At 46.9% G+C, this 71,218-nt stretch overlaps 2 protein-coding genes across 4 annotated transcripts; one reads left to right on the top strand and one right to left on the bottom strand.

The window, feature by feature from the left end:
• Positions 1-23,176: 23,176 nt before the first annotated feature.
• PNOC (prepronociceptin) lies at positions 23,177-32,384 on the top strand. Its single transcript, XM_046655879.1, has 2 exons — positions 23,177-23,302; positions 31,983-32,384. The coding sequence occupies exons 1-2, from the start codon at positions 23,177-23,179 to the stop codon at positions 32,382-32,384; spliced, it is 528 nt and encodes a 175-aa protein (XP_046511835.1).
• A 4,857-nt stretch (positions 32,385-37,241) lies between these two features.
• Positions 37,242-66,204, bottom strand: ZNF395 (zinc finger protein 395). 3 transcript variants are annotated; one of them, XM_046656294.1, is made up of 10 exons: positions 66,065-66,204; positions 52,435-52,681; positions 50,788-51,020; positions 48,833-48,942; positions 45,085-45,320; positions 44,474-44,574; positions 43,463-43,754; positions 42,028-42,120; positions 41,042-41,145; positions 37,242-40,790 (listed from the first exon to the last, which is right to left on the bottom strand). In XM_046656294.1, the coding sequence occupies exons 1-10, from the start codon at positions 66,091-66,093 to the stop codon at positions 40,679-40,681; spliced, it is 1,557 nt and encodes a 518-aa protein (XP_046512250.1). In that variant the 5' UTR covers positions 66,094-66,204; the 3' UTR covers positions 37,242-40,678. The 3 variants fall into 3 exon arrangements, with proteins under 3 accessions (XP_046512250.1, XP_046512251.1, XP_046512252.1); XM_046656295.1 differs by lacking the exon at positions 66,065-66,204 and adding an exon at positions 55,621-56,360; XM_046656296.1 differs by lacking the exon at positions 66,065-66,204 and adding an exon at positions 54,006-54,130.
• Between the last annotated feature and the right edge of the window lie 5,014 nt (positions 66,205-71,218).

Here is a 71,218-nt window from a genome sequence, read left to right as displayed (position 1 = left end):
AGTACACAGCATCACCTAGGTGACTGTTTTACAAAAAAATAGATTTAATCTGAAACCAATCATGAAGAAACACCAGACGAATTCAAAATGAAGGACATTCTATAAGACAACTGGCCAGAATGTTTTGAAACAGTTGATACCGAGAAACATGAGGAGGGGCTGGCCCCCCGGCCGAGTGGTTAAGTTCGCGCGCTCCGCTGCAGGCGGCCCAGTGTTTTGTTGGTTCGAATCCTGGGCACGGACATGGCACTGCTCATCAAATCACGCTGAGGCGGTGTCCCACATGCCACAACTAGAAGGACCCACAACAAAGAATATACAACTATGTACCGGGGGACTTTGGGGAGAAAAAGGAAAAAAATTAAATCTTTAAAGAAAAAAAGAAACATGAGGAGCGGGCCCCATGGCCGAGTGGTTGAGTTTGTGAGCTCTGCTTTGGTGGCCCAGGGTTTTACTGGTTCGGATCCTGAGCGTGGACATGGCACCACTCATCGGGCCATGCTGAGGTGGCGTCCCACATAGTACAACCAGAGGGACCCACAACTAGAATATACAACTATATACTGGGGAGCTTTGGGGAGAAGGGAAAAAAAAGAAGATTGGCAATAGCTGTTAGCTCAGGTGCCAATCTTTAAAAAAAAAAAAAGAAAGAAACATGAAAGAAGACAAGATGACTATTCTAGATTTTTAAATGACCAAAAAGATGCAACATAAAAACCTTGATTGGATCCTTGATAAAAAAATATTATAAAGGAAAATTTGGGACACTTGAGAAATTTTGAATCTGTACTGGATATTAGATGATATGATTGAATTTTGGTTAATTTTCTAAGGTGTGATGAGGGTATGTGTTTCAGAAAAAGACAGTCTTTACCATTCAGGGTAGAAGTGTTATGATATCCATAACTTACTTTCAAATGGTTCATTCAAAAAACTGTATGTTGGGGCCGGCTCTGTGGCCGAATGGTTAAGTTCACACGCTCTGCTGCGGCAGCCCAGGGTTCAGATCCTGGGCGCGGACATGGCACCACTCGTCAGGCCATGTTGAGGCGGCGTCCCACATCCCACAACTAGAAGGACCTGCAACTAAGGTATACAACTGTGTACAGGGGGGTTTGCGGAGATAAAGCAGAAAAAAAAAAAAAAAAGATTGGCAACAGTTGTTAGCCTAGGTGCCAATCTAAAAAAAAAAACAAAAAAACTGTATATGTGTGTGTAGAGAAAGAGAGAAAACTAGTTAAGTGTGGCAAAATGTTAACAACTGATGAATCTGGTGAAAGGTTTAGTGTTCTATTCTTCCAACTTTTTTATGAGCCTGAAATTTTTCAAGGTAAACTTGGGAGCAAAGAATGTCTTTGCTGGGAATTTGCAGTTGGGGTTTAGAAAAGTTAAGCCATTCTACGTTGGTCATTTAAGTCTGAAAATTGAGGGTTTTTTTAAAGGGAAAAATCTTTAAAAGGAAAAGTAAACCCAGAAGCTGAGGGCAGCTACCTTCCACCGCACGCTTGGAACAGCAGAGAAAACCAGCCCAGACTGAGAGTTGGAAGAAACAGACGCCCTGAATGGTGTAGAAGACAGAGACTTCGCAACCCCAAAGATAGAGAAGACAGAGAGACTGAGAGAGTGGCTCTTGTTTCTGAAGCTTCTGGTTCTTGGTCTCAGTGCCCGAAATAGCTAGCTGCGTGCCTGCCGTTGGGTTTAGGAGGTATTTCTGTACCTAAAGTCCTCTTTAGTGCTTGAACTAATTTGAATTGAGTTTTTTTGTTACTTGCAACCAAGGTACATATGTGTGTGTGCGGTGGGAAGGAGGCGGCAGAGTTATATTTTAACTGAACTTTTTTTATTGTGGCAAAATATACATAACATAAATTTGACCATTTTAACCATTTGTTTTTTTCTTTTGAGGCTGATTAACCCTGAGCTAACATCTGCTGCCAATCCTCCTCTTTTTGCTGAGGAAGACTGGCCCTGAGCTAATATCCATGCCCATCTTCCTCTACTTTATATGTGGGACACTTGTCACAGCATGGCTTGCCAAGCGGTGCATAGGTCCGCACCTGGGCTTTGCACCTGGGATCCGAACCAGCGAACCTGGGATGCTGAAGCAGAATGTGTGAACGTAACTGCTGTGCCACTGGGCTGGCCCCCATTTTAACCATTTTTAAGTGTACAATTCAGTGGCATTAACTATCACTTTCAAAAGTTGAAAAAATTGAACAATAAGCCTTCCCTTAGATTGACCTTGTTGGGCAACTTCACCACCATCCATCTCGAGAACATTGTCGTCTTCCCCAGCTGAAACTCCAGGCCAATCAAACCACTCTCCATTCTCCCCTCCCCCAGCCCCTGGCAACCAACACTCTACCTTCTATTGCTATGAATTTCAGTCCTCCAGGTACTTCATATAAGTGGAATCCTACAGTATTTGTCCTTTTGCAACTGGATTATTTCACCTGGCGTAATGTCTTCAAGGTTCATCCATGTTGTACCAAGTGTCAGAATTTCCCTCCTGTTAAGGTGAACAATATTCCAGCGTATGGATATATCACATTCTGTTTATCCATTTATTGTTGATGGATTCGTGTTGTTTCCACCTTTGGTGATTGTGGATAATGCTGCTATGAACATGGTGGTAGAGTTTTAAAGATACATGCATGAAGAAAAGTTTGGTGGTCTATATAACCAAATATTAAGAGGAATTATCTCTGAGAAATAGAATTAGAAATGAAATTTTTTAAAGACTATTTTTAGAGCAGTTTTAGATTCACAGCAAACTGAGAGGAAGGTACAGAGATTTCCCATTGACTCCCTGACCCCCTACACATGCATCGATAGCCTCCCCCATTATCAACATCCCCCCACCAGAAGGGACATTTGTTACAATTGATAAACCCATATTGACCCATCATAATCACCCAAAGTCCATAGTTTACATCAGGGTTTACTCTTGGTGTACATTCTGTGGGTTTGGACGAATGTATAATGACATGTATTCATCTTTATGGTATTACACAGAGTATCTTCACTGCCCTAAAACCCTCTGTGCTCCGCCTATTCATGGCTCCTCCTCTCGAAGCCCTGGCTACCACTGATCTTTTCGCTGTCTCCATACTTTTGCCTTTTCCAGAGTGTCATGTAGTTGGAATCATACCACGTGTAGCCTTTCAGATTGACTTCTTTCACTTAGTAATAGACATTTAAGCTTCCTCCGTGTCTTTTCATGGCTTGATAGCTTATTTTTTTTTTTTTAGTGCTAAATAATATTTCATTGTCTGGATGTGCTACAGTTTATGTATCTGGACATCTTGGTTGCTTCACATTTTGGCAATTACGAGTAAAGCTGCTATGAACATGTGTGTGCAGGTTTTCGTGTGGACATAAGTTTTCAGTTCCTCTGGGTGAATACCCAGGAGCATGATTGCTGGATCGTATGGTAAGAGCATGTTTCATTTGGTAAGAAACCACCAAAATGTTTTCCAAAGTGGGTGTACCATTTTGCATCCCCACCAGCAATGAGTGAGAGTTCCTGTTGCTCCACGTCCTCACCAGCATTTGGTGTTGTCAGTGTTCTGGATTTTGGCCATTCTAATAGGTGTGTAGTAGTATCTCATTGTTGTTTTAATTTGTATTTCCTTGATGACATACAATGTGGAGCATCTTCTAATATGCTTATTTGCCATCTGAATATGTTCTTTGGTAAGGTGTCTGTAAGGTCTTTGGCTCATTTTTTAATTAGGTTGTTTGTTTTCTTCTTGTTGAGTTTTAAGAGCTCTTTGTATATCTTGGATAATAGTCCTTTATCAGATGTGTCTTTTTCAAATATTTTCTCCCAGCCTGTGGCTTGTCTTCTCATTCTCCTGACATTGTCTTTTGTAGAAAAGAAAATTTTAATTTTAATGAAGTCCAGCTTATTGATTCTTTCTTTCATGGATTGCTCCTTTGGTACCATATCTAAAAAGTCATCCCCATACTCAATGTCATCAAAGTTTTCTCCTATGATATCTCCTAGGAGTTTTATAGTTTTGCATTTAGGTCTATGATGCATTTTTTCTTTTTTAAAGATTGGCACCTGAGCTAACAACTGTTGACAATCTTTTTTTTTCTCCCCAAATCCCCCCAGTACATAGCTGTATATTTTTTAGTTGTAGGTCCTTCTAGTTGTGTATGATGCATTTTTTTTAAATTGAGGTATAATTGACATAACATTATATTAGTTTCTGGTGTACAATGTAATGATTCGATATTTGTATATATTGCAAAATGATCACCACAATAAGTCCAGTTAACATCTGTCACCACACACAGTTACAGATCTTTTTCTTGCGATGAGAACTTTCAAGATCCACTCTCCTAGCTACTTTCAAATATGCAACACGGTATTATTAACTATAATCACCATCCTCTACACTACATTCCCATCACTTACTCATTTTATAACTGGAAATTTGTACCTTTGACCCACTTCACCCATTTCACACTCCCCCCATCACCTCAGGCAACCACCAATCTGTTGTCTAGATCCACCAGCTCAGTTTTTTTGTTTATTTTTTGTTTTTTAGATTCAACATATAAATGAGATCATATAGTATTTATCTTTTTCTGTCTGACTTATTTCACTTAGCATAATGCCCTCAGAGTCCATCCATGTTGTTGCAAATGGCAAGGTTTCATGCTTTTTTATGTCTGAATAATATTTCATTGTATATATATACACCACATTTTCTTTATCCATTCATCCACCAAAGGACAGTTAGGTTGTTTCCATGTCTTAGCTATTGTAAAGAATACTGCAAAGAACATGTGGGGTCTATGATGCTTTTGAGTTAATTTTTGTGAAGGGTGTACGGTCTGTGTCTAGATTCACTTCTGCACATGGATGTCAAGTTGTTCCAGCACCGTTTTTTAAAAAGACTGTCTTTGCTCCACTGTGTAGCACTTGTCTATATGTGTATTTGTGTATATAGCTACGTCTATCTCCAGATGAATTTTTACTTTCATTTTTATGCTTTTTTGGGGTATCATCTAAATAGTTTTTATTATAATGAGCATACATTGCTTGTATCATTAGAAAAGAAAACTATTTTTATTTGGGGGGAAAATACCATTTTCTGTTCCATAGGTGGTTCCATCTCTGGAAATTATTGGGATAATTGTTTGCATGATGAAACATTTATTCATTGAGCAAATATTTCACTATGAGAGAATGTTGTATTGCTTGCAAAGACTCTGGCTACAACTTGAATGTCCTCTCACCTAACCTCTCCCTATTTTACGATATGAATATTACTGTAACCACATGAAATAACATTTTGAAAAGAAGGAAAAAGTACCATGTCAATGATTTCTTTCTTTCTTGTTTCCTACCAGTCTGTGACCATATCATTTTACCCAATTGTGATCATCTGGCCTTCCTTTTACTTCTCTCTTCTGAATCTATTGTTCATTAATTTAAAACCCTCTGGCATCTATTCATATTTGGGGCATGTACTGCTTTGTGTTAATCCTAAATGCATTTTTCAAGCTTCAGGGGCTACGGTGTGCTGCAGACGGGATCCTGTCTCATTCTTGTCTGTGTGCCCAGCCCCCAGCACAGTGCCTGCCTCCAAGGAGGCCCTCAGTCCGTGTCTGTCAAATGAATGAATGAAAAAGAATTTGTACAGTTATGCTGGTGGGGAGGGGGTGGTCTGTGTGCGTTTAGACTGTGCACGCGCACGAAGCTATGGAATGCAAATAAGAATGTTTCCACCCCAACCCTGAGCCCTGACTCAGAGCCCTCTGGTGCCTTTTGTCTCCAAGCAGCAGGGAATCCAAGCAGAAAATTTACTATTAATGGTTCAATAAAACATTCGGGTCCTGGATGCAGCCCCATGGCGGCCGCGTGGCAGCCTGGAATACAGATGCGCTGCCTCAGGAGGGAGTCCCATTCTCATTTAGTCTTATCTGTCGTTAGGATAGGAGCCTGAACTCCTGGGGCCAGGGCTGGGCACCTCTTCCACATTGGTGGGCAAAGCAGCAGAAAAAGGCAGAGCAAAGTTGTGGCCAACCCCAGTTAGTCTCTGCAAAAGTTCCTTTCTTGGAAGACAGCACTCAGTTCTGTTATATATGACACAAGAGGTTAACCACCTATCTTTCCGGGGGAGAAACAATTCCATTATCTTAACCGACCGTGTGGCTTCAGATTTTGTTAGGCACTAGTGTGATTCAATGAGATACATTTTGCAAGTAATTCTAAAGGCGCCAGCTCATGCGGGTGCTGGGTGAAAGCTCTTTGATTGTAACGATGGGAGACAGAGCTGGAAGTACCAGCTGTGTGTGCGTGTGGCCGGCAGAGGCCCAGGGTGGGGAGAGGGCGAGCGGGAGGGGGGAGGTCACGACACGGTTCTTAGGAAATGTCTTTTAATTGATGCAGAAAAATCAGGCTTGGAGATCCATTGTTTTATTTTGCAAAGGACTAAAACAGTTTTCTTTCTCAAAAAAAAATAATTAATCTGTTTCATATTTTCCTCTTCCAGAAACACGAAATAGCTTTGGGAAGATAGTCATTTTGCGTGAACAACACAATTTCGTGAAATGGCATTCTGTGAGCTTTAAGCCAACAGCCCTTCGGGGAGAGGGAGGAAGAAGGGGCCCTTCTCTGTCAGGCACAGGCTCAGACTGGCCCTGGTCGTGAGGCCTCTGATGGTGGCGGTGAGGGAGAGAAGTGAGTTTATCCAGAAACAGGAAATGTCAAGGGATCAGGAGATTTTCACGTGACACTGCTGAAAAAATAGAAAGCTTTCAGTGTGGTTGCTTGACTATTTGTATATCTATTTCTAGCGGGATTTTGAGGCTGCAGTCGTCCATACAGAACCAGCCCCAGAGAGACAGATGAACACGTGCAGAGACACTTTCCTGCTTTCTCCAATCAGTAAGTATTAGGGTCAACCCTAGCTTAACACGCCCAAGAGACGGCCTTGAGCATATCACCCCCTGCGCAGCAATTCTCAACGTCTTCTGATTGCCAGGGTAGAGGTCAAGTTGGTGAGGCCACCACTCAAGGCCTTCTACTGTCTCGCCCGGCCTGCACGTCCAGCCCCTTCTCCTTCCTTTCCCTTCTGCAAAGGCTCCTCCACTCCAGCTCCCCGGCCTGTTCCCTGTCTCCTACCCTCCGCCATCTCCACCCATCCAGATCTTACCCGTCCTTCAAGACCCAGCTTAAATCTTCCCCAGTGGCCAAGGCTCTCCCACTGTGCCAGGCGTAGGGGATCCACTGCTTTCAGTGCCCACGTCTCTTTCGCTAACACTGTAACAGCCTTATACATCCTTTTCCGTTCTTGCAGCTCGTCTTCCAAACCAGCCTGTGAGCTCTTTGAGAGCAGGGACTTTTATTATATTTCATTGAATCCCCTGCCTATTAATATGCACTCAGTGCATATCAACAAATATTTGGTGCTCAATCAATGCACGTGGGATTGGTTGACCTCGGTGTGCTTGGCACCGTACTCAGCTGGAGAGGAACAGGAGAAAATACAAGTTGGTTCCCTCGGGTGGTTTCCAGTCCTCTGCAGGCAGGACGTGCACCTGGCAGGGATCAGCAGGGGACACACTGTGCCATGCAAACCGCAAATCTGAATACCAGCAACTGTCCAGAAAAGTGCTATGGAGGCTCGAGAAGGGAAAAGGACAATTTTTAATTAGTTATAAGAAGTGGTTGCACTGGAGATGGTCTTGAGCGACTATCATTATATTTTTGCATTTGTGTGGTACCTTACAGTTTTCAAAGCCTTTTTATTTGCATTAACTGAATTTATTTACAGTAACTGAATAAATACCATTGTTAGGGATTACTATGCCCATTTTAAAGAAGGAGTTCAAGGTCCTGGAAGTAGGAGTGTTTGACCAAAGTCACGTGGCAGGTGAGAGGCTAGGGCGGGACTCAAATCCAGGTCTTCAGGGTTCAAGTCTAATGGCGACGCAGTGCACCCCACTACTTTGCAACTCTATCATTCTTTGCCTTTAAATTATAATTTTGGAGCAAGGTATCGAATGAAGCAAAATGAAAATGTCATTTAAAAATTATCAGGCAAGCAGCTGTATATGGATTAGATCGAAGAGAGAGAAAGAGAGGGAGAGCTGGGAGCTCTGACAAATGGCAATAAAGATGAACTGATTACGCTTGATAACACCCCGAATACAAAGGACAGGGAATGAGAGAGAAGGAAGACAACCGTTTAGAACACGTAGGCTGTGAAAATGTTATTGCCGACACCGGAAGTTTTGATGGGGGTAGCTAAGAGGAATATGGCAACATCCTGTGGGCATCCAGGTGACAGCTGAACAAGAACCTCCTGAAGGCACTGGGAATCCGGCACCGGAAGAGAAGGGGAGATTTGAGCTAGAGAGAGACCTCAGAGTCCCTGCCAAGATGCAGAGATGTGAAAACAAATGAGCTCACATTCGAACTCGTGCTTAACCCAGCAGAAGGACAAGCTGAAGAGGGGTTTGTATCCAGAAGGAGGAACATACATTTATGTAAAGGAAGTCACGGAAAATAAGGATATTGGAGCCACCTCCCAGCATTCAGATATTGACCCCACAGAGGAAAAACTGCACCATCCCACAAAACTTCTCAGGGACCACGATCTGAAGCATCAGGAGTGGCTGGATGCCTTCTTATTCTGAGCATGGTATTCCTTAAGTTTCTGTGATTCAGGACACACCTCCTGGGGTGAGGGGACTCTGCAGACAGAGCCGTGAGAACTGCATGAGTGTTCAGGAACTCTGTGAGGCGATGGCAAAGCAGGACGCACATTGTCAGCTTAGTGTCTGGGGAGACCAACGCCTGGGTCTGGGCCCAGAGGGTAGAAGGAACTCACCATGCACATTAGCCACCCAGTGGCTCATAGTGACCTTTAGTTCCCTTTCTGGGGTTTTATCCTCGTGATTTGATGGGCACAGTATCATTTTCCCCATTCTAGGCTGAATTGCGCCCTCCTCCCACCAAAAAAAAATTGTATGTTGAAGCCTTAACCCCAGCACTTCAGGATGTGACTGTATTTGGAGATAGGCCCTCTACAGAGGTGATTAAGGTTAAATAAGGTTATTAGGGTGGGCCCCAATCCAATAGGACTGGTGTCCCTATAAGAAGAGGAGGTCAGGACACAGACACACAGAGGGAAGACCATGTGAGGACACAGGGAGAAGACGGCCTCTACAAGCCAAGGAGAGAGGCCTCCAGAGAGCCTAACCCTTGATCTCAGACTTCCAGCCTCCAGAACTGTGAGAAAACAAATGTCTGCTGTTGAAGCCGCCCAGCCTGTGGGGCTTTGTTAGGGCAGCCCGTGCAGACTAACATAGCCCCCAATCCTTGTATTTGCCCACAGTGAAGCCCAGCTGCCACTCTGCTGCCCGCTCAGAACCTGTAATGATCCTCAGCATCCTAACATTCTTTTCAAAAAACAGGAGAAACATCATGTCATCTCTGCCTTCTGACTCGAACTTCTCTCTTTCACTTCCAGTCTGATTTACAATTAGCACCTGGTTATGTGCTTTCTAATTCCCTGATTGTCAGAGCCACTACAGTGCACACCGTCCTGGCCACAATTCGCTAGCATCCGTCTTGTGCCCAGGCTAGCTTCTCGAGGGCAAGCACACCTGTGTCCAGCTCCCTTTCATCTCACGTCACCTAGCACAGCAGGTGGCTGGATACTCTGGGAGGGAAAACCTACACTTGCAAAGGCAATAATTGGCTGTTCACCTTGAAATTGTATTTGCCTAACTCTCCATTTAAAACCCAGCTCTTACAGAACACTAAAATTCAACTTTCCTCAATCGCCCATAAAGCCCATCCATTTTTGGAAGCAAAGTTGTACAGAAGCACGTGTATCTCTCTCTTTCAAAAATCCGTTTGTGTTCCGATTTAAGGTGTTTTAAAACGTGGAGAGAGTTTGCCCTCTTTGAAAATAAGCAGCAGCTTTTCCAGCTGGGACCCTGCTGGCGTGGTTACTAAGGAGACCAACTGGCTGGAGGCGCCACAGTCAATCAGCGAATTCCAAGCCGCCAAACACTTGATGGTGAGATGCTCTCTACCTGAACGGGGAAAATTGCTGGGTGGCTGGAGGTTCAAGGGGCTCCGCGAGGGAGCCCACCCAGGGCTGCCTTCTTCCCCTTGCACTCCCTCTTGCTGAAATGTCCTGGTGGCTGTTTTAAGAGCTTCTAAATCTGCCTCTAAACTTACCTGTCAGAAGTGAATGGAGTCTAATTCTTGCAGCCCCTGCGCTGGAGCCTCTCCATTGCAAGAGGATGGCAAGCCAGTCTGGGCAGCAGTGAACTTCCACTGCCTCGTAATTGTTGGAAATGAGGCTGTGTGACCGTTCCTCCCCAACGACTTTAATAAATGTATACCGTCAGTCAGGAGAGCAGAGGGCAGCTCTCGGCTCTACGACCTGCCACCTCCCCTGGGGGAAGCCCGAGGACCTCAGCGCCACGGGTCAGGGGCCAAGTGCTGAGGAAAAAGCCTGTAAGTCAGCGTGAGCACCACACCAAGTGCATGCTTTCTAGTTTCCTCTTGCTTTTCCGAGAGGCAAGGTTCTTCTCCCCGACCCAGCAGTGGTTGTAAACTACCCTCCTGGGTCCATTCCGGCCTCCCCCTCCATGTGTTTCAGGACACAGCCGACCACAGCATGTGGCCTCATTCAACCCAAAGAGAACTTCCAGGTCATTCGGTTTGACTCTTCCCTTTGGTAAATGAGGAAAAAAGTTCAGAGAAGTTAAGTGACTTTTCACTCTTGCTTTTTCTTTCCCTCAAGGAAAGAAAAAGTATTCAGCTACCAAACACCCTAGGAATTACTAGGTGCTCAAAGGCAGGTGTATCATTTCAGACGATTTTCTACTGCGTTAATGGAGAATCCAAATAAGTGGCTTAAGCGAAACACGGTAGATTGAAGTTATCAATGGCTCCTCTCTGTAGCCACCCCCTTTGTCCTGTGAAAAGTCACCACCCACCCTGGCTCTGGACTGGCCTTGCGACAGCCATTAGCCAACAAATGCAGCAAAAGCAATGGCTTAGGCCTCAAGGAATGCTACCCGCTTCGGCTTGTTTCCCTGCTTGACTGTATTTGCTTGTGCGCGCACCTCAGCCTTGCTCTGAGACCACGCCAGACCAGCCCGCTGAAAGGACATGAGGGACACGGGAAGGATAAAACACGTGGAGGAGAACGCAGGTGCCCCAGCGGACAGCCAGGCAACCTACCTCTGACTCCACCTGCAGCTGACTGCAGAATGATGAGGGAGCCCAACTGAGACCAGAGCTGTGCTGCTGACCCCTGCCTAAAATGCCAATTTGTGGTATTACAAGCCAGATAGATGGTTTGTTGGTTAAGCTTCTTACTATGGTGTGGCTTGTTATGCAGCAAAAGCTAACTGAACCCTGACTGATATTTGAAATAAATATTTGAGTTTTTTCTCTTCAAAAAAAAATTGGAGTTTGGAAATCCAGGATTGGTATGGCAGCTCCATAGTCATCTTGGGACCAGATGACTACCAGAATCCTTTTCTCTTTATGCTCCATCATCTTTAGCTCATGGCTTCCATCCTCAAAGTTCTTTCACGATCCAAGATAGCTGCTATAGCTCCAGCCATCACATTTATGCTCCAGGCAGGGGGAAGGAGGGCAAAGAAGAGGACTTGTCTAGCTGAATTGGCCCGCTTTAAAAGAGCTTTGCTGGAAGCCCCACTCAATGACTAGCAGATTGACTTTCATGGGCTACCCTTAGCTGCAAGGAAGGGTGGCAAATGTAGCTTTGATTTTCTTCTAGGTGGAGCACATTGCCACCTAGAAGGAAATCAAGGGTACTGTTTAGTAAGGAAGAACAGGGGACTGGGTATTAGGTAGGGAACCTGCAACATCTGCCACCACACGGGGCAATCAAGCTCCAGCCTGAGACCCCAGCATACATCAGGAGGCAAGACTGCCACAAGTCGTGATGACTTCTCAGGTTCAAAGTGGGAGCTTTGACCTGGGGTAACAAAGAGTTAAGGTTCGAGCAATAGAGACCTACGTGGAAAATCATGGGTGTGCGGATCTCCTGGGCCCTTTGGCTGTGAATACAAATGGGAGGGAAGTTTTAATCTTAAAACTTGTTGCTCTTAATCTGGGGCAGGTGCTTGCTTGCTTGCTTTCCATCTATTTTTTCATTAAGATATAATTCGTATAACATAAAATTCGCTATCTTAAAGTGTAAAATTCAATGACTTGTAGTATATTCACTATGCTGTGCAACCATCAGCATTTTCTAATTCCAGAACATTTCCGTCACCCCAAAAAGAATCCCCATACCCATTAGCAGTCAGAGCAGATGCTTTCTCTAATCCTTCTCCACCCATCTCAGATCGATGAGAGAGCTAGACTTACTTCAGCCCCTTGGACAACCCAGACTCAGACCCTGAGATTCTGGAATATTTTTGGATCTTCTTGGGAGAGCCAAGGAGGAGGTCATGGCACAATTCTCCCAGGGCAAGGAAAGGAGGACCCACGAGGACGCTGCAGAAGCTAACGTTCCTGCCTGGGCTGACCGTGAGCTACCCCCCACAGAGAAGGGAAGGAGGCTCCACAGTGAGCCGAGGGGCGTCTTCAGCAGCTTCTGAGACTCTAAGGCAGTTAGCTGTGACACCCTAAGTTACAGCAGCAGCTTTAAAAGCACTCTGATGTGACATGAGATGCTGACGGGGGATTTTGAGATTCAACTGGTATTGTTTAATGTAAAAAGGATAGAAAGCATGCAGAACTCACATTTATGAAAAGTCTCATATGTTTCAAATACAAACAGAATCTCGCTTTTCTGCTCAGAACCATCCTGGGAGGTATTACACCCATTTTAGAGAAGGAAGACCTGAGGTTCGCAAAGAGGAGCAACTTGGTCTGATGGCAGAGCCAGAATTTCAGACACTTCGTTCTGAGTGTGAAGTCTCAGCATTTTACATTGTGCCATGCTGCAGGCACCAATAGACACCTCCTGACCTGGCCTGTGGCAGGTGGAGCCACTCCCGAGTGGCCTAGTTGTTGCTGCCTGTGGGGCAACGACAATAGGAAGGGGCTTGACTCAGCTCAGCTCTGGACTTCTCCGTGCCTGTGGCAGCCGGGTGTGAGCTCCCTCTCCTTCTGCCTGATTCCTATTCTTTACTCTTCAGGCAAAAAGGTTGCTCAAGGAGACTCCAGGGCTGGGGTCTGCCTCACCACTGTCACCAGGAGTCTTTTTTCTGACTGACTTGCCAGAGCTCCCCGTCAGTCCTCGGGTGCCTCTGGAAGCAAAGGGAAGCAGCTGTGGGATCCTGGCTGAACGGAGCCCAGGTAAAGCAGGCTTGAGAGTGGACTGATGGGGAGGGTGGGATGTCACAGGTCTGAGCACAGAGCTGGGGGGCAGCAGCGGCCAGGAAGGATTGTAGGCTCTGCCGTTGGCTTGATTAAGGGGGTCAGTGTGTGGATGTGTCATCGAGGTGGGCAGGGAAGGGGAGGGCTGTGTGTGTGCCTGGGAGGATATATATGCTGGTGTGGCTGATACGAGAACCCAGCCTCACATCCGAAGGAGCCGGCTACTGACAGCTCTCAGGTAGGCAACTGCATGCAAACCCCAGCCCCAAGACAGACTGCCGGGAGCCCCGGGAAGGAGCAGGGCAGCCGGGGCGCTGGCCGCAGCCTCTGTCCTTTGTCCAGTGTGGATCCAGGCTGCTCCAGGCCTCCTGTGAGATTATTTCTTCATTCATTTTATTTTCAGGGCTCGGATGGGGAGTGGCGGGGGGAGGGTTGAGGTTTTTCCTCCTAAAGGGAGATGCAGAAGAAGAAAGAGCTGAACTTGGAGATGAGGAAAAGTTTTGATTCCCCAGATGTGGCACCTACTTTGTCATTGCTATCTGTTGAGGAAAGGTGGCTGTAGGAGTGAGCTCAGAGGAGGGGTAGGCACTTGAAGGGGGGAGCTTGCCTTTCAGGGCAGCTCTCGGGATGCCCCCCACCCCTGGCACCCTTGTGAGTGATTTCTCTGTGGCTGACTTCCTCTTTCCTTCCCGCATAGTGTGTTCAGGCTGGTTTTCAATGTATGACTGAACTTAATTTGGATTTAGGTTTTTAATCCTGAGGGAATCGAATAGAAATTGCTAATAATGAGGTGGGGACAAGTCGCACCCGGGGCGTTGTGCTCCACCAGCACACTGCTGAGTGCGGTCGCTGTGTGTGAATTCCACATTGATTTCTGCAGGGATGACCTTGGTTCCCAGACCCTGAGTTATTTGGAGGTCTATTATCTTTCTCTGAATCTTTCTCCTCCTCCCCATCTCTCCCACCTGACGGTCTCTGCCCGGGTGGAATACGTTCAGAAGTCATCCAAACTCTCTCTTGCTCTTCCTCAGCCTCCTTCTCTTTCTCCCTCTCTTTGTGCATCTCTCTCCCTTCATGTCTTGCTTCCCCTCCCTCCATTACCCATCCCCTTCTCCCCCCATTTCACTCTGAACATGGGCAAGTTCTAGGGGAATTTCAAGTAAGGCAGGATGATGAGGGAAATGGACTATTTAAAGCAAGCTGCTTTGGACTTGAATACCCTGATCCTGGGCTTAAACATCTGTGTTTCGCTTCCTCGAGCAGCCCATAATTGCCCCAATTATAACCAATAACATTGTTCGGCAGATGAACAAAAGATGAGCTTCGCACGGCATTCGCCAGCAAGCCTAAACCAGAGTTTTCAACATAGAGGGGAAAAGTAACTGCCTGGCTTCTTATCAAAACCTCCCAAAGAAATTGCTGCTCTTTCTCACTGCCTGTGGGTGGCTGCTGCACGCACCCTCCTTTTTCACATTTATAAAGTGTGGCAGGGAAATATTCGATACACTTCCACTGATGGTGTGATACCTTTAACAAAAAGGATTAGCGTCCATTTGGTCTTGCTGGGTCTTCTGTAGGGGAGGGTCTCAAGCGCTGCCTTGTAAAGGAGCAGCCTTCACCGTTCCACGTACTGACCCTCGAGGGCGCTGTGGTGCAGCCTGGGGGCGGCTTCTGGGTGCAATTTTGTTCTCCGCAAGGCGGTAGCCCCTGCTTTATCAGCTGAAGGCTGAGGGTACTCGGGGATTTAGAAAATGCAGGAGATTTTGCCTTGTGAATGAAGGGAGTAATTGCAGCATTAGGCTCCTACCCGTGCTCTCTGGAGCCTATGACAGGAGCTGTCACAAAGCTAGTCTGTATTCAATCAATCAGGTGTTTATCATCTACACTCCACCAAGCAGGGGAGGCGCGCGGGGGCTTCGGGGGGATTCAACAGAGGTGATAATAACAGCCCTTTACATTCGTACAACGATTTACATCTTAGCGCTTTCACACCCATTATCCCCGGCGGCAGCCCTGGGAGGTGGTGTCATTATCTCCGTGTTGCAGTCGAGGAGACTGAAGCTGAGAGGTTAAATAATTTCTTCAGGGCTGGCAGAGAGAAGACTGAGTCCCATCTTCCCTGCTTCAGCGCCTCTCCCGCTTCGGGTCGGGGGTGCTTACAAACTAATGGAGTGGGGGTGGGGCAACACAAACAGTGAAACAATTAGAGGACCAGGCAAGCCTGGGTGTAATTAAGTCCTAACGGGCGTCGTCCAGACAGCGGGTGCTGGAGGAACTCGGGGGAAGGAGCGCTGGCTTCAGGTTCCGAGGATTCTAGTGGGGCAGAAAAGGAGGTAGAACTTGGATGGGTCAAGGGCTTTGGAGAGGGAGGGGGCTACTGGGACGAAGGCACAAAAGGTGGGCAAAGGAATTGCCATTTATTGAACCTACTGTGTGCCAGGCAGTGAGCTCAACTTGTCTACATGGTGCTAATACACATATGCACACGCGCGCGCACACACACACACACACACGCGGGGTAGAGATGTGAGGTTTAGGGTAAGCGTTCTATGGTTTTATCAACGTGGTTCACTGAGCCTCATCCCCCAGCCTACAGGGCCCAGAGCCCAGGAAGGAATCTTTGAAATCTTCTTTTCTGGTCTGGATGGAGCTCCCTATCAGCTATCCTGGGGGAGGGGGGGGGGTGCCGGGCGGGATGGGCCCTTCTCAGAAAAAAGGAGTCATCGTGACAACAGCTTGCAGTGGCCTGAATGGTTGGGAACTCATTAGGCAAACTGGATTTTCTAAACACTTTTATTTAAATGTCTATAGGTGTTCCCACTATCTAACATGAAGGTTTCCTTCTAACCACAAACTAGCTGTGAGATTTGGGGCACTCCAATTTGAGGGACAACCTGATTTTCTGGGCAATTCCCTAGTTAGGCTACGATCACATTCAGTCTTGACTTTCCATGTGTCCTGTGGTTTTTCAAATACTGGCTGCTGCGTCGGCATGGCAGAAACGCAGCATGGCCAGCTCTGAAGGCCCTGGCTTGGCAGGGAAGTGGAGAGCTTGCCTCCGAGGAGTCCTGGGTCTTGTGAAAATGTTGCTGGATCACACATACACCATCCAGGGCTCTGCCTTCCACCACAGCTCAGAGCCAACCGCCCCTCTTCTCTCACTTGTCTCTGCACTTCCCCGCCCCCACTCCCCATTCAGCTTTTCATTCATTCAGCCAAGAAACGCGTGTGGCATTCCTGATAGGAGCCGCGCAGTGCTGAGAGCTGGGAAGACAGACCCATCAGACTGTCCTCAGCTTCCTCAGAACTCACAGTGTCGTCACTAGATGTTAGCAAGTCTAGGCCAGTGGTCCCCAGAAGGGACGTGGGTGCCCGACGATCCACCGGACTTCAGGAAATTGAGGCTTTATTTTTTATGTTGTTCTCTTTCTTAATTTGCACTCTAGTTGGTTTTATAATGTATACAACCTACAAATAAATAAATTGGGAATTTGTGCTGAAAGCTGATTGCTGGAGGTATACAGTTAAAGAAGCGTGAAGATTATTGGTCTAGATCCATGGCTCTTTTGCTCCTCTGTATTTTCTAATCTTTTTGAAAAGAACGTTGAGTGATTTTATTATAAAAGTAAATAAAAGCTTTTAAAAATCCATTTTAACAGGATACGTGGACCCGTTGGCTTTGAGCAGAAGATCAAGGTTAAGAGTGATACATTTCCACTCTTTCTTTGTGGCAGCCTGAGAGGAGATGTATCTGTGGCCCCTCCAGGCCCTCTCCTGAGCCCCCAGCTGGCCTGCTCTCCTGGCCTCTGCCCTGTGCTGCCCTGAAGCTGCTTGCTCGTGAAACCCTCATCTTCTCTCCCTCTTCCCTCCTTCCTTCTTGCTTCCCTTTACCAGGAAATCACAAATATCTGGCCACTTATAAAATCAAAAATATTCACTATCTCCTCCAACTGCCTCCTTTTGGAGAAGGAGAAACTGAGGCCCAGAAAAAGAAGGGGCCTTGCTCAAGATGCCCCGGGTAGCGACAGAGCCCGAGCTAGCAGCTGGGACTCCCGTTTCCCTCCCAGGGCTCCCGCTCGTTCAGCGCTGCCCAGCACCAGGCCTACCTGGTCTGTGGAGGGAACTTGCTTTGGCCTCCACCTCCTCTATGCCCATTCCCTCCTTCCAGGTGGAAATTTAGAGCAGAAGAGGGACCTTTTTCAACGTAAGTGTATTAGTCAGAGGAGGAAAAGAAACTCAAGAGGCCTCCCTCAGTAATAGCTCGTGAAGAAGTAACAGCTCTGTGTAGGAGGCCTATCTGCAACGGGTCAAAGAAATGAGGCGTGTGAAAGACAAACCCCCGTGCTGGTGGGCAATGAAAACTTCCTCTGAACTGGGGAGAGGCAACAATAAAGAGATTGCTATCAGAGGAGCAGGAAGCCCAGAGTTCAGATCAAAAGGAGGTCCTTAGAATGAATTCACCCATGCAAAGACTGCCAGATAACTGCAGAGACCATTGAAAGCATGAGCCTGGAAATCAGTTGGGTTTGTCTCAGGGCTGCCACTCTAAGTTCTCTCTCCTCCGTCAAGCCTCAGTCTTCTAAACTGTAAAATGGGGATAATAGCATTTACCCCACAGGATGGATGCTAAAGCAGCTAGCCCAGTGCCTGGCACATAGTACTCTAAATAGTTACTATTAAATACAAAGAGACAGTCTCAACAAGATTCCACCAGAATTTGCCAGCCTTTCAAAGCAGCACCAGTGTAGGGAGTTTAGTTTCCCAGAACATACGATTTGGCATCAAAATACCTGAGTTTGAGTCCGGGCTCTGCTATTTATAAGCTGGATGATCTTGGCAAGTTGCCTAACCTCTACGAACTTACGTTCATCTCAAAAGGGGGATAATATTAACCCTAGATATAGGGTTGTATGTGGATATAAAAATCTTTTGTAACCTGTAAAGAACACTATCTACACATGTGGTTCATGAGAAGGATGGGGACGCACATACCTCTAGCGGGAAGTCTGCTCCTCTTCCCTTCACCACTAAAAGCACCAAAATTACAGGCTCTCTCATAGGTAATAAGACAAAACTCAATTAACTTTTAGCTTCAGCTAAAGCTTCATACGTAATTCTCCAAACAGATAAACAACTAATTATATTGCCCTTAGAAGCAAGATTACATGCAAATAGATTAAGGCTGAAACACAGTGGTATGTTTATAATTTATAAACAGTGAGGCACAATTAGATTTATGAGGTGTCATTACCGAACTAAAAGGTAATTAAACGTTTCTTTATTCAGTACGAGATGTCCAGATTATAGAAGTGTTAACTGAGCTTGGCTCACCAGTGAAATGCAAGCCATAAAATTCAAACACGTTCAGGGAAGTTTTATTTACTGTCAGTATCGTACAATAAACAACAACAAAAAACTGTTGTTACCCCCAGTTTGCAGTAGAGAAGACTGAAGCTCTCAGAGGGGAAATACTTGCCCAAAGTCACAAAGTGTAAAGATCAAACATAAATATAACCCGTGAATTAACTAATTACTTGCTTTCACCTTAATTGGCATTAACTTATAGACAGAGCAACAAAAAAAGCACATAGATGTTGTCAAGACTTCTTAAAAATGAAAAACTTCTATTGAGTTTTCAATAAACTTCCAAATCTAACCTAACCTAGAACACAACCATATCAAGTGTTGCAAGGAGCATCCAAAAGTACAAAATGTTGTCCTCTTTTTAAAGATAATTACATATATTTTGAGCTTTCATTTATATTAATCTTATGTAAATATCACAAACCGCCAGTGAGATAGGACTGTGCTGTCATTCCCATTCTAAGGATTCTTTGAATTGCAGAGGAGAATGAATAGCGTTGAGTATGGATGGTTTTTAAATAATGGGTGGGGTCACCTGTTAAAAGTGAGGGGTGGGAGCTAGAGAGGGAGCGAGGTGGGAAAGTGGAGGAGAGGCGTACCATGGACTAGTGCGGAACCAAAGAAGGCCCACATTTTACATGCAAGAAGGCTACCAAATCGAACACATGCTAAATGTCCCAGGAGTTCATTTTCTTTCTTCACCTCACCCTAAAAACCCGTTTACCCAGAATTTGAGATAACAAGTATCAGTCAATCCAGCAAACATTTCCCGAAAGTGCAAGTTGCCCTGGTTAACGAAGTTCATGAAAAACCTCAGCCAGAGAGCATTTCATTAACATCTGTCACCACTTATCAGCTCAGCCTATGCAAACGTTCTGGATTGCGATTTTGTATTAGGAAGGAAAGGCAGCAGTTTCTTCTCCTCTCCTTCCCTTTCTTCTGTGACATACAGGCACTGCCATCATGTGGCCGTAAAGAGCACAGCCATGCCATTCAGGACAAATTCTACAAAAATGTCTCCTGACTAGAAAAATTGAAAGTCAGTAGAATAAGAAATATAAAGGCAATTCTCAATGTAAACAAAAGGCTTATTAAGGTAGTCCTAAATTTAAGACATTTGCTTATATGGTGGCTGTTTGGAACTCAAGATTCATTTTCTCTTCAAAAGAACCTGTAAGAGGGGGCTGGCTCCATGGTCGAGTGGGTAAAGTTCCGCACACTCTCCTTCGGAAGCCCAGGTTTGCGGATGAGGGTCCCGGGCTCAGACCTACTCCACTCGTCAGCCATGCTGTGGAGGCATCCCACAGACAAAATAGAGGAGTATTGGCACAGATGTTAGCTCAGGGCAAATCTTCTTCACCAAAAAAAACGGACCTGTAAGTGGTGATGAGCTTCCATAGCTTGTCTACCAACACCTAATTAACCTGTACAAACTTAGCATATAGCACTATTCCAACCATGCCTCACAGCCGTTTGTAACACATGTGGAAGTTCAGCTTAGGATGGCATCTTGCCTTGCCCTGAAACAAAACTAGTTCATACGCCTCCCTTCTCGAACTGAACAATTAGCTAACGGAAGCTTTGTCAGTGACATAGGTCCTGAAGTGGCTCCCGTGCTATGAGCATCCCGGCCCCCCAATGAGGCAGAGGCTCCTAGACACTCCTCAACCCTACACTTGCTAAGGAAAAGGAAGATGGCTCCTGAGATACTCCACTGTCATTTATCAAACATTTTTAGCATCTTCTAAGTGCCCTGTGCTGGGTGACAGAAAGACAGAGGACCATAGAACATGATCTCTGCCCTTCAGGAAGTCACAGCCAGTAGGGGAAATAGACACATAGTCCAAGCTTACCGTGCAGCGTGATCAGTGCCCTGCGAGAGACAGTGATCGAGTTATAGAGTGAAGGCTCTGTGTGGGCTCTTGCTTTTCTATAGTACTTGCCATGTGCCAGGTGCCATTTTAACTCCTTCAAACATTAACCCATTAATCGTCACAAGAGATAGGTTCTATTACTGTCCCATTTTTACAGATGAGAAACAGAGGTTGAGTTGCAGACCTGGGATGTGAACCCAGGCAGTCTGTAGTGACGAGCAGATGAGAAAATGCTAATCATGACAACTCTGTGACAAAGATGTGTTGTGCCTGGTTGACAGGCAGGCCCCTGAGCCTCCCCTGCTTCTGGCTAGGATGTGCTGCGTCCCAATGCTGCAGAAGCAGAGGAGATTCATCTAACGCAGACCAGGATTGGAGATGGCTTCCCAGAGGGCATAAGTCTTGAGGTGTGTATGAAGTATCAGTTAGAGACAGACGTTCTGGGCAGAAGGAAGAGCAAGTGCCAAGAAGTCCTTTCACCAAGGCATTAAGGACCCAGTAGAGCTGGGAATTATACATGCTTCACTAGGACAAGAGGAGGCACAAGGGCAAGTGATGGGAGACGAAGCTAGAGAAGTGAGCAGGAGCAATGCTGAGTCCCAACGCGGGTTATAGAATTATTTTAAGTGAGAAGTGACATCATCCAATTTGGAGATGGCTTGGTGGGAAGCCAGATCATTAGGCAGACTAATTAGGAGGCTATCACAGTAACCAAGGCAATAAATCTCAAGTAAGGTACTGGCCCTCGGGATAGAGAAGAAACACTGCGTTTGAGATATATTCATTTGTATAGATGCTCATGTGCCTCAGCCTGGGACTCTCATAACCTGTAGGGTAAAGCTCAAACCCTTCAGGATGGCAAAGCAGACCCCATTCCTCTGGATCAAGCCTCTCTTTTGGCAGGGGGCTTCCCTTAGAGAGTGCAGGCAGGTGGCCCCAGCACACCAGCCCACTCCCTATCCCCTCACAGGCTATGGTTCTGACTCCTCTATGCCTTTGAAAAGGCTGCTTCCTGAGTCTCTCAGATACCCCCTTCCTTGTCCTCTTGGCAAACTGTTACTCGTCATTCAAAACCCATCTCAAATGTCACCTCATTGACTTAAACAGTGATTGAGCATCTGCTAGTCGACATCCTCTTGGTATGAAATGTTTAGATGATGCACAAGAGCTGGGGTGGTCTCTCCATATGGCCACTGGGTGACCTCAACTGCAGCATCCCCTTCCTCCTCCTATTGACTTGCTCCATTTCACATCCATCTTCTACCAGTGCTTCTCAAACTTCAGCATCTGCACAAATCACCTGAGGATCTGGCTAAAAAACACAGATCTAGAATCAGTGGTTCTAGGGTAGGGCCTGAAAGTCTGCATTTCTACCAAGATGCCAAGTGATGCTGATGATGCTGCTCACACACTGCATTTGAGCAGCAAAGCTTATACTTTTCTCAGTATAGTCTGGTGAAAAAGCCATCAAGGCAATTATTTTTGTTTTCCTACACTGAACTCTTTTTTTCGGTAAAATTACGTACAGTGAAATGCACAGAATTTAAATGTACAATTCAATAGTTTTTGGCAAATGTATACACCCCTGTGACCTACAGCCCAATCAAGAATATTCACAACATGTCTAGAAAGTTCCCTTGTTCCCCTTTTCTCTAAATCCTCCAAGTAAAGATGGTTCTACAGGACCCAAAATGATGCAGTCCAACGAAATAGCTTTCTGATCCAGGAGGCTTGATCACAGGATAAATGTAAAGAGGAAGAGGAAAAACTGTGCATCTTTCAGGCCATCCTGCACAAAGAATATAAACTACTGAGCTAACTAACTAGTCATCATTAGAGCTATCCCCTTAGAATAGTTTCTTTGTTCATTTTTCAATAAATAACTCCACACACCTTGTTCTGTGTTTTGCGTGGACGAGCAAGGTGAACATAGCACTGGCCGTGTGCTCAGGAAGCTAGCTCACATCTAGCAGGGGAAATGGACAAGCAACTGGCAGAAGCCTCCAGGAAGAGCACATTCTGGGACGTGGTCACTCCTGGTCGGGGCTGGGGAGGATGAGACAAGGTACATGAGTAACTCGTAAATCTCACGTTTGACGCATCTCACTCTTGCAAGGCACTTTACAAAACTTTCCTTGCGGATCTCATCTCATCTTTGCAACAGCCCTGTGACAAGGCAGGGACCACTATTCCCCTTTTATAGCTATGAAAACTGAGACTTGGAAAGGTTGTCTTAAGGTCACACACTGGTAAGCTGCGAAGTGAGGCCTTTAGCTCCCCGGAAGCACTCGTGCATGTCAAGGCCAGCCGGGTGGCAGGAATCGCAGAGGTGTGCTCTCCCCAGGAGCCCAGACACTAGTCCCTGCATGACCATTAGGCCTGGCTGCAGGAGCAGACCACCTGTGCCCTTGCCAATCCATTTCCTCCTGGGAGGTGAATCTTGGGCCCTCACACCGTCCCCTCCAAAGAGTATCTTTCTTGCATCCCCTGTGCGAGGGCCCCCAGCCCCTACTGGCCCACACAGAATGGCTGTTCTAACTGCCACCCACCCTCACTTGTGTTTTAGCAACTGGCTCCCGGCTCCTGCACCATGAAAATCCTGCTTTGTGACCTCCTGCTGCTCAGCCTCTTCTCCAGCGTGTCCAGCAGCTGCCAGAAGGACTGCCTGGCCTGCAGAGAGAAGCTCCACCCAGCTCTCGACAGCTTCAGCCTTGGGGTAGGTCTGGGAGCATCGCTGTCTTCTCCTCTCTCCCTCCTCCAGAGCAGATCCAGAATGAGAAACTAAGGCCTCACCTAGAGGTCATGTGACTCACCCGGTGTCATGTGATCAGCAGGAAACAGACGCAGGACTTGAGCATTTTCTGAACACAAACCCCGTCATCTTTCCACTTTACCACATTCAAATAAAGACCTGCCCATGCTGCCATTTTGTTCTCATTATTAAAATAATGTATACGCATTTTAGAGAATTTAGCGAATTCACAGAAGTATAAAAAATGAAAATTAAAATCACCTTTAAACTCACTAGAGAAAGAATCCTAGTTTTTTCACTTGCTACATTATATCAGGATAATTTTCCTGTGTTATTAAACATTATTTTAAGTAATTTCTTTCTATGAATATAGTATAATTTAACCATTTCCCTCCTGTTGAGTATGTATGTTGCCCTCCATTTTTTGATATTATAGATAACTCTACAATAAATGCCTAAAGCCCGCTTATATTTTAAATTTTGAATTTGAGGTGCAAGTCCTGCATTAAATTTCTTTTCATTAAATAAGGTACTTTCTCAACTGCTTTCATTTCCGTCTAAATAGTTACTCCTCTCCTATCGAATCCAATACAACAATTATTTTTTCTTTATAGTCTGAAAAACTTTTTTCAAAAGATGCCATGTTTCAAACTCCTCAACCTTTAAAAACAACTGAAAGTAACTACTGTTCCTTAAGGCAAATGGACAAATATAGAAACCAAGCATTCGTGTTAGGCTAACGCTCTAAGGATGAGCAGACGCAGCCCCGACAGACCCAAACACCAAGCTCTTCCTGCACTGGCTCCGGCTTCTCTTTGGAACAAACATCACCCCTGATTGTTAAGCACTAGTGACCTTCCCAGCCCCTTGGACGCCATGACCTTGGGTTGCCTTGTACTGAGAAGACGGAGGCCAAGAAATACAAATTCTTTCCAGCCTCCTTACCGCCACCCTGGGCTCTGTCTTTGTCCTCCCCACCTGCCTCGTCTGTGCTCCTGCCCCTTCTTCCTCCTCCTTCCTTTGTACCCTTGATTTTCCTGCTGAGCATTCTCCTTCCTTTTCCCCTTCCGCCGCTTGCTCTTTCCTTCCCTTCGTTGTCATGTTTCTTGAAAGATTGCAACTTTGACTCACTCACTGCTCTCTCGGAAGTCACCAGCAACTCCTAACCACTGAATCCTGGGATCGATTTGCTCCTTGCCCTCTCTTGGCAAACTTGCCTGGCTCTCTTCTCCACTCTGACTCTCCTTTTTCTGCCTCCTGTGGGGCTCCTGTTCCTCTCCCTACCCACTAAACATAAGTGATCTCCAAGATTCCCTGCTTCTTACCTCTATGTACTCTCTCCCTCTGAGATGCCATACCCATATCCCAGGCCTTTGGCTCCCCTCAGGTGACACAGAACTCCCAAAGGTACACTCCTCCCTTCCTCTCTCCTGGGCTCCAATCACTTTCCACACTTCCCACGAAATCTCGCCTTCCTTTCCTGGCCTTCCCTCTGCTCCTGGAACTAGCCCTGCCATCTTGTGCGAGCCTCTCCCTCCTCCCTCAGCTAATAAATCCCCCTCATCCTTCAAAACCAACATTGTTTCACCTCTTACAAGAACACTTTGCTGATTCTCCACCTGCCCTCAATAGAGCCAGCCTCTCCATCCTTTGTGCTCTGCAGATACTTGTATTTGCTAGTCCATCTCTCACCATTAGGTGCGCACTTCCTTTTCTGATGGTTCTGGGGATCCCAGCGTGTAGCACAGTCTGTGGTACAGAGAAGTGCTCAATAGGCATGTCCTGTGGAAACGGTAAAATTGCAAGACCTTTCATCTCCGATAGGTATGTACATCCACAGCAGACACTGCAGAGATTTTTACGTTGGTGTCTTTGGAAACCAGTAAAGAATTTGGACCATGTTTCCATTTCTCCATAGCATCTTAAATCTCTGGGTTTAACACTGTGAGTTACTTCTTTGAAACAAGTTAGAAAATGGCCAGTTATAGCCTCACAGTGAAGGATGAACCCCTCACAGTGCCTGCTGACCCCCAGGGGACCTGGCTGCCTGGTTGTTTGGTTTCTAGTTTGTATTTACTTTTAATCTATTTTTAAAAGTTTTATGAAATGCCTAAAATGTAGGCAACCACATCTCATCTCCAAATATCACAATCCTTGGGTCTGTCCACTCTGTGAATGATGGGGGGACTCAGATATTTCAGCCAAGGCCACCTTCCCAATCCCTCCATGAAATTATGCAAGCCCGAGCTATTCCCAGAACCCTCTGGACCCTTGGCTTCATCAAGAATTTCTTTATTTCTCACTCCAGGTCGATTAGGTATGGTCCAAGTATGGCTGGCTTTTTGTTAGACTATAATTTTGGTCAGTAAATGACTCGCACACCCAAACCCACTGCAATGTCCTGGGCTTTCACCTAAATATGGATGGTACTTACCCCATCAGCTTAAGTAGAAGAAACTAGATTCACTGATTTGCTGTAGAGACAAAGCAGAAGGTAACCCCCAAGAAAGATCTGTGGAAATTTATTTAAAACTTCTTAAAGCTCTATTAATAGCAAAAGACCAACTTCTGGTCACGCTTTCTATCTTCATTATGTGAAAACTCAGTGGTTGATTGGCAGTAGGAGTTCCTTACACGTTTTTCTTTTGCACTATTCATCTGCTGGCCTGTTCGTGTCAGCCCTTGGGTATTCTAGCAGCACCTCCTGAAGGAAACAGCTCCCAAATCTCTCTTGGTCAGAAGTGGTTTCATTCTTTAGTAGCAGAAACTTGACAATCTCAGTGACCTTCTTCTGCTCCTTCCTAAGGGCTCCTGTGCCTGTTTCCCTAATCTTTGATCCCAGACATCCAAATGGCCCTTTGCTCAGTTTCTCCACAAGCCCAGCTTTACAGATCAATTTGGCACCAATCTGAGACTTCCAGATGCTCAATCGAACTCTGGCTTAATATAGCAATGCCATCAGCGTGGGCTGTGAAAATGTGTTCAGCTCACTTAATAGACCATTAACCCATCTCTGTAAAGAGGCTGCTGGGTCCCTCAGACCAGAGGGTTACGCATTAAGCTCATATGTCCATCTGGTGCTACAAATGCTCTTGTGAATTTGGATTCCTCATATTTGCCCAAAATTTTCTCCTAAATCGAAAGTTGAGATGATTTTGTTACTACCTAATTCATCTAAACAGTATGTCAAGTCTCCATACAGGCTATGCATCTGGTTTGATCACAGAATTTCATTTTCTTGGATTGACACACAATCTAATTACCATCTGGGCTTAGAAACCCAGGGGCTCACAGATCTAATAGCCTCTAGGTTTAACAACTTCCACCTGTTCCTGTAAATTGAAGGAGCAGAACAACTCAACAAGCATTGGGGGCTCCAATTCTGCAAAGCTTGGACCGATTGTGCAAAGGTCCATTTCAGCTCCAAAATTCTACACTTCTGCTGGATTTCCCAGAGCTACCCTGCTTTCCTGCTTTCTCTTTGACTCTGTAGAGTAGGGTTTCTCAGACTCACCACCGTGGACATTTTGGGCTGGATAACTCTTTGTTGTGTAGGGGGGCTATCATGTGCATTGCAGGATGTTTACCAGCACCCGTGGCCTCTGCAGTAGCATCCCCCATGCCCACCATGTGACAACCAAAAATGTCACCAGACTGCCAAATGTCCCCAAGGGGGCAAAATCGCACCCACTGCTATAGAATAATAACGCAATAGGATAATTATCTGAAATAACATACTACAGATTGGTTCTACGTGATTTTCTTCAAAGTGTTTTAGGAGAAGGCTAAGTACAGACCCCAGTGACCCTTTGGAAGAATCTCTGACCACTGTGTTCCATGATGGCTTCTTCCTCCTCAGAGCTTGTTCCAAAGCAGAATTTCTCAGCATTGTCCAGCTTCAGAATCACCTGGGGGTGCTTGCTACAAATGCAAATTCCTGGGCCCCACCCTTGGCTTCTGACTCGGAATCTCCAGGGGTGTGGGCTAAGACTTTGCATTCTAACAAGCTTCAGTAGTGATTCTTAAAGAACACTCCAGTCTGCAGCTATCGTTGTTCAAAAGTCCGCCCTCTTCATCTGTGGAAGTTGCCCACGATTCTTTCATATCCAATGACATTGTGAGTGTGAAAAAGTGGTTTCTCTATGTACCTCTGCCGAGTTGGCACTGATGATGTGTTAGTTCTGCCAGCATCTCTGAGGAAAATCCAAACGGAAAAGACTTGCTCAGAACAGCCACAGCTTGAGTATCAGTAGGTGCCAAAACCACCGCCTCTGGCTAGCAGGTGGGCTTGGCAGAGGGTGCTCCTTGGAAGCCTTACCAGTGACGGTAAGTGGTACTCCCATCGGATACTGTCTCTTTCTCTTCTCTGGTCCAGCAGAAAATGAGCAACTTTCCCATCAGAACCTTACCTTTTGTCTCAGGATCCTTATTCTCTCGTTAATTTCCATTAATCCGTATTGCAAGCACACAGAGGACATTGAGTAGGAGATGTCCTGGGTTGGGACTCGAAACTTTTGAGCTCTTGTTCGGGTTATACTGTTTTCTAACAGTGTAGTTTTGGACACATTACTAAACCTCCTCCTAAGATGCAAACATGGACTACATCAGTGACTTCCAAACCTAGGCAAATTTCAGAATTACCTGAACTTTGTAAAAATGTTTTAAACTGTGGTTCTATTCCTCAGGGATTTAGCTGGGTTTTGAAATTCTGTGTTTTTTAAAGTTCTGCAGGTGATTTGGATTCACACCCAGGTGTAGGAGCCATTGAACCAGGTGTTGCCTAAGGGTCCTCCTAGCGCTAGCATTCTATGCAACGCTTTGCTGCTACACAAGAAGAGTTGGGGCTGGTTCCCAGTATGGCTAGTGGGTGACTTCAGCTGCAGATCCCATCCTTTCTCCTGTTGATTCCATTTCTCATCCTCAGTATGGTCTCCACTTCATATCCCAGGTATTAGGTGGCTGGAATGCATATAGACTCTCCCTACAGCACAACTTACAGCCAAGTAAAGAGGTCCTTAGCCTGGAGTCCATGGGTTTATAAATCTATGAGCCCTTGGCCAGCCCCATGGCCGAGTGATTAAGTTCACGTGCTCCGTTTCACAGGCCCAGGGTTTTGCCAGTTAGGATCCTGGACACGGACCTATCGCCGCTCATCAAGCCATGCTGAGGTGGCGTCCCACATAGTAGAACAAGAAGGACCTACAACTAGAATATACAACTATATACTGGAGGGCTTAGAGGAGAAGAAGAAAAGAAAAGCAGATCTATGAACACTCTAAAATTGTATGCACATTTGACATGAGTGTGCATTTATATGGTGAAAGGGTGGGTCCATAGCTTTCTTTAGATTCTCAAAAGAGTTCATGACCCACAAAAGGTTGGGAACCCTGGTCTAATGCGAAAGACAAGTAATCAGGTAAACAGAGAGTTGTACAGGGTGACAAGTATGACATCAGAAGCCTTTACCAAGTGCTGGGGCGGGGGATGGGGCGAGTTCCCATTGCAATAAGCTGAAACTCCTGTTCTTTCGGAGATTCTCTTTCTCGTCCTTTTTCTTTTTTAAAAGAATTTTCTCTTTTTCACACTTAGCTAAGCATAAGGTGACTTCTTAACTGATTCGACTCAGGTTGACAAATCTCTGTTAAAACCCCACTATTTACTAGATGCAGAAGATTCCTGTAAATGATCTTAGCATGAGTAAGATGAGGTCTCTAATTTGCCATAATCTGCCTTGTGAGGTATTATAATTATATTAACCACATAAATTTCCACAAGAGCAATACAAAGTTCTGTGGGAACACAGAGGCAGGAGAGAGCAATTCTGGCCAGGGAACTAGAAGAAGGTGTCATAGAGGAGTCACTCTGGAGCTTGGCTGGCCCCAAAGGATGGATGGAAGGAGGTCATTCCCAGCGGGAACATAGTGAGAAAAGGCATGGCAGGGCCAGGGGTAGGGGTGCAGTGAGGAGGAATCAGAAATAAGACTGAAAGATGGGCTGAGACCAGATGGCGGAGGTACTTGAATGCTCCACTCAGGGGTCTGGAGTTGTTTTTTGGACAAAGACAAAATATTGGACAGTTGTGGGCTAGTAATGATGTGACTAGATCTATTCTTCTGGAAGACTATTCTGCCAGCAGCTGGGGTCAGAGATGGGGCGATCAGTTAGGAAGCCACTGCACCCTAAGAGGTACTTAGGCAGAGGGAATGGAAAGGAGGGGCAGGCTTACATACCGGTTGGATGGCATAATGGGAGTCGGGAGGAGGGAGACGCTGAGGATATGCCCAGATATTCTAAACCCAAGTCAACTGGGGAATAAGGTGACATTCAGAGACAGACACAGAGAGACTGAGCAGAAAGGCAGACTTGGGGTGGGGAAAGTATATCAGATAAGAAGCAAATTCACCTGCTAGTAACAGAAACCTAAAGTAACAGTGGCTTAAATATGACAGATTGGATTTCTCATAAAAAAAGTTGGGAGGCAGGCAGTCCAGGGCTGGAATAGCAACTCCACTCCATCACCAATGTCCCAGATTCATTCTCTTTCTGCTTTACCTGTAAATGGCTGCCATCCTCATATGGCTTCTATCCTCTGAGTCACCTCTTGGTTTCAAGATTGCCAATTGAGCACCAGCCAAAATGTCCACATTCTAAGCAGGAGGCTGGAGGAAGTGGAACGATGTTCTTCCTAGCTAAGTCAGCCCCCTAGTTTCCCGGAAGTCCCACCTGGTCACTTCCATTTATATGTGTTTGGCCACCTCTGGCTACAAAGGAGGTTGGGAAACATACGTGTGGCCTTCAGGAAGAAAACAAGCATTCTGTTAGTAAGGAAGAGGGGAGATGAGTATGGAATGGGCAACTGGCAGCCTCTGCCCCAGAAGGGAAGGTGGACTTCATTCTTAACAAATTTCACTTAAAGTGCTGGTCAGACAATTTGATGGGGATTCCAGATGGAGATCAGAGTCTGAAGTTCAGGAGATATCAGATGCTGGACATATAGACCTGGGATACCCTGAAAAAGTGATGACCAAAATCACAGAAATGAACAAAGTCACCAAGGGGCAGATTGTAAGGAGAGAGGAGAAGAAGTTTAAAGTCAGAATCTTAGGAACACAGGAGGAAGGAGCACAAAGTCTGAGATGTGAGTGCAATATCAGAAAGAGAACTTTCAAGAGGGTGTTGTCTGCATTGCCAAATGCTGCAGGGTCAAGGAGAATGAGGGCTAAGCAGGACCATTAGGTCCCGTGACTGGGAAGTCACTGGTGGTCCTCAAGAAGGCAAAGTTAGTGGCATGGATGAGGGTGGGAAGCATACTTCAAGTTGAGGAGAAAGTGGAAGATGCTGCCGTAGAGGCGTAAGTGCACATCACATCTTGGAGAAGCCTGGCAATGACAAAAGGGGGTCAGGGTCAAGGGTGGCAAAGCCTTGCAGGAGAAGTAGGATTGAAGGAGATCTTTCTAGAGTTTGGTGGAACAGCCTGTGAGGTCTGTGATTTAAGCTGCATGCACATCTCACTCCTTGGTTAGGGATCAGGTTAGAAACTTGCCAGTAGAGCATCTGTGCCACCCTGAACACCTGGCTGAGTGTTTTTGACCCCCAGATAGGGGCTATGGGGCACACACACCAGTCTTCTCATGTGCCACAGAGAGCAGTAACTCCTGGTGTCCTTAAGCCAGGCAAGAGTTCCAAGGTTTGAGAAAAGACCCTGCAGCTTCATGGTGCCCATGGCGGCAAGGTCAGGCTGAAGTAGGATTTTCATCTGGTTAAGGTCAGAAACACAGAGAGGAGCATTTGGGGTAAAGCCAAACCAGTAAATAGGAAGAAAAGTTGGAGTCAGAGGCTTCCAGGAGACCAAATCAGAGACAAGAATGTGAGACGGTGGGGCCCAGGTCACGACGAGTCAGAAGGGGATGGGGAAACATCGTGGTCAGGCTGGTGGTCTAGACGAGAAGTGGGAGACACCTGGAGAGGCAGAGCAGCGTCACAAGTTCCCAGGAGCCTGGCGAGTCTACTGGATTGCATCTCATGGTCCCTCTTCCTCATCTGGAACCAGATTGTCCAACCCGCCTAGACCCTTGACCCTCACTTTCTATAAATCATGCACAGATGATGATGAATAGTGTATGTAGGGTGAAGAACTAACACCACCAAGGTTGATCTTTACCTGGTGACCTTAAAATAACCATGCAGATTTAACTACACACTTTGACATGCCCAATTTCTTCAGTCAATCTGACCTCCCCCAAGCCTGATAAAAGAGCAAAATAAAATCCATCTTTATGGGTGACCCTCACAAGCTGTGTTTGGCTCCAAAAGCCCAAAAAAGGCTATAACTGGGTGCAATTTTGGTGCTCTCATTCTGCATTAACTTGCTGTGTCACCTAGGGTAAGTTAACCTCACCTCTCTGAGCCCCAGGTTTCTTCATTTGTGAAATGGTGGAGTTGGACCAGATAGTTTTCTGTTTCCTTCCAACTCTGAAATTCTATGAACCTAACAAACCACATGTAAAACTGCTGCATGGTACTTGAGATGCCTCAGAAGTGCTTGCGTTACAGACATAGATGATAGAGGGACTTTATCTTCTCATTGCCTTGGACTAATAGACATCACTGGTCTTTATCCTTCCTCCCACCTCTGTCTTTGCAGGTGTGCATCCTCGAGTGTGAAGGGAAGGTCTTGGCCAGCCCTCTCTGGACTCCATGCACCAAGGTCATGGGCAGGGGCTCCAGGCAACTCAGCTCTGCTGAGTCAGAGCATGTGGTGGCTGCTCTTTACCAGCCAAGAGCCTCCGAGATGCATCTGAAGAGAATGCCTCGCATCAGGAGCCTGTTCCAAGTGCAGAAAGGGAGAGAGCCTGGCATGGATGAGGCTGGAGAGATGGAGCAGAAGCAGCTGCAGAAGAGGTTCGGGGGATTCACTGGGGCCCGGAAGTCTGCCCGGAAGTTGGCCAACCAGAAGCGGTTCAGTGAGTTCATGAGGCAGTACCTGGTCCTGAGTATGCAGTCCAGCCAGCGCCGGCGCACCCTGCACCAGAATGGTAATGCGTAGCCGGAAGGGGAGCCCCTCCCAGCTGCACCGTCCACTTCAACCCATGAGTGAGTTGAGCACGAATGAGCTGGGGGCAAGAAGAAAACTCTTATCCCCACTGTCTTAGCCTTCCTCCCAGGCCTGGAAGCACATTAGCCCCCAAACACATACACAGACCCCACACCACCTCAAGGTGTTCAGCTCCTGGGCGGCCTGGGAGGTAAACTCACCTCCCCGCCTTATGCCCACCCTTTCTCTAGGGAGCAAAGATTTTCCTAGGATTGCTCCTTGAGGCTGACCACTGCCATTTAGAGATTGGTTACCATGGGGATAATAGTAGTATGTTAAGATAACTAATTCCTTTATAGCTCTCCAGGAGCTTAGTTACTATGGGGACAGTTCAGTGGACCAATCCTCGTATCTGGTTGCCGTTAACAACCATTCAGCTCACCTTTCCTCAGAGACGTTCTCTCTACGAACCAAGAGCTGGACCTACCCGTAGCCATTTGCAAAGAGCCTGATTTCTGTGGCCGTGATATTACTATTTTACCTTCAAAGACAGCTTGGCTATCCCCCATTCCCTCCTATATTTTGAGGTGACTGGATTCCATGAAAACCATTAAACTTCCCCACTCCTCTCCAGTCAAGGAGTTCTCATTAGGACCTGGAGTTACACTTTCTGCTTTTCTTTCTTCCCCTCATCATTTGCCCATCCTACCGCCTTGCCAGAGATGAACTGATTCCTTGCAGTCGATGGCATCATCGCTGAGTAAGGCTTTGAGAATTTAGGCCAACTGACCTGGCAGCTTTTAGAATAGGGACTAAGGGATCATTATCCTTCCTCACTTTTTGCTTCTTTCCAGGTGCCATTTTTGTTTCGGTTTTGTTTGCTTGTTTGCCCTTATTCCTCTGTCCTTTCTGGTCTGTTCTTGCCCCCATGGGCATGCTTACTCATGCATCTGTATTACATTTCAGATACTAAACCTCAAAGACCCTAATTTATTGCCCAGTCATTACAAACTCGACTTTCCTCAGCCCATCAACCCATACATAACTTTGAGTGGCATAGGGAGCTAGTATAGTGGAATGTCCTAAAAATCTAAGAAAATCCCAACCATCGAGCATACGTGCCTTAACTCATATAAGGGAATATGATTATCTGCAGAGTCTCATGCCTCTGCCTTAAACAGTCTAGAAACTCACCCGAACAGAAAGAACGAATCAGTTGGTCAAAAACATTCCCAAAACATTCCCCAAGTGAGGCTTTCCCCTGACTCAGACGCATAAAAGAAAAAAGTCTGCATGTGCGCTTTTATTTTTGTTTCCCATACAAGAAAGGTAGCCAGATCGTTGATAATCTTCCTTTAAAGTATATTAATACATGTGTTAATCTTTGGCACCCACACTTCAGCACAGAGGCAGCCCACGTCACTCTTTGCAGGTAGGCCAGCTTGTTTGCAAAAGGCGCATTGCCAAATATGGACATATGTATTAAGTTGTAGGGAGAAGGCTGCTGTGTTTATTTTAGCAGAATGACTAATCTACAAAGGCGCTGAATTAACCTGCACTGGTTTTGAAGTCATGCTCTTGGAACCTTAACAAGCATTCTGTTTCTTCCTAAGCCGTATCTGTGCAGTACCCACGAGCAAATCTTTCAGAAATAACATGGATTTAATTCTTTCGAATCTTAAAGACATTTTTCTTTAAAGTGGCTCTTAAGGAACATTGAAGCTCATGTCTAAATCTGAACTGCAAACATTTTCTTTACCTAAAGACAGTTTAAAATCAGTCACATTAGGCACAATCAATTTACTTTTTTAAAAACTATTTGAACCCCTATTCAGGAAATTGGTTTTTCTAATTCTTCTATTAAGCTTCCAACTGAAAGGCACTGAAACAAAACTGGAAAGTTCTTGATGGAAACATTGGAAACATTAACCAGCTCATTCAGATATTATTGGTTGCTCTCCTTTCTCCTGCAACCATCTCTACTTCTTCTCTCCACATACTCATGGTTGCTGAGTTCTGATATGGATATATATTTACGAGTCCGTATCGGGCAGCTTAAACCCTACCTCTATTCACCTACACACACCCCAACCAGCCCTACACTGGCTTGAGATTTCCCCATCCTGGGGGCCTCCTGTTGCCAGAGCTGTTGTGGACTTCTGAGATAGCCAATACCAATGTATACTTACAAGGCTGGAGGGAATGGGGCTCCCTACCACGGGAATGGGATAAAGAACCCTATTTGGGAAGTGTAATGATGTCCTGGCCAGGACGAACATAGGGGTGCAGGACTAGTCCTAGACTGAACTGTGAAAAGGGCACACTGGTCTCGGTATTTGCTGTCCCTACACTGCTGTCCTCTCTTCTGCTGCCCTGAGCCCTGACCCTTCCAGACAGTGGGAAGTGAACAGGTTCATTCATGGTGAGGAATTAGTGAAACCAGGCTTACAGAGCACTCACAGTATGAGGAGGCTATTTAGCCTCGAGAAATGAATTACTACACATGGGTTCCAAATGCCAGGGACAAGAAAACTGTTTCTGGGCAGGGGGCCTATGCCATGCATCCCAAGGCCCAGCCCACAGACCCCACCTTGACCCTTAGGCCTGCCAGTGGACTCAGGGCCAGGGAGAGCAGGCGTGTAGAGGGAGTGAGGGAACCCTTCTTGCTGCTTCAGGGACTATCCATTCAGTTGGTAGCTTTTCCTTGCCTCCTTTCCATTGCTCGGTCACGAGGGCCAATAGGAGTGAAGGGTCAGGAAAACTATCAGGTTTGCCATTTTAATCATTTCTGTCTCCCCAGGTGTCCGGGTGATCCCCAAAACAGCATGTCTCCAGCCCCAGACCTGCCGGCCGGGTACCAGGATTCCCTCTTCCCCAAGGCACTGAGGCAGGCTTTGCCTCCAGGTCTCCGCCCGCAGAGCGCAGAAGCTCCTGTCTGGTTGTCTTCCCCCCGCCCCCCGCCCATGGCATGTTTCACGACACCCCTGTTGCTACATCAGAGTGTATTTTTGTAATTCTCCCAGCTAACATTTAAACAGCCCCATCGTTCCTTCTCACCTGCCTCTTCCCCCTTCTAGGGGTGGGTTAAAGGAACAGGAAACCAAGCCTGGGGTTTTGACTCGTCACTGCCATAACTTGTTTGTAAAAGAGCTGTTCTTTTTGACTGATTGTTTTAAACAGATATTTCTCCATTAAACTTCTACTGAGCAAATGGTTAATAAATTGGTTGGCTGTTTTCAGTGAAGTGAGGAGCACAGACTCCAAACACACCATCAGAGCTGCCTCTCGGGAGGCACAGGCAAAAAGCACATGGATCTTCTTTATATAAAGTAAGACAGGGCAACACCCCACCTGCGCTGTGTCCCCAGATCCAAGTGGGGGTGGGAGTTGATGTCCACAGCTGTGTGAATGGACGGGTGGCCTAGAGGGCACAGGGTCTGCAGAACCTCCCTGTGCACGTCACCATCACAGGCCAGTGAGTTGCTGGGCCCCACTCCTGGTTTCTGACTCAGTACAAATCTACATTTTTAACAAGTTCCAGGTGATGCTGATCCTGCTGGCTTGGGAACACCGGAATGGGTTCCAATTAACATGAAACATGTTAAGACGTGTAACTACCAGAGTTCAGCCAAGAAGCATTTGGCACACCCAAATGGCGTAATTGAGGAGAGTCAATCATCTACAAAATAGACAGGGATACAGGCAATCAGTAAGGGATGGTGAGGCCTCTGCGGAGGAGTGGGGGAGCTCTAGTAAGGGGGGTTACTGGAACCCCATGAGAACTGCAGCTCCCTGTAGCTCTCAGTAGGGAAATAGCCACTCACACTGTGCAGGGCGGAAGGGCCAGTTGACACAATACCCCGACTTCTCTCTCCTCCGGCCCTTCAAACTCCAGCCAGGTGTCTCCTGTTGGTCAAATCCAACCAGAAGCGGGAAAATTTGGGTTTCCTCAGATGAAGCCTGGGAGGGCCCAGGGCTGCCAACGGAGAATGGCCAGCTCAAAGGCAATGACCTGATCTGAAGGGGGCTCGGGCAAACTGCAGTAGAGCAGTGGATTCATTTGGGACTTTCTTAGAGAGATGGGGTGAGGAAGGACAAAGGAAGTGGGAGAAAGAAGCCCTCTGTTCTACCCCAAGGTAAGGAACAAGGCCAAAGACAATCTCCCACACCCGCTTTACAGGCTGCTGAGCTTGACCGACTTCTGCTGTGCTCAAGTTCCCGGGTCTTCTCAAAGTGGCATCACCTTCACCGTCGGGCACTGTTAGGGGTCCCTAGAACCCGTGCCCAGAGACGCACCATGGTCCTAGAAGCTGAAATTGCATAAAGCAGTCCCAGTGCTGCAAGGGTGGGATGTTGCTTTCTGCTTCCAACACCCTGCCCACCTAGGCCAGCTTTTAAATTAGCCATTTGGGCCAGCACAGTACGCAGAATCAATGAGTTCAGGAGTGGCCTGAGCCGCTCCCTGGGGTCAGAATGCATTCCGTAGGTAAAGGGTGGCGTGTTTTCTCCCAAGTCACTTGCCCACTCCCCAGCAAACTCAGGAATATGGCCAAGAGCACGCTCCCGACTGTCAGCACAAGCAGTACAGAAAATAGTTACTGCCTGGACTACAATCCTAGTGCCATTATTTCCAGCTTATGACCTTGGGCAAGTTACTTAACCTCTGTGCCTCCCTCTCTCCTCTGTCAATGGGTGTAATAGCACTCCTTCATATGGTCATTTAGGTCATCCGTGTAAGCGCTTGGCCTGGTCCCTGGTGATGTCACCTAGTGTTTCCCAAGGTCACATGCTATCATTTGTTTAACACTAAGGACAATGATAATCTTATCCTTTGCAAGGGGAGGGGCAGAGGGACAGGCACACATTAAATCAGACAATGTACCATTTTATTCCTTATAAAATATATTTCATATTGTTGCTGTAAAAACATTACATTTCACATTTTTAAAAAAATTTTTTTAACAGTAAAAATAATACTTGGAAGACAGCTGGGGAAAAGGCGCCAATTATTAAGACAAATTCACAGATGGGATTTATCTCCCTCTTCTCTAGTTTTTTTTTGTTTTTCTTTTTCCTTGCCCCTAGTAAAGTCAGAACCCGAGAGGACCAGAAAGTAACAGGACAGATTTCTTCAAGAGCTTCCACATCCAAATCAATAATGTCCTCCAAGGAGTCAAGCTATAGGCTTACTATCACTATGCGGATGCTGCTCAAAACGCTCTCTGAAATTACAAAGTTGCTTTCACAGCCAGCATAAAAGTCACATAACTAAATCCAAGTTATTTCACTCGCTAGTCAGGCCTCGTGCACCAGACCACAGACACTACTCGCTGGACTCTCTCTGCCCTGAATGAGCATGGGTGCAGACTCAGCATCATTAAGGCTGCTCAACGCAGGCACCACATGACTCCGAGGTAATGCCAAGAAATCTCTTGAATAAGGGTAACATCACTGGAATAGTTTCCCAAAATAACTGCTTGGAAAATCAGTCCTGTTAGTTTCAAACGCACACCTGTGGCATCTTACCTTCTAGCAAATGTTGCTGCCCAGGTGGGCTGGGAAGTCGGGAGAGATACAGAGATGAAGAAAATAGGCATGATCATTGGATCAGTTCACAAACCACCCCGCCCTCCGAGAAGAAACAAATGGGGCCACCCCAAGGACAGACCACACGTCAAGAACCAACACAACAGCCACAAGATGGAGGAGCGAGAGGAGCGAGGCCAGAGGAGGCCACCACCACCACCAAAAAGGAGAGAAGCGCAAATGCAGACAGGGAAAGCTGCACCAAAACAAAACAAAAAAATAATAAAACCACCTCGGCTTTTAAATTGTTTTCATCTATTTCTTCTTTCTCTCTTCCTTTTCTGCCCTGTGTACCAATAACATGAAAAGCCTACCTCACTTAGAGAAAATCTCTTTATATATCCAGTTATATCTACATGATCCAAACCGAGGGGAAAAATTAACACAGCTTTTCTAAAGACGAGAACCAGCAGGAGCCCTGACTGAGAAGGGAAGGGGAGACACCACTGGGCAGACTCCCCTCGTCCCCACGCTCCTGCCCCTCACCGATAAGACCTCAAGGGGGACACTGTGGGAAGTCAGTACGGTCAAGACAGGCAACAACCTGCTGTCCTCTTTCAATTCTCAGGGAGGCTGAAGAGACAGGAGGAAGAACCCTGGGCCACCTCTTGCTGGCCTGGCTTCCAGCTTTACCAAGGGACAGATTCCACATAATTTTTACTAAGTTATAAAAATATACCCCATCACCACCAAAGACACCCATCATAAGAGCGTCTTACCCTCTGTCACCAAACCTAGGTCACCATCACCCTTCACAACATCAGGCCCCGAGCAGGTCTGCAGGTTTTCTAACACTCAACAAGTCCCGGGCTGAAAAGCACCTGTGCATTCCCCATGTGAAGTGGTCAAATGAGCTTCAACAGCCAGGTATTTCCACCTGGGACCAAGAGGACGACCTTGATTAGAGCCAAGGGTGGACGCTGCTGCCCAGTCCCCCCAAAGAGGTGGCTTGGTGGGATTCCCTGAGCCCCTGACATCTGGGACATAGGTCCAGGACTGGTACCCAAGACAGCTGGGAGGGTGGTCACCTTCAAGCAGGCCCTGAGGATCCCCAAACAACTCACGATTAGGAGAAAGGTGAGGTTCCCACACAAAACCGTGTCCTCCCTTCGGGGCTCAGCGCGCCCAGGCTTTATTAATCACTGGTTAACATGGCACTGAACGCCGGCTCCATCTCCCTCCTGCTCATCAAGCACAGCTCTGCCTATTTACCTCCCAAGCAAGCGCAGTTCAGGCTCCTCTCAATTCCCAAGGTCTCCAGAAACACCAGGGGCTGAAGCACCAGGAGCTGCTAATCCAACCCCAGCTCCTCATCACAGGAGCTCCCCAGGACTCTTTAACCTTCCCCATCCCACCCTCAGGCAAGAAATGGTGCTCAACACGTCTCTGGGAAGGTTACACTGACTCAAACTGACCCTCCTCATCACTCGGACTGGACCAACACTGGTTAAAAAAAAAAAGAAGAACCTTCTTACATTGACCCAAGAGTCCGGTCCTACTTGTCACCTTAGGAAGAAGATCAGATTGCCCCCAAAGAAGCAGGTGAGCCAATGGAACAATCAGCCACCTGTCAATTCCCTCTCCTTCCTAGGGCCACGCTGCCGTTTACCTTTCCATCTTTCTCTTCTCTCTCCCTCTCCCATGCCAGCCCCACCTGCAGCCTTGGGAGGGAAATGGGAAAATCCCTGGTGAAACCAGAGACAAAGAGGAACCTACCACAAGGTCTCTCATCGAAAAAAGGGAACTTTAATCAGATAAAGGCTTCTGAATATACTATAAAAGAAAATAAAGTGTTTTAGAGGTGTCATTCCATAACTGGAGAGAGGGAACGTCAGAGGGAGTCGACTCACTCAGCTAACAGCGGAGAGCTTTCACAGATACTAAACGCTCTACTTTTTCCTCAAGGAAAGAGGAAAGGATGATCAAGGTAGTGTTTAACTGCCGCATTTCAAAAAGGGAATTTGGACTAGCCTTTTGGCTCAGCTATTTGGGGACAGTCTTTAAAAACCTATTAGTCTGGGCTTTGAGAAGAAGCCATACAATATTTGTTGGGATGCAACCCAACGTCTGAGGAAACCCAGATTCAAACAGTCGTCACCAAGAAAGGGCTCTCCTTTTACTTCCATGGAAGCTGCTTGGTGAGGACAAGCTCTCCCTTCTCCCCGATTCAGGCGGAGAAGAGGGGCCAGCGGCACCTTAAAAAGCGCCCAGATACCCCCACTCTGCCCACCCCATCCGCGGCAGGTCCTGCTCTGAGTCATCAGCCAGAAACTCTTTTTTAAAATAAAGTAAATTCATCTTGCTCACAGTCCTTTCTGGAAGAGTTGAGAAAGCAAAGAATTCACCAACTCAGCAGGAAACAGAACGAGCTGTTCCTTCTTTTGATACGTACAAACTAATCCCCTACAGAGACGGGATGTGGGAAAGCGAGAGTAATTAATTCTTTGGTCTCTGGTTCGCTGCAGAATAACCTTGGTCAGTTTTGGCTCTCTCCTATTTTAGGGGAAAAAAGTATTTTCCTTTCTTTTTTTAAAAAATGAAATGTTCCCACAAGGGAGGGAAAAATGCTTTAAGTATTAAACCTTAACCCATAGAGCCCAAACTCCCAACGCCCGCTCTTTATCTTTTAGGTTTCTGCTGAGGGCTTGTGGCGCGTCTGCCTTTTGTCATCTGGCTGCAGTCAGGGCCAGGAGCAAAGAGGCCGAGCCGGCTGGACAGGTTCAGTCCAGGAAGCGCTGGCAGGCCTTCTTCCAGCGGCAGGCTGTGCACCACTGGTCCCGGTGCTCAATGCCATACACTTTGCGGCACTTCTTAGCCTCCCCGCGGGCTTTCCTGCCAAAAGAGAATAATGAGGGTGCAGTCACACGCTGGTGCTTAGAGCTGGAGAGCAGCCAGGCCGAAGCTGTGTGAACAAGCCGACGCTGCAAGGGCCAGAGGACTGGAAGCCTCCCCCAGCGTCCAGGGTGTCCTCCAGCTGGGCTCCCCTGGGGGACCTGCCCTGGAGACCAGGGTCAGGGGGCGCTTGCAGTATAGATGGCGGGGACAGAAGCCAGAAAGGAGGCCATGGAAGTGGCCAGTCTCACCTGGCGCTGCTCTGGGCCCGGGGCGGAGACGTGACAATCAGGTGAGATTTCATTGCAGGTGGTGGCTGCTGGGGCTCGCTGAAGCTTAGCGACCGGCTCCGGACCTGGGCACAGGAGAGGGGCCGCAAGCACTGCCGTGAGCACGGGAGCAGCAGTGAAAGGTGAGAGAACCAGCCCACGGGACAGTCGGCCCCACCTGCCGAGGCCCTCCTTGTGCCAGGACTCCAGGACACCCTCTCTGGAAGGATATTCCAGCGAGAGGCGCACAGGGGCCGGGTCGGGAAGGGAGGGTGGAGAATGAAGCGCAGGCCTGTAAGCCAGGCTGGCGACAGTGTAGGGGCTGTGGGCAGGGGAGCCACTGGACCTTGCCACCTCGTGGGCTGCTCCCTGCGAACTGAGATGGAGTCACTATACGTGGAACAAAAAGAGGGATCGCAGCGCCCCAATGGCACCCTCGGGCACTTAGGTTTTACGAAGTGTGACAGCTTCCTGTGGGAGATATTTAAGACTAGAACCCACAATGTGTGGTTCAAAATTACTTCAATTTTCTTTAGCTCAGAGGCAAGCATCCTAAGGCGCTGGTCCACAGTGGCCTTGAGATTTCTGATCACCCGCTACAGCCCCCACAACCTCCTATCTTCTTTCTTGCTCACCCTCTTCCTCTCCAGATTTCCCACATTCTCTCCCTGCTCCTCTCCCAGCATTAAAACCTTAACAAGCACCCACAGACACTCAGGGCTAAGTAGAACACTGACTCTGGCCTAGCCTCATGATTTTCTTGGCAATAAATTTGCTTGATCTAGGTACTCCGTGAGTACCCTCCTTCTTCCTTCTAAGAGGAGCTGTGACCTTGCTGGGCAAGGGGGAGAGTGCATGGAGACCTTCAAGACCTTTGGGCGCTGGAGGCAAGTGCAGGGAGATGGAAGAACCCTCGGCTTGTTCCAGGGCCCCCAGACGTGCTGAGGCTTGGACATGGGCACACTCACCGGAGAGAGGGAGGAAGCCGTGGAGGGGGCGGCAGCCCAGCTAATACTGGTGTAGATGTGTGGCGACACGGGGATCTGAAAGGACGGCAGGGCCTGCAGGAGACGACAGAGTGTCGGCCTTGGTTCCAGCTCAGGGAGCTCTCGAGTCCACCCATTTTCCCTGTAACTTCACGGTCCCCAGCAGAAGGTGTTTCTCTGACCCGAAAATGCTGGGATAGACCAGAATGCTCTTCCCAATAGAACTAGCAGATATTCACCTCTATGAAGGAGTGTCCTCGTCTCAGGCTCCAATCTATTTTTTGAAACCCTTCTCTCAGAGCTGCTTTATGGAGCAGCCTCATGACCTAACCTCCATGGCAGATTAACTTCTTGGCTGGATCACCTACCAAGAATACGCTATAGGCAGTTCCCCAAAGGAGTCCAGAAGCCTTCCGAGCTGCACTAAGGGTATGGTCTCCCCAGGCAAGCACTGGAAGTAGCAACACTCTCCTGGGTGTCTGGGTTTAGGTCTGTTTGTAAAAACACAGCCACACTCTCCAGGCCCCATCTCATAGTGTCAGCCAGCTGCCTGAAAGGCCACCTGAAGTTGGCCAAACATGAAATAGCAAAGCAGCCACTCATTCCAATGAGAAGGAGAGCTGGCTCATTTTCTAACGGCTTTCTGATGGAAAGCACTTCTTTTTAATTACTAACTTGCAAATCAGCCTAGAGTCTGATAAAACCAACTTGTAGGCACAAAAGGATTTTAAGAAAAACTGGCACACAGCAAGCTGTGCATTTACCTACTGTGTGCAGTGAAGACCATCCTAAATGCCACCCACTCCGGGACAACTTTCCCAATCACGTGGGCATGGCTTGGTCCTTCCTGTACCCACAATTTCTTGTGCCTCTAATAAGGCACTTTAACTATTTGTTACAATTAATCATAGTTACATATTCATTTCTCTCTCCAGCTAAAGCATGCACTTCACAAGGTCAGGGACTATGTCTTATTCTATCTGAAAATCATAGCCCAAAGCTTAACACTCATTCCAACAATGGGTGTTGGACTGCTTGCTAATGTAACACAATTCTAGGAACTAGGGATTTGCTCTGGGAAGCCCAAATACACTACTCCATCCCCTTTTGTAACCAGAGAAGTAGCAATTCCCCAGTCCAAAACCCAACAACCTGTAAAACTCAGGGAGTCAGCCAGATTTCTAGTAACCACTCATGAAAGCGACTGACGTAGAACCCTGGAATTCCCACATTTACTGAATGTGAAGTCATTTTTCTTTTCTTCCTTCTAGAAGCTAGAGATGAGCAATTTAGCTAAAGGGCTCGGCCTTCAATCCTGGCGGTCAGCAGCCTGTGATTAGGTTGGCTGGTGAAAGGTCAGACACTGACTGTCCTTGTGACCACAAGGCCGAGCCCCCAACGTGCCCCCGCCCCATACCTGGTATGCATGGTCAGCCTGAATGTGCCAGAAGGAGCCAGGAGCTGACTTGCTGAGAGCACCAGAGGGCAGGTAAGACTCCAGGCCAGGGTGTTCCGGGCCTGAGGACTGGGCTTTGGGAGGAGGCGGCGGGAGGACAGCAAGGGGCGGGCTGGTCACCCCGGGGGTGGGAGCTGGGTCAGCTGTCGGGGCGCCAGCAGCAGCAGCAGCAGCAGCAGCTTCCTCCTTCATCTGCACCTCTGTGTAGTAGAAATCCTCCTCCCGCTTGAACTGGTCGGAGTCCACAGTGTCCCTGTGTGGGAGGGAGATGTGGTGATGATCAGGGACAAGTTCAAACACAGGGGAAACCAAGGGACAGGAGGGAGTACTTGCTCGGGGCCACCCTGCCAGCCAGGGAAGGAGCCCAGGAGAAGGCCCAGGAGACCAGCTCCGGATGCAGCACTGCAGGAGTTACATGCTCACAGCAATGGGAGCTGTGCCTACTGGCACTGAGGGCTTCTCACACAGAACATGTGCGAGTGTCTCCTCCCGAGGGGTCACCTGCCTCTGAGCTCTGCCATGGGTCCTCTCTGGACCTCACCTACTTGTGGTCACGCTCTCTCCTCAAGGGAGAGGGGTGTGAGTCAGATTCCTCTGCCACGAGAAGCCCAGGCTCCAGGGGGTCAGTGCTAATGGAGCCCAAGCTCCCTGGGGAGGGAGGTACGGAACTCACAATGGGGTCTCACCAAGTTACCCTATTTCTACTGAGAACAAAAATCCACAAGATGGATGGAGCTCCCTTCCCATGACCAGCATCACCATTCACCACGACGGGAGGGTCCTCCGTTCCCAGCAAAGATCTCTTCCCAATGGGCTATCTTGCTGGGCACAGGGGTCAGAGATAGGCACCAGGTGTTGTTCTCAGCAAGCCATTCTCTTGGAAGCATTCCAGGCTGTGGGTCATGGGGAGCCAGCAGGCTGAAGGAACACCTGAACGGCACCCTTGGCAGCGGCCCTGGGCTCCAGACCTACCCCAGGTGGAGGGCTTTCACGTGTCGTTTGATGCCCACAATAGAGCGCAGGACTTTGCCACAGTTTGGCCACAGGCACTTGTACATCACCTTCACAGAGTTCTAGGAGGAAGGAAGACGGATAATCGGAGTATGTTCCTCTCCCTCATGCCCCTCTCACCCTCACCCAGTGGGAACTTCCACTGCCTTCAAACAGAACCCAACAAAAAGCCCTGCGGAAGGGGTTCTCTGGGGCCAGAGAAACTGACAAGCAGAGGCAGAGAGCGCGGACCCAGGAGACGGTCCTGGTGGCCAGCAGCAGTGCCTGGCACTGTAGGAAGACCCCACCGGAGGCCTCTCACACACAGGCCTCTGTAGGAGTGTGGGAAAAGAAGGCAGAGACTGGGGCAGAGATGAAAGGAAAAGGAAGTGGCATTAAAGAGCACTAAAGATTCCATTAGGCTCCTGGGACTATCATGAGATCAGAAGCCACAAAGGGAAACTGAAAGGGGATGGAGCCGGAGAAGGCCTGGGACCTGCGGGGGGGGGGGGCCCTCCCCTCCACAGCTGGCTGGCTGGCCGGCCCCTCACCAACCCTCTTGCCCGAGTTCACCCTCATACCATACTTTGTACCTTTCTTTTGCGTGGAGCTGGTTCATCCAACAGGAAAGCGTCTGGATCGGTCTCAAATCCATTATCAGTTTGGGGAGAACCAAAGGCGTCCCCCAAATACTTGGGGCTGGCCTGGGGGTGGGGGGGCGAGGGGGTGGAAACGCCGCTGCTCCCGCTCCAGTGCCCGCTGGTGGTGCTGCTGCCGCTGTCGGACACGTCCCCGCTCTCCTTCCACGGGTCACAGGCCGCGCGGGAAGCTGGCCAGAGAGAAGACAGAGGACGCTCACGGGCCTGTCCCCGGGCACGGCTCTGGCACGGCCAGCCCAGGTGGGAGACCACGAGATTCTCGTTTGGAGTCCGGGCTCCTGAAGCCAATTCCCGGCTCTGGCTCTGGCTGGTTTTGCCACTCTGAGGGCAAGGGGGGACAGTGGGAGGGACCCTCCGTCTCTGAGCTTTGGTAAGATGAGGAGTGGGCCCGTTCACTGCAGCAGTCTCCATGGGCAGCCCTGGTCTGCTCTAGTGGACACTTCCTACCACAGCCATGTTGCTAATCATTGACCAAGCAACACACGCTACAACTTCATTTTGTGTATTAGTAACAGAAAGAGAACCTAATTAAAACATATTTCTCCCTTTATATGTTAAAAGAAAGCAGGAGGAGAGTGGGGAAGGGAGGAGAAAAGCCCCTGCAGCCGCCAGGTCTAACAGGTGGGTGAGAGTGTGCACACACAGCGTGCCGGGTACCACTCAGGAAGCTCTCCCTACAGCGCTGTGGGATGGAAAGGCCAAGTTCAGAGCTTGTGGACCAGCTTTCTTGAAAAATGCCTTTCGATAATTTAAACCTAGGCAAATACACCAAAACCTGTGTGCAAAAAGAAACCATTTGGCTCTTACAGGAGGAATAACATCTAGCAGAGCGAGCTGCAGCCCACGTGGCTCCCACTTTTAGCCAGAAGTAACACGTTTGGAGAGGGAAAGGTAGGCTCTGAGAGTGATTCAGACTAATCACCAGACGACAGGAAGCCCTCACGCCTGACGTGGCCCTGAACCCGCTGCCCTCCTCCCAGCGTCTCAACATGAAGATCACCAGGAGACGCGTGAAATTTTCAGTTTTTAAATTGCCTGTCTTCAGACTGCTTTAGGCCCAACCCAGACTCTTCCATGCCTAGGCCGTGAATCCATTTACAGTATAGGAGAGTCTGAAATTCTGATACACGGAAATGGCAAGAGAAGGGGGAAAAAGCGCTGTGACGCACAGGTATGGTGGCCAAGTCCCCAAAAGACCCATCTCCCAACACGGGTGGGTGTTCCATGGGGTGTTCCTGGATTCAGAGATCGACTACCACAGCCCTTGTGGCCAGCACAAAAACTCGACTGCTTTTCTCTCATCCTGCTCTATGTTCCAAACCGCTTCTAGGCTAATCTAGGCTCCCAGCATTCCATGTTTCCAGTGCAGGCTGTCCTTAATCCAACTTCACACGCCAGGGGAAGCCCACCCAAACGGAATGGGCTGGATGAACTCTCCCCTCCCCAAGTATCACTGTCAAGCCTCAAAGCTATGACTTCCCCTTCCTGGAAACCAAGAGTTTACGACATCTACACATGGCACTTAAAATAAGGGAGCCCTTCAGGTAAGAATTCAGGAGCCAGGGCCAGCCCCGTGGTGCAGAGGTTAAGTTCCCACGTGCCGCCTCAACGGGCCGGGGTTCGCCGGTTCCAATCCCGGGTGCGGACAAGGCACTGCTTGGCAAGCCATGCTGTGGTGGGCGTCCCACGTATAAAGTAGAGGAAGACGGGCACGGATGTTAGCTCAGGGCCAGACTTCCTCAGGAAAAAGAGGAGGACTGGCAGTGGATGTTAGCTCAGGGCTAATCTTCCTCAAAAAAAAAAAGAATTCAGGAGTCACTAAAGGGTCAACAGGTCAAGGGTCCACACCTGTCCACTCGGGAAACTTATCTGGGAGAGAAGGGCAAGGAGGAGAATGCTCCATCTAGGTGATCAGCACTCTGGAAATAGAGGGCAGGTCAAACCGCAGCAAAGCCTACATCACAGCAGCCTTCCACAAGGAACCGTGCAAATGGCCCAAAGGCTGAAGGTGGCAAAGTAGCACACAAAGGATGAAAAACATAAAACAAAGCAAGAAGTCAGTATCATAAATTAATCCATAAGCTATCAGGTGAACATAAATGACTCTACCTTAGATAAGATTTCCAGGGCAGGGGAAATAGGAATTCTACAGCATAGAAACAAAGTGCTCCTCTGCAAACGCACAGCAAGGGGAGTTCACGGTGAGCCTTTAAGAAATAGGCCTCATTCCCTCTGTTCTTTACACACACGCACAACGCGCAGAGCCATCCTAACAACTCCAAAGGGAGCAGGTGGTTTCTGTGTAGAAAGAATCCATGATGACAGCAAGGTTTGGGTTGTTGTACAGACCTCACCCCACAGAATACTTCAATATAATCAGCTGCCGAGGAAGCCTTATTTTTCCACTGACTTCAACCATAAGATCAGAAATAAACTGTAATGGAAAAAATCTTTAATAGACAATTTTTTGTCAAAAAGGGACTTAATGGCCTAGTATCAGTTAAGGCGTGTTTTGTTGGGGTGTGTGTGAACATGTATGCACGTGTTATACACACATAACCTGATGGGAATTGGAGTCAATGCTTTTCTTTCCCTTTATGACTCTTTCCTGGATCTTCCTTCTGTTGACCAACTTCCTGGATCTCTTAAACTTGCAGAATTTCCTGAGAACTTTAAAACTGACTCCTTCCTCTGCATTTTGCTTGTGTAGCTCCCAAGTGCTAAGAGAGCAGGTGTGCAACACTATGCTGCACAACCAGGTGCCATCAGACTACAGTGACTACTCCAGCAGCCTAGTCACTGACCACAGGCTTTGGGCGAAATAAGTAAGTTTGCTTTATCACACCTCTAAACGTACTTTCTATCTAGGAGATAACTGTGAGGGATACTTGTAAAGGCCACCTTCCTCCTGGTATGTGCTCCAAGCTAATTCCATACTTTCCTACAAGCTTTTAAGTAGCTTGCAATCCGGTTAGATCTCACCCATGAAAAAGTTATTCCCTGGGAGTAAGTCAGGCCAGCCCTATAAGGAATTTCAAAAAGAACTTCAGGTTCACCACCAGCCTCATCAAACAACTAACATCCAGCAACCCTTCTTCCTCCCAGATTACTGATAATGGATTTTGGGGTCGCACTAGAAGAATTTTTCTTTTAGTTCATAAATTTGCTTTGAAGTCATACTCTTGGTTTGTATTAAGCATTCAGATTTATTTTAGACTTCAGCTCATTTAGTTCAGGTCCTTGGCCTGTAGGTCCTCATTAATTTACAAGGCTGAGGCACTTGGAATGGGGACATGAATTTTCTGAGGCCACTAGAGGACCATTTAGTAAGTTTCTGCCTTTGTGAACTAAATATTCCTCTACTGGCCTTGCTCAGGCCCCCACCGAAGTGCCTCATTCACTTACTCCCACAGAAGAACTTACTCCAGTGGCCAGTGTGCCTCAGTCCCATGCTCAATCATCTTCACAATGCACCAGGAAACTTCTCCCCAGATGAGGAAACTGAGGAAAAAGAATGGAAGCATCTAACTCAACGTCACTCAGCCATCTGAGGTGCACGTGAGAAGAGACTCCAGAGATCCTGTTGGTAGGCTGGTGACTGTGGCAATTAGCTGCTCAAAGCAGAGGGGATCAGCCCTGAGCCTCTGCTGCACCCAGAACCCACACAAGCCCCCTTCCTCACCAGAGAAGTTGGCATCAGCTCCAGGAGGACTCTGCACGACTGGGCTGCAGGACAGGGACGTGAGCACCATGGCCGCCATCATCTCATCCATTTCCACTGCATCCGACTTCCTGGATTCAAATGGGTGAGTGCCAAAGGTTGCTTCCTGACACGCGATCATCTTACACTTCTAGACTGCCCCCTCCACGCCCCCACTACAATCAGCCAATGTGTGCTCAAGCAATATAAATTAAATCAAGCATGAAGGTTTCTACTGATTCTTCATGAAAAACACTCATTCTGAATTATGTTTATAATATCAGTCAACCCCAATAGAAGCTGGAGGGTCTCCATCCCACTGCTGACATCCTGATGCAGCTCCATTTTCCCCTGAATTCCCTCCCTAACTCGGACGCTGGAGCTTAAAATGGAGAATTTTATTTGGGGGAAACAGACAAGAGTCAAAGCAATGAAATAAAGCATAGGCATAAAAGACGCCCGCTGGAATCTGAAAGCACTAAAATCACCCTCCTTTCCTTGTCTTACATTTAAATTTAAGAGGGAGCAACTACACTAACCAATTCTTTTCCTCTCCTCCCCAAAAATGAGGAATTTTGATAGCTTCTGAATGTCAACAGAACCTATTACATAAGACAATGAGCAAGTAAACCAGAAACACTAAAATAAATCTCCCAATGCTTTATACAGCAAAGTTCTATAAAATTTCACGTGCAATTTTTTAAAAATCCATATCAAGTTACATTATTTGGAAGTGAAACTAGAGCTATCTCTAAGTTAATGCGAAAGTATGAAAAGTTAGTCCGAAATAAATTTCTAGGTAGCTTGTCTACTTCAAAGACTGTATTCATTCATTCTTTACAATTTAGATGCACTAAAATATGTGACTGGGTTTGAAGCAGCTAAACCAAGTGTAGTAATATATTAAACATATCAGCATCCTCTTTTTTGTATGATCTTTGTATTTCTATTTACACAGAACAGAAAACTTCTTTGCCAGCATTCCACCGAATTCACAATCACAAATACTGTTACTCTAGTCTGGTCTCAAGACACCGGGTGTACTGTCACTAACAGCAGTACCACAGAGAAACACAGAAACAGGTGGAATGGGGCTTAACTTCTTGCACATCTTGTATATAAGACAATCTCCACTGGCAGGTCTTCTTTTTTATTTTGAAAGATCAACGTGCATAGAGTATGCAACATAAAAATTAGTATGTATTCTAATAAATGTATATTCTAATAAAATCGTATCATAAAATTCTAAAGCAAAATGTACATTCTTCATTCAACATCAAGGTTCTGAATATCTAAGCCAGGGGCCAGCAATCTATGGGCTGCGGGCGGGCACAGCCTGCCGCCTACTTCTGTACGGCTTGCAAGCTAAGAATGGTTTTACAATTTTTAACTGGTTTTAAAAATCAAAAGAAAAATATTATTTGACATGTGACAGGAAAATTACATAAAATTGAAAGTTGAGCATCCATAAGTAAAGTTTTTTGGGGGTGCAACCACGCTCACTTGTCTATGTACTTCTGTGGCTGCTTTCACACACCACAACAGAGCTGAGTAGTTGCAACAGGCACTCTGGCCCACAAAGCCTTACATTAATTACTATCTGGCCCACTGAGAACAAGTTTGCGGACGTCAAATCTAAGCCATTTTTTCCCTCTCTCTTGTCATGAAAAACAAAGAACAAATTTTAGGTTAAGCATAAAAAGAGGAAAAAAATAACCTTTAGCCAAACCGAAGACACATCACTCATAACAGAATTGGGGGAGAAAAGATGCCATTCTGGGTTTCTTTAAAAGATGCCTTCTCTGTATCCCATTTGTCCAATATCTTGACAGCTAGGCACCTAGGACTTACGCATTCTTTCCCCATCCCAAGGCACCCCACGACCCCACACTTCACCACCCTCCTGTCTTTCAGAGCCCAGGTTCTTCCACACAAACCTCTTTGGGACATCAATGTTCCTGGAGACAGGCCTGTAGGCTGGCACCTGGGTTCCTTGCTCCAGAGGTGGTGCCTGAGGAATAGGGCCCTGCAACTCGGCCAGCCACACCTCCTCTGCTTTGCAGCAGATTTGTAACTTCTGATCCAACAGCCAGACAGTCACCTTATCCTCTGCCCAACTATGCTGCTCCACCAGTCCTGTGCATTCTTGACCCTCATACCACACATAAACCTGGGGGGAGAAAAACAGCAACCAGCGATCAGCACTTGATAGGTCTCACCCCATGTGCCCCAAGTTCTGGGAGCCAGGATACACCTGCCACAAACTGTATTCTCTGACTCATCTTTAATTCAAACAGATGCTCCCAGGTACCTGCTTCCCACCTGGGCACCCAGACTAGGCACACTGGATTGGTTCTTCCCCAAACAGATCCTTATAAATTCTCTAGCTGGAGAAAGCGAACATGTCCATTTCTGGGATTTTTTTCCTGAACTTGGAATCTGTATGGGACTGAAGTTATCATCTTAAAATAGACTGTTCTAACTATAAGATGTTTTCTATAAGCCTCATGGTAGCCGCAAAGCAACAAAAACCTCTAGTAGATACACAAAAGATAAAGAGAAAGGAATCAAAGCATACGACTACAAAAAAATCAACAAATCACAAAGGAAGACAGCAAGAGAGGAACAAAGGAACTACAAAAGTCAGAAAACAATTAACCAAATCACAACGGTAAGTCCTTACCTATCAATAATCACTTCAAATGTAAATGGATTAATTTTTCTGATCAAATGAATCTGGAATCTATATCCATCCCTCTTATTTCTTGCCCTGCTTGCCTTTGAAGGCCTGTTTATCTGCTGGTTCCCAACTATTGCCTTGAATTGCCTTACGCCTTACATCAAAAAATTGCATTTTTCCCTTCAGAGAATTCTCAGTCTGCCTGGAACAAGATAGCAGAAGCGCAGAAGCAGGCTGACTTCTCTCAAAGGGTACATAGCGGTTGGCAGGTCGCCTTACCTCGTGGGAAGAGAGGACTGAACGACACAAGCCTTGGCAGGGAGACAGAAGGCAGAGTCTCTATTTACTGGCCCTTGAGAAGGCAGTGAGAGAGAAGCCCATCCACCTGGTCTAGTGAGAGTATCAGGCACAGGCGATGACTGGGCCCTGCCACGAGGAGAGGAACACTGGAAAAGGAAATCTAAATGGCATTCTGACTACACAAACACCTCTGTCTCTTGAAAATGTCTAAAGGTAGTTCAAAGACACAACTTTATCCATCTCTTAAAAGCTGAGATTCTTTCCCTTGTTTTTGTAAAGTTGCAAACTGATGCAGATTAAGAAAAACTGAGCTCTGGCCACGCCTCGAACTGAGGTTCTGAGTAGGGCTAAGCCAAGAATATCAGATGTCAGGTCTTTCCAGCTTTTCCTACAGACAGCATTGTCGTGCAGGAGCTCTGGGTCTGCTAAGGACGGCTCATTCTCTCAAGAAGCCTACTGCCCAAGGGCCCACATGGCTGCAAGGAATAAGTCTGTGTGCAAACTGGTGCCCAGAGTGTTTTTGGCCTGTCATTCAGGGCACCACTGGCCTGCCAGCCCTAAGCCTGGGGAGATCAGTCACCTGTCCACTCAGGGATCAACCTACCTTCTGCCCAGGCTGAAAGGCCACCTGCTGGAGGCCTGATGTGCTGGGAGCCTTGAAGACTTCCTTGGGCTGCTCCTGGCAGGAAGTGTCCTTAGAGGCGAGGAAGGGCTGGGGAGTCACCCCCTCCAGCAGCTCCGCCTGAGGCTCCGAGGGTGGGGCAGCCCCGGGAGGCCCCAACACCCGGGCTCCCAGGAGGGAGCGCTTACCAAGGCGCCGGGACAGCACAGTGGCCATGCTGCTGCCTTTCCTGGGGAGGCAAAGGGGACACGGAGTCCTTTAGTCTTTATCTGGAGGAATCAGGAAGCCCTACACGCAGCAGGAGCCCGTGAGCATCCATTAAAATAGATGAAGCATTTTAAAGTAACTTTTACAATTTTTTCTCTTTACAAAAGTAATATCCATTCCGAGTAGGACATTTAGAAAATACCAATAAGCACAAAGAAAAACAAATCACTCAAGAAGCTGCCTCCCAGAGATACCCACATTGCCTACATAGCATTCCAAGCTTTCTTCTATACGTGTATTTATATACTTTCATTCCTACTAAAATGGGATCATGGTTGGGTAAAGTGAATTTTCACTTGATATCTTGTGTAGGTTTTACTCTATCATTAAGTGTTACTGTATAAAAACACTTTTAGAAGCCACACAGTTATTTTCTCGGGTGGATGTATCATCACCAATTTAACAAATCCCTTATTATTGGACCTGAGGGCTACATCCGGTGTTGCGCTGTTCAAACTGCTCTGCCTGCAGGGAGCATCTTTGAGCTCAACCTCAGCACACACACCAACGACCACTTCCTCGGTCAAGTTCCTAGATGTGATACGGCTAAGTCAAAGCATGAGGACATTTGCTGATACAGATTCTGAAGCTCAACTGGCTTCAAAGCTGCAAAGAGCCACAAAAACGAGCCACGCTAACTCTCCTCATTTCACACTTGAGGAACCTAATGCGTAGAGTTTAAGCGACTTGTTCACAGTGATAAAGGTAGTTGGTGCCACGGCCTGAATGAGATCTGGTCTCCTGACTTCAAGTCCAGGTGTCCAAGCTGCCCACACGCCACCTCCAACAGCACCCAGCGTCAGACCACTAACCACTCAGGGGTGAGGGACACGTAGGACCACAGCCCTCACTTGAACAAGGAAGACCATTCCGGGCCTCAGTGCGTTCATCTCATGACCTACAGGAGCTGTTCTGCAAATGGCACACATCATTCCAGCATGCTCTGAGGCATCAACACACCCCCACTTGTCATACTCCAGAAAGCAGGAAATCGGGTAGGGCTATCCTCGCATTTTATAGAGAGGAAGAGCTAGGAAGGAGATCAGAACTAGAAACCTTGGTGTGACACTTCATTAGTCAAAATCCTCCTGCCTGGGAGGAGGGTCCTAACCACACTGGCACTCAACAAGCCCCAGGGCTGGGCAGGGCCATCAGGGGCCACCCCTTGACCTTCAGGCACCTACACCATTCCAGAAAAGAGGAACTCTATCTTATAGGTCCCTCAGTGACCCGAATCAGTCCACAAGCTTGCTCGTGGGAAATCCCTCCCCTGACCCACACCCCACCTGCCAAGTGAGACGCAGGGAAAACACAGATCTGTCCTCAGGCCACGTGGTCAGTCCCACTCAGAGCGTTTCCTCATCTATACATCACAATGCCTACACTCCCCTCACCAGCACCTTGGAGGAGCAAATGAGAACATTCCTGCAGAAGCTCTTCACAACCTGTAAAGCGTGACAGAAATGCAAAGGAGCATCATTATGATGAAGTCCAATCTAGTTCCAGCCTCAGTGGGAATGAATATTTTGGGCACAAGCTTCTTATTAATTCTGTATTAGACTTTACCATTCAGATTCTTAAAAAGATGATGAATGGTACCTTTTTTTCCCCATTAAGTAATAACATCTAACCCCAAGTCACTTGGAGGGCTCACCTCCGAATACCTCTTCTATATGTGTAGACAGTATATTCCTACTTAACACTTAAGAGCGTTTGCTATGTGCTAGACTGTTTTAAGTGCTGTACTGGCATTCTGCAGGGACCATTAGCATCCAGCCTTGTTCTGCTCTCAAAAAAAACCAGAGGCTCAGAGAGATTAAGAGACTTGATGAAGGTCAAAGCTGGTAAAAGGCCAAGTCAGGGACCCCAAGACCTGCGAACTTCAAAGTGTGCTTCTCAGGACTACACTGTGCTCCCCCTCCTCTTTCCAGATATGCTCTGCCTGGGACCCATGACCTCTGGCCTCTACTTCCCCATTCCTCATCTCCTTTGACTCCAGTGACTTCCATCTCTGCCATCTATGTCACAAACTGGCTTCAAGGTACTGCCCAACATCCGAAGGGTCAAGCTTTGTACTCACAACCCCCATCGGTACCCTCGTTGTCCCCAGCCTACTAGCTGCCCTTCTCTCCACCTTCATTCTTGCCAACTCCTGAGAATTGACCGCCATTGGTCGTACAAAAACAGGCCAGAACTCTGCAGTCCCTCCACCACCACAAATATGAATCCTTTGCTCCTGCACAGGTCATGGGGTGGATCCCTGCCAGGGGCCCGGCTGCTCCCAGGCCTGGGTCTGCGAGCAGAAGGGGAGGGATCAGACCCGGCACTTGGCAAACTCACACTGCCTGCCTTCTCCAGAGCGCTCGTGGCTCCTCAGCCATCCTGCGGTGCATCTCCTTTGGGTCCCCTAGCACAATTCTGCTCTCTGATGTTCCAGGTCCTCTGTCCCCACCTACTCATTTATTCAGTTAGTATCCACTTGAGCAACTGATAAAGCACATCCGCAGTGCTGTGGCAGGTATAAAATACTAGGATTTTCATGGACCTCAATACCAATGCTATTTGCCTACCTGGAACGCCCACCAGGCTAACTCCACCCCAGCCTATTAAGCTCGGCATGTCAAGAGACCGTTCCAGCCACATTTCTCCTCCCTCCCGCCTCTCCCTCCTGGCCGCACTCACACCAGACGAAAACTGTCACCACAGCTATGGGTTCAAACTGTCTTTGAACAGTTCCGTAAACCTTCTTCACTTTTTCCCTTGTCCAAAAACACCTCAGAGGTTCGTTTGGGTCTCATGCCATCTCAACATCTCCCAAACCCTGGGCTCTTTCCCGGTCATTCCAGCAAATTATGCTAAGCAAATATCTCCACAAAAACAAAACAGGAGTGGGAAAAATACCTTTAAAAGATAATAAAGTTGCAAATATTGAGGAAAAGGGTTTGGCTCGTTTTTACAAGTATTTTACTCAGAGGTTCCAGGGCTGGAATCAGATCGCATGGTGTCTCCATCCTGAATTCCCTAGAAAGCAAAGCAAAGGTAGGAAAAGGTCGAAGTCAAAGCATCCTACCGAGTTCCTGTTCAGTTGTCCAGTGACTTTATACTCAGTAACACCATGGGAAAGCTTTACTATAACAATAAAGAGGAAGAGAAACGTAGGGAGCAAATGCTTTACCACTACAAAAGAAAAAAATGTATATCTAAGCTAACTTGGTTTGAGAAACTCAGTCACCTACCGTGATCCTTGAAGTCTCAAGCCAGAAATAAGAAGCCCTGACTCTCGGCTTAATTTCATCGAGCTCTTGAAGAGCTAGAGGTGAAGCCGCAGTGCCACGGGGAGACAGCAGGTGGCAGCACCCATCCATTCAAAGGACGGCCCTCTTCCTGACCAAAAACATGGCGGCCTCCCCCACGCTCCCCAGCAGGAAGTGTGAGGTTTCCTCCACCAAAAATGAAGAAAGGGTAGCATTTCCAAAATTCCTGGCTTCCAGTCTCCAGAGAGAGACTGAAATATTTGGCTAACAAACTCTGATGCTGTTTTCGAAACCCTTTTTTTTTTTTAATTTAAAGAATACTTTTTTTGGTTTGTGAAGCCTGCTGGATCTGCAGAGTTGGGGAGCGTGCCCTCTTCCGGCTTGGTCCCACGGGCGCTTCCTGTCCTTCTCTGGCTTTTCTCCTTTAACTTGCCCGAATTCCACACTGAAATGCATTTTATTATTTGCTTTATTTTTAGACCACCCAAATCTTAATTTTTAAAAGCAGAAGAGAAAGGAGGAAGGGAAACTGCCTTTATTAAGTGCCTAATGGGCACTTTCACAAATTATATCTAATTTAATCCTCAGAACGACTTGAGAGAAACACCATCTTTTATTTCTGATGAGGAAACTGAACCCCAGGGAGGTTCGGATGCTGAGGGTACACAACTAGGAACCTGAGTCCTGGGGGCTGAACTCATGTCTGTCTGGTGTCAACGATTACAATCCTGCCATTATTCCAGTGCGTCTAGGATCTCTCAAAATAAAACACTCAGTTAAGCTGCTTTTCATCTACATGGTATTTTCTTTTCCTATGTCAGTGAACCATAATGGAAAAACACAGCTCCCAATCCTGCAAGTCTCTAGTTCCATTTCCTCGTGCACTTTCCTTCCTTGAAAATCTCTTCCACCTGCACCTTAGCCTCCTACCTACAAAATAAAGGTCAATGTTTTAGTCAAAACATGTTAAAGTAACAGTCCAAGTCACTGTTAATCATTTAGTGGCTTGGGAAGACCTTTATACACAAATTGCCCTCTGAGAGGGCACAAAGAGACTGTAATCAATCCCAAAAGCTAAGGAAAATTTTAGCCAAGTTCATACTGGGGATTGATAGCACGCAAGAAAAAAACACAAATCTAGACTAAATGCAAGCTGAGCAGCATCACCAGGTGTGATTCACTGCCTCTCCTGTGTCCACCGCACACTCATCCTGATATTACAGACATGGCTCCAGAGAGAACACAATCAACAGAGTCCTCCAGGGATTCAGAGGTGAACTCGAGCACCTACAGACGTCTGCGTGCAGCTGGGAGGAGGAACTCTAGGGTCTAGAGTTACCTTCCAGGATTGCCCATTACTGTTCAGCTCGGATGGAGGGTCCTTACCATCCCCCCCAGCATGCTGCTATCAATCTATCTGTAGCTTCCTTCAAACCTCTCTTCTCTGATGTCTCCTTCTATTCACTCCTCTGTTGGTTTCTTTCTTCGGAGCTATCAATGGTCTGTATAAACCAATCATCCCCTAATTTGCCATATGGTTTTGGGTTTTTTTCCCTCAAAGATTGGCACCTGCGTTAACAACTGTTGCCATTCTTTTTTATTTCTGCTTTTTCTCCCCCAACCCCCCCAGTACATAGTTGTATATTTTACTTGTGGGTCCTTCTAGTTGTGGCCTGTGGGACGCCGCCTCGGTACGGCCTGATGAGCGGTGACATGTCCACACCCAGGATCTGTACTGGTGAAACCTTGGGCCACCAAAGTAGAGCACATGAACTTAACCACTCGGCCATGAGGCCGGCCCTATGCCATATGGTTCTGATGCAGCAAAGCAAAATCAAGCAACATCTATTTCAGGGTAACACTAACAATGCTTCAACATGTAGCCAAATCCCACTTTATGATGTTACATTCACAACTTACAGGAATTCCTTGATTGAAACATAAACTCATGCAAAAAAAAAAAAAGACTTTCCTGCTGATGTACAGTTTTAAGGGGATCCTGAGCCCTCTTGTTCTTCTCATCCCTACCACTGTCACCAATAGGAGGGGTTGGCTACCCTAGAATACATATTTTGGTCAATGTCCAAAAAGGGTTAGCCCTTTTCCAGGCTCAGCAAACATATTCTGATGTGCTAAGAGTCCTTAATGAGGACATCTGCCATCAGTTAAATAACTGGAACAGACAGAATAGGAAAACAAATGCTCTCTGTGGGTCTGGGTTGCAAATTGCTATTTGACATGTGACTGTTGCCGGACAACCACGTCTGAGCACATGTACATGTGTGTGCACACACTCATACACAATGGCTGCTCTCTCCTCCCACCCAGGGACATTGCAGCAAGCCATGACATCACCTAGTGGCACTTCTAGGACACAGGTCATAAGTCACAGTGATTCATTACAAAACTAATGGTTTTTGTTTTGTTCTGTTTTTTAAGCTGAGGAGAGTGAAGTTTAGAGTAAGACTCCCATGTGCTAAACCTTGGGTGCCTGCTTCCTCTCTAATGAACAATTTATGGATCAAGGGGAAGGACGTCAACCCTCTGCCAAGAGTTTCAGATTCTCTACTAAACCTCAGCTTTCTATTTTATGATCTCCACTGGGTAACCACTGCACAGATCAATGGTTTGAGTTTTCAGTTCTTTCACTATTATTTCACATAACATTCTTAATCTTTTATCAGAAAGTTGCTGTTTTTTTCTTTTAAATCTGTAAAGTTTTCACTTAACTTTTTTCAGTGTGGTGTTCTAAGCTCATCCAAAGGTCAAGATGTTGCAGCAAACCACATCTCTTATTTTACGACAGCACTCAATGGACAATGGGATTTCCAAACAATTCATTTCTCAGCAATTCTTAGCCAGAATTGATCGCTGTTGAGAGCTGCCGTGTACATGTGCAGCACATCTATGGTTATATGCAAATATGTCTGGGATCCTCTCAGTTGCAGGTCACCCTTGAACTCTGGGAAAAGCAAGTTCTCACACTCCATCATCACCAGCCAAATACTGCCTGCTGGTTCTCAAGCCTTATTTTCTCCTGGGCTCATTTAGAAAAAGCAAAAAATACTCACTTCACTGAGCATATATTGACCTTTTCTTCCCAGAGGACTCTGGCTTTGAATACAAACCTCTGTGAAAGTAGCCAAGGCCTGAGCTAAAACTTCTAGATCTCTCAAGTTATTTATCAGGCTGTGTTATACCATTTTTAAAATGTGTGGTGTGCATTGTAGATTTTCACAATACAAGCTAAAGATACACAGCAGTGAGCATATCAGCGACTGATCCAATACCATCATTTCTAAATCAGCTGTTCAGAGAATGACCATTTGGATTCTCAGGGCATCCTAATTATTATCTCTTTCTGAAGGTTTTTAAAAACCAGATTGCGGGGCCGGCCCCGTGGCCGAGTGGTTAAGTTCGCGCGCTCTGCTGCAGGCGGCCCAGTGTTTCGTTGGTTCGAATCCTGGGCGCGGACATGGCACTGCTCGTCAGACCACGCTGAGGCAGCGTCCCACATACCACAACTAGAAGAACCCACAACGAAGAATACACAACTATGTACCGGGGGGCTTTGGGGAGAAAAAGGAAAAAATAAAATCTTTAAAAAAAAAAAAAAAAAAACAGATTACACTACACCAATGTATAATAGCTTAGATTAACAGTAAAATTAAAATGACAGACTCTCAGAATTGACAGGGACCTTAAAGGTTGCCCATCCCCCATGCGGGACCAGAACCCTCTCCACAGCATCCCCTGTAAGTGAGCATCCAGCCTTCCCATTATTGTACTAGGTGTAATAGAATAATGGGAGGGAAAATAAGGGCCCCACATAGCAGTGCTATTTTCATATTCCAGCAGATGGACCACAGAAACAGGTCAGCTGATGTGGTTACACTGAATTTTCTCCAGCAAATAATAAATGACCCTGATCAACAAACACTTTTGTTGTCTGACTGCACAACAGTCATTCAATCAAGTAAAAGAAATGGTTCTGTTTGCTCTGCTGGCAGGGAGAACAGCATTTTCACAGCTCTACTCAAATACACTTCCCCTGCACTCACACCTAGCTCCCCATTGCTTTCAAACCACCAGCGCCCTTGGTTCATTGCTCTGTCATGCACACACTGCTCTGCGTGGAACAAAACAATTCTTAGCACAGCACGTGGCACCTAGTTAGGGCTCAGTACTCTGTAACCATTCCTACTAGGATTGATAGGACTACATCTCTCTTGGACTGTAAGCCCTTTGAGGGGAGAGACCATATCTTGCTTATCCCAGCAGATTCATAATCTCAAATCGATGATATTCCCGTGGGTGAGGACAACACCAGACTCAAAAATAATGTGTTCTAAGAAATCATACTTGCTGCTTGCTTGCCCTAAAATGAAGACAGAGGTATCAAAAGCAAGGATAGAGTTTCAAATCGTGTTCAAACTCGGTTCTAAGACAGTAGTGTCTTCTTGAAAACAGGGAGAGAACATCTCTAGCAGGAAGTAGGTCCAAGTAACAGCGTGCCTGTAACTGTGCTGTGAGCTGGAGGGTCACCCAGCACTGTTTCTGAACATGTGAGGGGTGGTGGGCACACATGCACATGTGTACCTGTGGGTGTGTGCACCGTGCTTAAACCAGATTTGAACTGTGCTAAAACTACATGAGGGTTCCTGAAGGAGGTGGGGAGATGGACGACTGCTGACTTGGCACTTCACTCAGAGTGGCCGGAAGGAGCTGAATGTCTCCAGGAGAGCCAGCAGCCCTCTCTGGCAGTTTTCAGAATAAGCTTCTAAGGGACTGCTCAAACCACCAATGAATGCTTGAACGGCACTTGGGTCCACACTCACCTTAATACACACATTTGGGGGCTTCCTTTTTTTCCCAACCTCCTAGCAACTCAAGAAAATATAGAGGGACAATATAATCCTCATTTTACAGCTGAGAAAACTGAGGTTCCTCAAGAAGGTCCCTTAGTTGCCCAAGCTAGCGAACTGTGGCATTTGCAGCTTTCCTGGCCCCTCCCTGGTCCAGGTCTCTCTTCTGCACAAGGGAAGACCCAGCAAAAGAGAGGTCTCAGGATAGGGGCTCTGGAGTTCACAGCCCTGACGCCTTTATGTTGCCTTGTCTGATCCTCACTGTGCTGCGAGGAAGAAAGTGTGCGTTTCACTGGGAAGAAGGGACCCACCAGAGATCCTTACAGTCATGAACAGCACAAGCTAGCAACAAAAGAACCACCCCAAAATACAAAACATGGAAGTGAGAGTTTAAAAACCCTCACAATCAAAAGCCCACAAGCAAAAGGCCCTGAGTGTGCACAAGCCAGAAAGGGGAGCCTGCGCAGGAATGACGCCTGAGGCGCCAATCCCGAGACCACCAAAAAAGGTTCTCTCACGTTCTCACTCCTTTAAGAAGGCAGAGAAATGCAGACTCCACTTTTTTTCTTTTCATTTAGGTAGCTAAAGTAGAAAAACTATTTGGAACCCCAAAGTTATCTGAATGAATAATCACATTCCCTGATGATGCTAAACAAACAGACAGTGGGGCGTGTGAGGGGGGTGAGAGCCACCTGGGACCTTGCCTGGCTGGAATCAGCAGGTGATCAAAAGGCAGCGGCCCCCTCCGTGGCAGGTAATCAGAGCACACAGGGCTGCAGGGGCCCAAGAACGGTGTCCCCTGGTCTGGGGTCCAGGCTAGGAGTGTGAGGTCCAGAATTTAAGATGAGAAACCATGCACAGGCAGACAAGATGGGTCAACCAGAGACAGCGAACCAGAACAGACAGACAGATGAGGGAAGGGATGGAGCTGCCACTCAAACACCTCTCAGGAATCCCAGTCTCATCAGGGAGCCACGCAAAACCTAAGCTACCAGGAAATCAGTTGTAATCTTGGGAACTGTAAGTCACAAGATAAGAAACGTGTGCTGTTGGGATAACAGAACAGTCAAGTGGCTGATAACATTTAAAAACCTGAAATAGGAGCTGGATACCAGAATTCGTTCCAAGACCAGGATGGCTGACTGGCCCATAAGAACAGGTCTCTCTGGCCAGAAAGGAGGTGCCAGGTTTCCGAAGATCAACTTTTAACCCAACTTTTCCCTTTATTCTGACTCCTCAATTAATTAGACAGGTTTTCTCTTTCAGGATGGGGGACAGCTCCTCACCCTGTCACTCTATCACCTTCTTCTGGGAGACTCTGCTCTGCTCTCCCAGGATTGGAGCATTTCTCCCAAAACCAAGGAGAATGCTTCCATCCCCCAGGAGTGCTGTGGCTGAGGCAAAAAAGGCTGGATGGCGCTGAGGAGCTGAAACTGGCTTACCAAAATGGATATACAGCATGTGCCAGGGAAGCTAAGCCAAGGCACTGAGGCACACTGTCAAGGGCACTTCTCCAGGGAAAGAACAGACAGCAGCCAGAGACATGGACCCATCACCTCAACCTGTGTGACTTATGACAATTCACCACCATCTCAGAGCCTCAATTTCCTGCCTCACCTGTAAAAAAATGAGAGCAGTGCCCAGCATCTGGAAGGAACTCGAGAGATGCGTTTCCTTCCCCTGCTCTCCTATCATAGACTGGTGCTAGATAGCTAAATAACACAACAGGCCACTCTGAATGTTTAGTCGCCACTGTTGAGCCGGGATCTGGGAAGTGAGATTGTGAAAGGATATTTAACCAGAACGAGTAATACAACCACTGACGCTAAAGGAAATCAAGAAGTTGACCACAGGTGAGCAACTAATTAATTGCAATCACAACAAAACTGATTTCAGCAAGATAGGGGAACCGAGAAATCCAACATATTCCACTTAGAGGCCTGCTGGCCACAGGGACCCAACCCCCAGACTCAGTCCTTAGAGCTCAACACCACGCCAGCCGGCTTTGCCCCTGCGGCCCAAAGCCAGGGCCTGGCTGCTGCCCGTTCCCCATGTGACCTGGCCACTCACCTCACCCTCGGTCCCTCTCCTGCTCTCCTCCCCCCACCGAAATCACAGTCTTGGGGCCCTGCCCAGGGTGGTTCAAGGCCTGTGGCCAAGCCTCCCTGAGGCAAGGCTGGGCCAGCCTCCCTGAGCAGCCTCCAGTGCCTTCCTCCCAAACCTGTGCCCCACCCGCAGGCGCCCAGGACCTGTTCCAGCTGTCCCGGAGGCGGATCCGGCCCACGGCAGTGCAGACCCACAGGGGAAACGATTCGGCACCGACTCACCAGAAACCCAGGGAAAGGAGCAATATAGAATACACACCAGTGTTTTTAAAAATCTGCTGATAGTGAACACATGTACCAGGCTCTCGCCGATGAACTGAACAGAATGAGTAAGAAGCCCAAGCTTCAGACCCCACCCTCAAAGCACTTTAGGGCTGAGCTCCCACCTGGATCACACATCCAGCGCTTGTTTATACAAGCACTTAATATGCTCCAGAGCTACATTCATATGCTCGTGCTGTATAATTAGATGAATGAATCAGAATTTGCTTCTTTCAGGAAAATGCAAAAAATATGCAGCAATCCGACACCGAAGACTGACAAAAAGATGGTTTTAGGATTAAACTCATAAAGTTAGATGAATGTGCGTGTTAAAATTTTAAGGGTTTGACATAAGTTAAATAAGTCAAAAAAAAGTTATGAGTCTAAAAAAATCTGAGTGACTGGAGGGTGAGGGAGACAGACATGTTTCCCCCAGAAAACAGAAAGTCAGCCTAAGTGAAGAGACTATAGACACCACAAAGGAAGATTGTTTAAATACGCGGTGAAAAATGAGCACGAGGCGGTGGGGGGGGGGGGCTTGCCCAAGGCATGACCCACTACCGAAGTCCCTTTCTCTGGAGGAGACCATTTAAGGAATCTTCATGCCCCAATAATTGTGGGGCTGAGGATGAGTTCAAAGACCGAATAGAGATGGAGAAACAAGCTGAATGAGAGGTCACCTCAGTCCCAGCTCAGGATCTCAGGGTGTTTTTCCTGAAATGGACTGAGGGGCAGCATTGATCAGCATGCTCACTGGTGAGGATTTTCTAAGCCAAAGCGACAAAATAAATGTGGATCAATCACAGAGACCAGATGGCCCACAAGTAGCCCTCTGAGAGAAGTGAAGGATGAAATCGGCGCTCAGCAGGCCAAGACACTCAGGCCGTGGCTGCTCAGTGCTGCTGGGCCCCCACCTGCCTGAGGATGATCGAGGAGCGCCTCGGGTCTCGCCGCTGCGCCAGGCAGGCAGGCAGGCAGAAGACTAGAACCTTTTCAGGGAAAAGGCAGTGGGATGTTCACAAGCAACAAAATTGCATCTAACTACCTCAGTAGAACTGTTACAGAGTCACAGGCAAGAGAAAATAGGAAATAAAACAGGAAGATAGACTGACGTTCCTTCAAGAATGTTCTAAGAGCTACCACTTATCAGAGACTGATGTGCCGGTCACTTGCTAAGCACTTCACAGACTGCGCCTCATTTCATCCCTCACAATAATCCCATGAGATAAGTACCATCAGCTCCTCCATCTTACAGATAAGGAAACTGAGGCTCAGGGAGGTTGGGGAACATTCCCAAGTCCACAGAGCTGGAAAGTGACAGAACTAAGATGTGAGCTCAAGTATGCCTGATTCCAAAAGCTATGCTCTTTCTACTATATTATACAGGAAAATTATGCAACAAGCAAGAGGAGTAAGAAGCTAGACTGGATGACATTTTTTTTTTTTGGCAGGGAAAGAGTTGCCGTAAGCTAACATCTGTTGCCCATCTTCCTTCACGTGTTTTTTCCCTCTTCTTCCCTGCCTCCAAAGCCCCAGTACATAGTTGTGTATAGTTGTAAGTCCTTCTCTGTGAGCCGCCCCCACAGCATGGCTACTGACAGACGAGTGGTGTGGTTCCACACCTGGGAACCGAACCCAGAACACCAAGGTGGAGTACGCTGAACTTTAACCACAAGGCCATCAAGGCTGGCTCTGGATGACTTCTTAAAGGCTCCTTGTTAGTGAAAACTTGACTCACGGAGAGATTACTGTGGTGGTGGTGGTTTGGCATGGAAGGGGAAATGCAATGGGCACTAAGATAGCAAAGTATCAACTATGGGGCTCCCCCAGGAGCAGGGCTACAGTTATTCTTACTTAACACTTGTTCAAACACCCCAAAGAGGATGCACCAGGAAACAGGGTTGCAAACGAGCTCTAACTTCCCAATTTTGTGACCTTGAGCAAATTACCTGGCCTTTCTGTGCCTCAGTTTCTTCACGTGTAAAACAGTGAAAGCACTGGCTCCTACGCCAAAGGATAATTTGGGGCTATGATGAGGCAATGCAATTTTTTTCAACAGTGCCTTGGTTTTGAGAGTCACCAAGCTCCTCTTCATAGAGATTCTAATACTCCAGGTCTGAGAGAGGAGCCCAGGAGAGAATGAAAACACGCACCTCGAGCACTGAGCACCGTGTCTGGCACAGAGCTCTCAGTAAATGTCAGCCTGAAAAAAAAAAGGCACTGAACTCTGGGTAGAGAAGAGGCAGGCTTCCAGGAAGATTACAGGGAAGACTGTGCAAGTAGGAGAAAGAGCAACCAGTGAATTAAATCGACAAGAGCGGTATAATAGGCTTCAGAAAAAAAACCTGGGGCCGCCCCATGGCCGAGTGGTTAAATTCACGCACTCTGTTTCGGCAGCCCAGGGTTTTGCTGATTTGGATCCTGGGCATGGACAAGGCACCGCTCGTCAGGCCACACTGAGGCGGCATCCCACATAGCACAACCAGAGGCACTCACAACGAGAATCTACAGCTGTGTACTGGGGGGGCTTTGGGGAGAAGAAAAAAAAAAGATTGGCAACAGCTGTTAGCTCAGGTGCCAAGCTTTTAAAAAAAAAAAAAAACTTGAAACCACGTAAGAGCTCTGTAGCAACAGTCAGAACCCAGTAAAGGGGTCTCCTCATCACTTTAGTTCAGACTGTCATCCTACTGTGGTCACAAAGACCGACAAACAAACAAACAGTTTTGTCCAGCAGAACTACTAAAAACAAAAAGAAACGCACTGCCCACCCACCCACTCTAAAGTTGGAGAATCGTCCACTCTTGGAACACTGGTAGCTGTCCAGCAAGAAGGATGACTTGTAAAACCAGAGGACAGTCACCTAAATGGGCCGTGTGGTGGGGAGGGCATGCCATGAAGTCCAGAAAGATGAAGGCAGGAGGGCCCCGACAGAATCCTCCAAACGGGAGAGATAAGGTGGAGTGCCAGCTTTGTCACCAAATCCTGAAACGGCAGGAGCACCTGCTGACACCTGCAGGAGACCAGAGGAGGAGACACCTCAATACCCCAAAAGAAAACAACATAAGTGCATTACTGGGTTTGGATAATTGTTTGAATGCAACAGCGGGGTTCCCCCAGGGTCAGAACCAGAACTGTTTTCATTTACATCTGCCAAGGGATCTGAAGGAGAATGCATATGAAAGAATTCAGGCTGCAAAAGGGCTCTGCCTCTCATTAGCTAGGTGGCCAATGACACCAGCCATGCCCTTCAAGAGATACAGCCAAGCCCTCCCTTGCCACACTGCCTCTTAAAGGCATGAGTTTGGCCTGACATGATGAATTTTCATGTTTTCTAGGAGCTGTCAGAGATCTAGGGATGATGGCAAGAAGTGTAGACACACCACCCTTCTCCAAATAAAATGAACCATACTAATAAAAGTAACATGACAGTGTTCCAGATTTTTAAGAACACTAAAATGCTTCCAAGCGCCTCACCCTTGGCTTAAGCATTTAAGCCACACTTTGTATTCCGAAGACAGCACAGGGAAGAATCACAGATGCACTGAACGTCCCCACTTAGGGAATGAACTGGGTTTGGAATTTACTATCCAGAGTCCACAACATGCTGTTCATCCATCCCGTGAGTCTTCTCCACACGACCATGACCCACACGCAGGGCAAAGTCCTCGGGCGAGCCAGATGGAATAAACTGTGGGGCCCAGAGGAGCCCTCCCCACCAACCCTTCCAGCCAACCAGCACTGACTCATGGGGTGCACACACCCAGCACACCCTAAATCCTGCCTGCTCTTAGAAGACCACCGCTGCACGTCTGAGTACCCTTCAAGTACGCCCTGGCCTACATTAAGTCTAAGCTGGGAACTGACTCGTAATGGGGCTTTTTTTTTTTTTTTGATTGGCCCTGAGCTAACATCTGTCGTCATCTTTTTTTTTCTTCCTCTTCTCCCCAGAGTCTCCCAGTACATAGTTATAGATTCTAGTTGCAGGTCGTTTTGGTTGTGCTATGTGGGACGCCGCCTCAGCATGGCCTGATGAGCAGTGCTATGTCTCTGCCCAGGATCCGAACCGGCAAAACCCTGGGCCACCGAAGCAGAGCGCACGAACTTAACACTCAGCCACGGGGCTGGCCCCATAACAGGTCTTTATTAAGACATAAAATTAAAGTACCCTATTACCTGGCAATTCCCCTCCTCGGTATCTAACCTACAGAAACACTAGGACGTGCTACAAAGAAGCATGTGCAGCCATGTTTATTATAACAGCATTTGTCACAGTGGAGGATTTGGAAACAACTTAAATGTCCCTCAATTAGGGGAAGACTTCTAATTCCAAGGAAGAACCATGCAGAAATAAACAGAATCAAGAAGACCTATATATACAGACAGGAAATAATCACCAAGATACACTGTCGGGGGAGGGGAGCACAGCATGATACTAGCAGTGCAGTGCATTTAGCTTTTCTCGAGTTCTATAGGTATAAATACAAGTATGCAAAGCATTTGGAAAATACCAACAACCTCGTAACAGTGGTTAACCTCTGGGCAAGCACTGTGATTAGGAGTGGTTGTCAAAGAAGATTTTGTTTGCTCTGAAAAGTCTGCATTTTTTTCCCCTACAGAGAACGTGTTCATGTACTACTTGCGAAATGAAAATTTCATTTAGCCATTTAATTTTTTTAAAAAGAAAGAAAGAAACTGACTCCTTAAATACATTTCAGTAATGTGTTTAGGGGCAATTTCTACCCAAAACTGACACATGCTTCCCAGGAGGCTGAGAGCTCAGCAGTGGAAAGCAGCGGACTTTGCAACACAGATCTTGTTTCAATATTACAAGCCCAACTCTGTAACTCTGTGGATTGTTAAACGTCTATGTTATTTCAAGGAAGAGGCAGAGAAAAAGAGAAAGTATGTCAGGGGGCTTCTGGGTAATCCGAAGGGATGTCCTAGGAGCAATTCCAGCTCTTCTAGCTGAGCATTCCAGCTCTCCAACACAACAAACACACACGCATACACTTGCCAATAATGGCAGCCCTTGCCCAATCACACTTATTCCACACCATGCCTAGCTGTCTGTGCCTCAGACTTTTCCATCTGGGAATCAGGATTCCTAACATAAATCCATATCCCATGGGCTAAGGAGAAGGAAGAATCTGAACACCACTTTAGACGAGCTCCAAAAAATTATTTACTCATCAGGGCCACCAAACCATATAGAACGCTGATTTTTAAACACAAACACAAACATACACACACACACACACACACACCCCTCCACCTCTTCCAAGCATTATGTATAAAGTCCTTAGAAACACAAAATTCTAATATTAAGAACCTAGTAGGCAAAACTAACCTAGGGTGATAGAAATCAGAGCTGTGGTCCTTCTGGGCTGGGGAGGATTATCTGGAAACGGTCACAAGGAACATTTCTGAGGTGATGGAAATGTTCTGTCTCAAAACGCATTTGTCAAAACTGATTAAACAGCACACTTAAGATCTGAGCATTCCACTGTATGCAAATGATACCTCATTTTAAAAAAAAAACTCAAACACAGTTTCTCTGCTGGCTGCAGCCGAACTCTGAGCTGTCCTATCAGACATCCGAAATCTCTGTTGTGCTATGTAAAGAGCGCAAGTACCATGGCGACAGTCACCATAAAAATAGATAAGATTAAAATGGAGAGAGGACACACGAATTTAAGAACGGCACACCAAGAGCAATTCATTTTCAGCAGCAGAAGAAAAATAGAAGAGAGGGAGTTTTTCATTCCCCCTGCACTTTGAAAAACAGCCACTGAATGTGGTTGTTTTTAGCGAAAGTTTTATGGCGTCTCAATACTCAAAGGACAAAAAAGGCTGAGAACTGTTATTTCTTATTATACTTTGCTTTAAAAAAAGGCATATGATAATCTAAGTTTTCCCCATAGCCACTATATGTGGCCCTGGGAACCGAGTCACAGCAATTCACCCAGCACAGCTGAAGTGCCACATGCTGTGTGAGGCCCAGACGACACCAAGATAAAGGAGACCCGGCCCTTCACCATCAAGAGCACCAAGATTTCCAACCTTAGTTCTAAATAACCAACTTCTGCCTCCATTTTTTACACACACCTAAAACTGGCATTTCCTAGGCCGTACCCACCAAAATTGCTTTACTCCATGTGAGGAGAGAGCAATTTCTTGCCAAATACTGATTTTTTAAATGCCAAAATGTGAGCATGAATTGTGGAGACAGAAGCCCTCCTGTGATATTCTCCAAAGATGAGCTGAACCTCCATTCTCTCACTCAGAAACTTTTGCTATGTGAGTTAGCCCTAGCCATGCCCTAACACAAGAAAGTAATCCAAAAATATCAGGAAGAAAATCTAAAAGTTTGAAATAAGGAGGGTGGATTCTAAATAAACCATCTATCTAAGTAAAATTTAGGCAAAATTAAACTAAACCAAATTTTCTACATGTAAGCTATAAATAATAAAAATGAAAAACTTTCAACCCAAACCACAAACTTATTGTCTGATATACACTAAACATATGCATTCTGGAAAATCCCACTCACAAGTTTCTTTAAATTTATCCATCTCTTGTTCTCTTTGTCGCTAAACCTACAGAGCCATCACAAGACACAGCCTCATCCCTGGTGTCAGGATGGCATTTAACATGCTATACTTGGTGATAAATATCTGCAGTGTGGGAAATGAAATAGGAAGGAAACGGTCTAGGGCACTCTCAGGTCCTCCACAGCCAAAGCAGAGGACCCCGCATTCAATTAAAGGGCCCTGCTTGATTTATTAACTATACTGAATAGAACTGGCCAATAAACACATTAGTCTTCCATAAGTCAATCTATTTTATTTATGATTATTTGCCATTTCCATCCCATCCCCACCTTCTTGCTTTCCCTAAAGACCAAATTCAATTTTCAGCAGCCCTGGGGCCACAAACTGAGTCCTGATCCACCTGGAAATAGTTCTCTTCATCCTTTTTTAAAATGACCCCAGAAGGGTCTCTTGAAAACGTTGGGACCCATTTATAAGCATTTTCTAAAGAGCTTACATGATGATGGTGACTCAAATGGTGCAACTAGAGGCAAATCCCCTATTCCACGTTCTTTCAGCTTTGACAAGTCACGTAATAACCTGACGCTAAGAATCGGAAAGGACTTTGGAGGTGAGCCTAATTCCTGTCCTTCTCTTCTCCAGCATCCCTAATCAACAGCATTCAGCCCAACCAGAATACCTCCAACAATGGAAGCTCACTGCTCCATGGGCAGACGTTTCCATTGCTGGACAGCTCTGCTGGCTAAAAAAGTCCTTTTTCATACTGAACTGAAATCTGCTCTTCCAGTCTTTAGGGTTAGAATGGACCTTAAAGGGGCTGGCCCGAGGTTTGCCAGTTCAGATCCCAGGTGCGGACCTACACACCGCTTGGCAAGCCATGCTGTGGCAGGCGTCCCACACATAAAGTAGACGAAGATGGGCACAGATGTTAGCTGAGGGCCAGTCTTCCTCAGCAAAAAGAGGAGGATTGGTGGCAGATGTTAGCTCAGGGCTAATCTTCCTCAAAAAAAAAAAAAAAGTTGGGGTTGTTTTCCAAAATAAATAAATAAATAAAATAAAAGGGAACTTACATTTCAGTGTAAGTGTAATAAAAGGTCATCACACTTCAGTGTAATCATTCTACAGATGAAGAATCACATAATGTAACCATTCTACAGATGAGGAATCTGAAGCTTAAAGAGGATAAAGCAATTATTCCCCCATTGGTCATAGTGACACTAGGAGCAGAAATGATCAAGTATACTCTTTCCTATACCTGATAACTATGAAAATATTTGAAAGCGCTATCGTGTACCCACCCCATGAGTGTATTCCAGTCATTCTTGATTCTCAATCATCGGCGTCTCCCTCCCATGGATAAAGTTTTGTTGTTCAAATTTCTTTTAAATCATGGCCCCCCAAGTGGTCCAAATGTCATATGACCAGCAGAGGTCACTGAAACTAGATCCTGTGATTGGATCACT

Source organism: Equus quagga, chromosome 3 (assembly GCF_021613505.1).
Source record: "Equus quagga isolate Etosha38 chromosome 3, UCLA_HA_Equagga_1.0, whole genome shotgun sequence".
Taxonomy (NCBI): Eukaryota; Metazoa; Chordata; class Mammalia; order Perissodactyla; family Equidae; genus Equus; species Equus quagga.
This window is presented reverse-complemented; position numbering and strand designations above follow the sequence as displayed.

What these genes read in the sequence shown, in the direction of transcription:
- PNOC (XM_046655879.1), top strand. Translation starts at nt 23,177, where the DNA reads ATGAAAATCCTGCTTTGTGACCTCCTGCTGCTCAGCCTCTTCTCCAGC. An exon ending in TCGACAGCTTCAGCCTTGGG is followed by an intron (nt 23,303 to 31,982) that starts GTAGGTCTGGGA and finishes CTGTCTTTGCAG; the next exon opens with GTGTGCATCCTCGAGTGTGA.
- ZNF395 (XM_046656294.1), bottom strand. Translation starts at nt 66,093, where the DNA reads ATGCCCTCCCCACCACACGGCCCATTTAG. An exon ending in CCTTTCAGCCTGGGCAGAAG is followed by an intron (nt 51,021 to 52,434) that starts GTAGGTTGATCC and finishes TTCTCCCCCCAG; the next exon opens with GTTTATGTGTGGTATGAGGG. An exon ending in CGGCTTCCTCCCTCTCTCCG is followed by an intron (nt 41,146 to 42,027) that starts GTGAGTGTGCCC and finishes TCCTGTGCCCAG; the next exon opens with GTCCGGAGCCGGTCGCTAAG.